General features: G+C 40.4%; 2 protein-coding genes across 3 annotated transcripts in view; one reads left to right on the top strand and one right to left on the bottom strand.

The window, feature by feature from the left end:
* Positions 1 to 935: 935 nt before the first annotated feature.
* Positions 936 to 29831, bottom strand: slc9a1a (solute carrier family 9 member A1a). 2 transcript variants are annotated; one of them, XM_051406246.1, is made up of 13 exons: positions 28650 to 29831; positions 16921 to 17393; positions 14905 to 15155; positions 12150 to 12367; positions 10744 to 10946; positions 7630 to 7719; positions 5476 to 5546; positions 5084 to 5260; positions 3389 to 3515; positions 2953 to 3054; positions 2202 to 2283; positions 1866 to 1922; positions 936 to 1345 (listed from the first exon to the last, which is right to left on the bottom strand). In XM_051406246.1, exons 1-13 carry the CDS (start codon positions 28939 to 28941, stop codon positions 1059 to 1061), a joined length of 2430 nt encoding a protein of 809 aa, XP_051262206.1. In that variant the 5' UTR covers positions 28942 to 29831; the 3' UTR covers positions 936 to 1058. The 2 variants fall into 2 exon arrangements, with proteins under 2 accessions (XP_051262206.1, XP_051262207.1); XM_051406247.1 differs by lacking the exon at positions 1866 to 1922 and having other exon boundaries at positions 28650 to 29830.
* A 25807-nt stretch (positions 29832 to 55638) lies between these two features.
* fam110d (family with sequence similarity 110 member D) overlaps positions 55639 to 56880 on the top strand; it is an 18303-nt gene continuing 17061 nt past the window's right edge. The window contains exon 1 of the mRNA XM_051405783.1: positions 55639 to 55800. The gene's annotated coding sequence lies outside the window, so the exon portion shown is untranslated. The remainder of the gene's footprint in view (positions 55801 to 56880) is intronic.

Below are 56880 nucleotides of genomic sequence, written 5' to 3'. Positions count from 1 at the left end.
ATTTTTCATAAAAGACAAAGATGAAACGGCACCAAGTGAAAAGATTTGACATAAAATAAGGCCAAACATTTTAAACTAGCTACACTTGTAATGTTTCAATATCCAGCTATTTCAAGTGACAGAATGAAAGAACAGTTTGAGTGAAATATTGGTCTAAATTAGGGATGTCTGATAATATCGGCGGGCCGATATTCACAAAAAAATGTAATATCAGGAATTATCGGTATCGGGTTTGTATAACCGATGTTTGTTCTGTAGGCTTCAGCATTTCCGAGCCTGCATGAACGCAGCATGGGCAACCTTTTTACATATTAATATGAGTGTTCTTTTCAAGACATTGTTACTTCCTTGCATATGCTTAGGCATAATGTGTTATTACTAGTTTGTTGTTACCTAACAGTTTTGGTGTAAAAAGCCTGCATATATCGGTATCGGGTGATATCGGTATCGGAAATTGAGAGTTGGACAATAGCGGAATATCGGATATCGGCAGAAAAGCCAATATTGAGCATCCCTAGTTTAAATCAAACGCCTTAAACTCAATGTTTGAAAGTTTGCTTTGTTGATTACATTTAGGACTAGAGGTCCAGCATGTCTCAAAGAATGTATCTGAAAAGAAGGAAAAGTTAATAAAATCACGAACAAACATAAAACTAACAACTATGCAATGATTAGGAAAGAAAAACAGTCCGACACTAAAGTAAAAATGACACGGTCTGACACTACAACAGTCCAAACCTTTGGTAATGCATAGTTCTTTCCTGAATGTCTCAGACTAATCGACCATAAACTCCATCCTCTCTTAGATAGCAGCAACTGCTGTTACAATCCTGTCTAAAAAAATAAAGAGCAATGACAATGACAAACTAATTGGCTCTTTTTTTCCTTCTCAATCTCCTTTTGCTTTCTCTTTCTGGTTTGTACAGCATTAGCAGTTTTGGCTTGTTTGGTTTCTGAACCAAATACATTATTTAGAGCAGAGCAGTGAGACAGCCCCCTCTCCTCTAACCAGTGAAGGTGGGCGCACAGACAGACCCCTTCACATCCGGTCTACCATATCAAGGCAGGAAGGGTTCATCCTCGTCCTCATCTGCGCTGGGACCAGGGTCGCTCAGGCACCTCATCAGCTTATGTTCTCTGGATCCGTCCTCCTCGCCTGGCTTTTTAGGTCCACTCTCCCCAGAGGGAGGCTTCATCATCAGGCCTTGGTCCTCCTCATGCTGCTGCTCGGCCCGTCTGAACTCATCCATCAGGTTGACAGAGTCCGGAGACTGAGGGGAAGCCAGGTCCACCTGGATGGTTGGCACGCTGTCCGGCTCCGGTTTCATGCTGTAGGCTTGGGGGTCTACAGGCATGACAAGGGTACAATATTAGGTAATAAACTTTAAAAAGGAATTAAATATCATTCAGTCATTCCATCAGCATGCATGAACATACGATGTACAAAGGGAGGAGAATGTGATCTACAAATATTGAGGAAAACAAAGCTACAAGTACAATCATTGCACAAACTTGATGACAGCAGGCTTCAAGACCGTTTCAGATATTTCACAACACAACAAAAATAATGCAAAGGAAGTCACAATGATCCATAAAGCGACACATGCTGGAATAATAACACTTTTAGTAAAAACTTACTATGGAAAACTGAAAGCTGAAATTCCAACATATATCATGCTTGACTGTAAACAAAGACTTTGCTCCTTAAAATCTGAATTTGGTCTTGTTAATCATGTCATGAGACCCCCTCATTAGTGATGAATAATTAATGAATGTTAACAAGCAACATAATTGACGCATGCATGTTAGGATTGCTGCTGGGTTATCACAACTCAAAATGAGTCTTCTCTACACTCAGGACATACCTGGACAGATTGTGTTGCCTTTCTGCTGTTGAGCAGGTTTGAAATCAGTATCTTTGCCTAAAACGAAACCACACACTGGTTTACATGCCGGCTGGCACATGCAAACATATTTCCATCAATGGGGAAATATCTATTGCTGCAGCTGTGAACAGTAGCAGTGCTTTCTAAAGTGTTCAATGTTTTGTGAAAGCTGCCTCGTGAGCCGAACAAAACGTAATGTCTGATTCCTGTGGGTGCCATCAGTAACAGATTGAATTTTCTCCTATTGGTGGTAGTAGTAGTAGTGGTAGCTATCGAGCGTCTGCATTTGGCTGTGGTCAAGATGGATGTGTTTACCTGAGGCCAGTCTGGCTCTACACATTGTCGGGGAGTCAGGAGGAGCAGCAGGCACCGTCAGGTAGTTATTCATGTCTTTTATCTAGAAAAAACAGGGATATTGTTTGTTTATGGGATGATTAAGCCTTCTGCATGTAATCAAACTGTAATAGTTATATAACTTGAAAAGTGAAAAGAAACACACACTCTGCCTCATTTAATTATTTAAAAAAGGATTGCAGCCAAACTAAAATAAGTCAGTAATTCACTGTTGATCTGTATATTAGAGAAACTTCATTAAAATGATGTGTTGCTTTGTTCCCTGCAGAAATCCTCTTTAGTCAACAGTGGCTCCTAGCACATTCGATTCCCACAAAACAAGTCTATTTTGATTATGTAATTACAGGCTGATGAAATGGAAGTTTGTGGTAGTGCCACTCAACCGTGCGAATAGATCAGGCCCCCGTTTGTGTCAAGAAAAATTAATTTAGGAGACTGAAGGTGGACTAATTAGAACACAAATCATAATTTTGGCTGAATCATTTAACTGCTGGTGGCCTGGTATGAAATGAGAGGAGCTGCTCTTCATCTGTTGGTTTGTTGGAGTTTTCTGTGTTTCTCCAGATTTATTACCGGCTGTTTACTGCAATATAACTTCTACTTTGTTATATACCAGATTGCATAAAATGTCTCATTCGGTGCTGAGGGCAGCTGGTTCAGACTCATTCTTGATTTGAGAGGTGCTGGCCCTCAGTGACCCCAACAATCATACCTTTCTCTCCAGCTCAATCATCTTTTGCTTCTTGATAAGGAGATCACCAAGACCATCCTCGTACGGATCAGCCAACAGAGTGTGTCTGTTGTAGGAGCGCAGCTGAGAAACAAAAGACATATTATAAGATAATCTAATGGTTAACAATTAAAAGTGAAAAATAAACAGAGCCACTGATTTAATTCTAACTCTGTGAAAAAATATATATATATATATATATATATATATATATATATATGTATATATATATATATATAGTGTATTCATATGTATACACACACAGAGGAACTACTTTGTTTATCAGAACTACTTTGTTTATCAGTGCAAATGGATATGACTAATGATAAGTTCCTGGTTATACAAGACAGTGCATCTTTAGCTAATATAAGACATACACGTGTAATAATGCTTCTCATTATTCGTATAGCAGTATTACCCTCTGTCGTGTCCTCTGAAGGTTACTCCTGAGGATCTTTCTGATCTCCTCCTCTCGGCCTTTGGGCAGATTGGACAGAGCTCTCTCTGCGGGCTTGGCAGGAGGAAGCTTCTTGGGCTGGATGTTCCTGAGAAATAAGCAGGAAAAAGACTATCTGAGTTTGTGTACTACAGAGCAGGGGAAACAAATAACAGACATGTGTACACATCAAATGTCTGTATGTGCTTTCGCCAAAACACATGACAAACGGTTGGGATAATTATCAAACCATCGAAAGACAATTTCCCTTAATTATTTCCTGCTGGTATCGAATGATCAGCTGACTGAGAGAATGTTTGTGTTTGAGGACTGTGGGTAACAGCTCTTGTAAGTGCACAGCTAACATTTTTTAGCAAAGAGACCAGGAAACGTTAGAGCTAATATAGCTTTTTTCTATAGCGGACACTCAATAATAACAAAGTAAGTGGCTTGTTAACTGCACAGTGTGTTGTTAAGTGGGTGACAGGTCTCCTCTTGTCTGTCCTTGGTTCGAGAGCATTAGAGTGAAGAAAGACTGAGGATCCCCATCAGTCAAAGTGTCTTCAACCGTCTTCAGCTTTTACTTGCATTTAGTAAAGATTGACTTGTGCGCTCACACTGAATATTAAGGCTGCCTAAGGCTTAATTTAGCAATTAATCACTGACTACTTGATACTGCAGTTGTCAAATTAATGAGGCCTGTGCAGCTGCTTACAGTAGGATTTGTTTAAGGTTACACCATGCAAGCATAACGGGCAATGACAACCAAAGACTTCTCGCCACTTGGTGGTGATGATGACGATGATGATGATGCTGTTTATGTAATACTAGCTACAAAACAGCTCAGACACATCAGTGCTCCTCAAAGAACCAGCAAGCTTCCAGTCACCAGCCAGCCTCTTTACATTCAAAGCTCAATCTCACGAGATACCAAAAACACCATGACATTACTGGATGAAATTTGTAATGTTGTGAAATCTTCCTTAAAATTAGATTTTCAGTCTACTTAACTATAAAAAAAGAAAAAGAAACAAAATCCACAAAGTCATTAAAGCCATCATCATAAATCCTCATATCAAACATAAAACGAGATACTGTGACTGTAGTGTAGCTAATGTGAAACAATATAAGAAAATAAAACTGTCCTGTTCTACTGACAGCCTTGAAACTACTGTGGTTCATGGGGTCTGTTTCATTGTGTTGACCTACATTTTATGTCAACTTCCAGAATCTGTCAGGACTTTTGTATAATTTAATGGCTGCATCGAAGTGAAATAAACCCAAATAAACGCAAATAAACGTGCATAGCATGGTGAAATTTTGAATGCAATCAACATTTTTAAGAATGACAGTGTCTCAAACATGAAAGGGGTCGCTTGTAGTGATGAACCTACAGGGAATTGTGACACAAATCCGCAGCTTCCCAAGGCTTTACAGAGCTTTATATAGCCAGTTTCCATGGTTTAGCTGTCCCACCTCTAATTTTACCATTTTGGTTCAGTGTCATTGCTGTTATGGTGTGTTTTCGGCTGCAGCAGGCAGCTATTTTTTAGCAGAAAAGCTCTAAAAGCCCACTGTACACTACCTGCCCAGCACCAGACAGACACAGTTAGTGACTAACTGGTGAATAAAGTGGCAGTTTGATAACTGAAGACAGAGTGTATACTCAGTACTTACTGCATGGAAACAGCGGAAGGCATAGCAGAAGGCAGCTTGACTCCCCCTCCACTCTCCACCAGCTCAATGGCCTGTTTCATCTCCATCTTGTGGTAGAAGGCGATGAGCTGTGGCTCCTTGGAGCGTTCGCCTGCAATCAGGCACTTCTTCACATACTTCTTGTTGAAGCGGTTAAGTCTGGCAGGAGAAAAAGAGTGACAGATAGAAACAGAGACCAAGGACAAAAGACAGACACAAGTGTAAGAACCGGACAGAGGTTTGACACATGGTTCATACTTGAAGAATAAAAAAAAGGTTAAATTAGGGAATTAATGACTAACAATTCCACATTCACATCCATTTATTCTCTGTTGATTACAATTTTATATTTCAGTTAACTGTAAAATCCATACTTGTCCTTCCAGTGGTGGTGTCCATAGTGTCCACAAATGTCCTCAATGCCAGTCAGTAGGTGGTCGAGGAACTGGGGATAAAAAGAGTCAGAAAATCATCAAGGGAGACTGACAAAAAGACAAACTCCAGATTGAATCAGACTCTCAATCTGGGCCTCCGCCTTCTCTGTGGACTATTTTCATACTTTGTAAAACAGAATTAGCAAGGCATACAAAAACATTTTCCTTCCTTTTTCCTACGTTTGTAGATGGAGCATACCAAAATGTGAAATGTACATCCTTCAGTTGCATCTTGTACCTTTTGCTGTACCACAGTTACCATTCCTCACAGTGAAAACACTCCCAGGTAAGACTGCCAAAAACATTATCAACAACAGCAGGTGACAAGCTTTAAAATGGAAGTCAAGAGAGAAAACCAGCAAGCAGCAGCAGCAGCAGCCAGGTGATTGATTGGACAGTGTTTATTAACAGTGGCAGCACGCCCGCTCAGAGAACCAGAGAAATGTACCAGTGCACTTGTTGTTCATACTGCAGCCGGCCACAGGTCACCCTGGTGTTCTGACTAAGCCTGCAGATGACAGTATGACAGGCAGTGTTGCTATGGGAACAGGTCATTAAGCGGAGCCACAGAATTTACTTCTGCCTTGTCAGAAGAGACTGATTTATATAAAGATTGCCGGGGTGGGGGTGAATAAGTCTCTTTTTAAAAAGTAGCAACAGATTGAAAACTTTGAGTGTCAATGCTGGAAGATTAAGGGCGAGAAAATACACCAACATATTATGATACATTCTCTTCTGGTTACACTGATACTGGGTCTTAAATGTTCATCTCTTACTACAAACATCTCACCTCTGGAGCTTTTCCAACCAGTTCAACCAATCCACTTTAATATTATGTCTATTTCTCATGTGAATGTGGCCACAGGTATACATGCTGCTGTATCTTAACTCATAATTAACGCCAATTTATTTTTATTGTTTTGGGTATATCTTTCTATTCAGTCACACAAATATCATGATCCATACATGACTGTTACACAATGTCACTGCATATAGTAGTGGTAGTGCCATTTCTGTCAGCACATTTCTTAATATTGAGTATTGTAATATAATTCCCAACCCAATTAGAAACACATTAAGTAAAAGTGCTATGTCTGAAAGGATCTGCAGCATCACTTAGCCACTTACATACATAAATAAATAAATAAATAAATAAATAAATAAATAAATAAATTCACAGCCTCCATATCGGAGGACTGTGTAGCACTCTAGTTTTATTCAGCGCTATGTTGTAGCCCAGTGCCATGGTACCTTCAACCAGCTCTGCTGACTCTAATCACTGGTGTTTTAAAGTGAGGGAGAAGCCATTAGGGCAGCCTGATCTTCTAGCCTCAAGCACTGGTGACTTAACACAAAGCCCCAGAGAGGGCTGTCGTGTGTGTGTGTATGTGCTTATCTAAGCTGTATTTAAAGCTTTAAAACACCCTGGGATTGTGGCCCATGGTCAGCCCTGGGTGTGTTTGAGTACCGGAAACTGTGGATACAAGACAAAGTGTGTGTGTGTGTGAGAGTTTTTTTCTAATCTTTGGATTGACATTCACTGTGCTATACTTCTACACTGCACAGTGCAATATTTAAGATGAAGTACCACCACACAGCCAGTAGGTGGAAGCAGTGATCAAAATTTGATGAACTAAATGGCCTCAGTGCTTGTAACTGGAAAAGGATGTCACGTTTTACCTAACTAGAACCAAAAGGACTGTAATACCATCAGGAAAATCTGTATCAATTATTTGTGCAACTGCTGTGAATTTATCAATGCACATTATTAGTAATATTTGTATTTCTGCTTCTGTCTATGTGAATAATTAAACCAAACACATGACAGAAGTGAGATTGCATTGCTATGGCTCAACAAGGTAGCTTGGTAAAAGAGGAAGCTGATGGACTTATAAGTGTTTTCTATTATGTATAATGAATGAGTATTGTGTATAACATACATTTATACAAAGATGTCCTGTTTGATTTGAATTTGACATTTCATTTATCAGCTGCACACCAAAAGACTCTGAGTCATTAATATGTATAAACCAATAAGAAATCATCAGTTTCTAACCATTCAGACTGAGGATGGTTTAAAGGGAAAAGTTGTACCTGGGTGTGGATTTCTTCATTAATCGAGCGCTTAGCCTCCTGTTTCTTCTTCACTGCCAGCAGCTCCACCAGCGGTTTGATGGTCATGCCCTGCAAAAGAGGTGAGAGGAACAAAATCTTATTCATTCACCTTAGCTTAAGACAAATAAAGAAATCTCACGCTATGCAGGAGTGAAATGAGAAGGTTGCATGTGGATTTAAAGTACTTTAAAGCTGGTATCTGTAGTGTTTTACAATCTTTCAGTGTGTCAGAGTATTGTAGTAGAACATCAGCACTCTCCTTGATCTGACACTGACATCTGTCACACCTGTCTTGTTTTACAATGCCAAACAGAGCCACAGTGCTTGTTATCATTCACTGAAGTAGCATCCCACTTCACTATTTGGCACAGTGTCCAAATTCTGATCAACAAACACAGCAGGTCTTCACACAACCTTTCATAAAAACCCTGTCATTGTTGCTGTAAATCTCTCACCTGCTGTAGAGGGTGACAATATGTGGAAAGTTACAGATTTCAGTTTTTAAAAAGAATCAACATGACAAATCTGCAAAACACGCCCCAAGTGAAATGAACACATCCTATCCATTATCAACAATACAAAGCACTATCGTTTTGTGTCTCCACTGGTCCCGGGACAGACATTCTTTGAAGTATACAAGTTCAGCTTAAGAGAAATCCTGAACTACTAAAACTGTCCACACAGAGAATGATGTTGGTTCGGGGTTTTTAATGTGGATCACTGATTATATTCTTCAGAGAAATGTGATCATAAACACAACTGATAAGTGCATACGTCAACTACTAAATTATGTGTACATATTGTGTTTGTTCCTGTGTATATGGTTGTAAAGCAGGAATTGAATGGTTTCCAGACACTTGTCTCATGTTGTTAAGCAAACAACTCTGGGACTCAACTCTTTTAAAAAAGATTTTTACTTTTATATAAGAGATGAAAATGTGTCTCAGACTCATACTGGTCAATTATAAGATTAAGAAAAACACACAGCAATAACAAAACGGCTCCAGGAATGCAAAATCAAACATCAGTCTGATGTTTGGCTACTGTTGGATTATACTCAGTCGTGTGTGTGTGTGTGTGTGTGTGTGTGTGTGTGTGTGTGTGTGTGTGTGTGTGTGTGTGTGTGTGTGTGTGTGTGTGTGTGTGTGTGTGCTTGTGCCTGTCTGCACCTAAAAGCTCAAGCGTATCGTTCTGCTGCTTAAAGAGATTAAGGTAGCCATCTGGTTAACTGTAATAGCCCAAAGTGGATGACGGATGATTCTTGCTCTTTAATCATACCCAGTCCTGTTACCAGGCCCGCATGCAAAGGAACCTACACTTTTCACATCACATCATACTTTTTTCAATTCAACCGCACAAAACACGACAAGGATATTCAATGACTAAATGTATTCCTTCACCCAAAACAAGGGGAAAGATTTCATGGTGATGCAGGGTGTTTAAGTCCCACTTCAGGTCAATTAGTGCAATTGAAAAGAAATGTTAAAATGGAGCAATAAATGATATAATTCCCTTTAGTTTGGTCACTTGCATCCAAGATAATTTACATGGAAAACCACAGAATTATCCATAGTTCTAGCCTTAGTTTACTGTGGGGAAAATACAGTCTGCTACAGATGCAAATATAAAATATTCCCTCTTCTAGGGTGGATGATAAGTACAATTCCATTATGAATATCTTACCAACCTAACATTACTCAGAAGGCAATTTTTAATGAATAGATTGTCTTAATTCCACAAAATTATACTAACAATACCAACAATCAACAATGAGATGTCCAGAAATCCAAAATCTTAACTGGTCTGGCCATACTGTAATTAATGTGGACTATCATAACAGAATTAAGCCAACACAAGAAAGGAAGTGCCATCCATTAAAACACACACTCAGACGCACTCTTGCTCACACACCACATCACAGTTGAAAGGGGCATCTAACCTCTCCCTTCTGATCTGCATCTGTGTCAGCATCAGACTACCTGTGCTAAATCCAGCAGCATGAATAAAACATGTTTATAATCTAGCCTCTGAGGAGGAGAGAACATATCTTCAGGGTTTTATTTTAGCTGCTTCCATTCTGGGACCAATTCACATCCAAGAATCCTCCTACAGTTTCACTAGGAGACTGGTTTATCAAGACAGGGCTGATGCAGCTCACGGTGCTTAAAATGGACAACACATAATATGTATGCAATAACTTCCTGTTTGTCTTTATCTTATCTTCACGTACTGTTTTTGTATGTTAAAAATCATGGCTTTCCAGTGTTGTCGCCTCACTGTCTATGTTCCTCACAGTGGTCTTCATCATCACCATCACTGTTCATATTTATGATGTCTTATTTATTCTCCTGTACAGCACTTTGGTCAACTTTGGTTGTTTTTAATGTGCTTAACAAATAAAGTTGGATTGGATTGGATTGGATCTTGAGGTTCACTCAGTAAGACCGTGTCATGACATAAACCATATTTTATGTTTCACATTGATGAAGGAGTTAGTTCCCCTGTCTGTCTATACTTCAAAGCTGAAATCTTCCTAAACCGGCTTGGGAAGTTTACTTTAAGACCAAAAATACCAAGAAAATCAGACCACTTAGGTTGAAGAACTTACGTGACATCACACAAGCGTTTTTTCTCCTGCAAATACACGAGTGTTACTTTGATGTTCAACCCTTAGCATGACCGGTAGGATCAAGATTCACAATGTTGAACTAAATTGTTGCAAATAAAACATTTGCTCTGAGATAGCTTGGTTTTGTTGAACAGTTAACTTATTAATCAAATATATTACTTTATACTGCTTTTTTTCTCCAAACCAATATGGTTGGTGATGACTGATGCAAATGGGTAACATACAGAACATGTGAGTAAAATCCACGCAATGTCTTACTTGGAATAGTGAACAATGTCTATCTACAATGTGTTCACTAGTAGCAGGAATCTGAATCTTGAAAACAAACACTGAAGTCGTGCACTGATAATGGTCATAATGACATCCCATAATAAGGCTTGCAGAAGGCTACAGAGAAACCTTGTCATTTACAGTAAATCAGGCTGAACTGTTTAGACCAAACAGGATAAAATGGGCACTCGTACCTGAACAAAGACAGTGAAGAAGATAACAGTGATGATGGCAGTAAGGAACATGTCTCTCAAGGGAAAGTGATCCTTATTCAAGAGGAAGCCAAGGGAGAAGGCGATGGCACCTCGCAGGCCACCGTAGGCCACAATGAACTGGTCCTTGGTGGTCAGTTTGACGATGCGGAACTTGTTGATGACGTAGGTCAGACCGACCACACCTGTGAAGGACAATGTTATGAGAAACCGAGGTTGGATTTGTTTGTGACTTACACTTTAGCAACACTGAACATGCAACGTATATGAACTGTTCGCAGAGCGGATGTGCTGCAAACATTAACATAAAAACTTGGGGTAGAGAAACTGTTGTACAACCCTTGTTTGCCTTGTGTCAGCTTGTGACTGTAATGGTGCTCCTACTTCCCTATATAAACAATAAACACAAAAAATGACAAAAAAACACAATAATAAGAAAGTCTATAAAAGTAAAATATACTTTCTGGACCATGATGTTTAGGATTTTTCAATGTGTTATTCCTTATCTTTCACACAGCCATTGCTTTTTTATTTATGTTCACACAGCTATGAAAACCAACTTACAAAGTGGCACTTTCTTGATATAGTCCATAACAGTGAAAACTCTATCTCTATTTCCCTCGAAAGATATGCACAGTAATGCTTTGCTGAGTTTTCAAATTAATCTGCACTTGCAGACATGCGGTTATTTAAATGGAGTAATACTCTCCACCCCAGTAAAAAAAAAACAAAAAAAAACACAATTTAAAACTCTAAAGCATGTTTTGGAAAGCAGAAGTTTTTTATGTGATTTATAGTAAATAAGCTAACTTTTAACCAACAGGTCAATGTTTCCATTAGAAGATCTTGTGTCATGTGATGCAAGTAATAGTGTGATTATTGTTAGCGACAACTCCGCCACAGGAAGCATATTTGTTTATGGAAAGTTTGCTAAAAGGCTCATTGGCTCCAAAGGCCAAAAATGTCAAAAAAAAGACAAGAGCTCAGTATGGTATGGGTCATCATTATTTCAACAGAAGTCAACATGGATTACTTGGCGGCGCTTCCTACACACAGACAGCGGTGTGATGAAACACGATGCTGCATTTCTTACTCTCAGTGTTTCCAGTTCCCTTTTTCAGAACAAGGTCTTTCTACACAAATAGAAATCCTTTTTGTGTAAATTACAGTTCACATCAAAGTGGAAGACATTTATCTCTTTTGAAATTAAATACTAAAACTTTACTTTTGTTCTTTCTAATTTGCAAAGAGATCTTGCATGAATTAACCCTAAAACAGATGCATGTCAACAGTAGTGTCCCCTTTATGCAGTATTGCTACACACCACAGCAGGGCATAAACTACATTTATTTGAAGAAGTTCTGAGAAAATACTGAAGTAGACCTGACCTATGACCCGGGCCACCAGACAAAGAATGACAGTGACTGTGACGAAGGTCCAGTTCCAGTTGTGAGGTCCTTCCACTGTCGCCACGCCCAGAAAGATGAAGATTAGTGTCTCACTCACGCTGCTCCACATTTTCAGGAAGTACTTGATGGTGGTGTGGGACTTGTGGGATATATTGGCCTCCACATAGGGTCGCATCACCGCTCCACATGCTATTAACCTGGAAAGACAGGAGTCAAACATTTGCTTAGTTGACAGGTAACACATTTTCATAGATTCCTTGTTTGCAAATGTATTTGTCATCCAAAAGGAAGGAAGCTAAGTAAGATTAATTCATACAAGTTAGAGGGAAAAGCTACTTAAGAAGAAGTGGTGGTTTGACATAAGTCGTCAGCAACAGTGATAGAGTTTTCCATTACAGGAACACTGTAGTTACCCAGTTTAACACGTATTATGGAACGTGACACCAAAAAAGACATCTCAATCCCTGTCTGGTGACCACTTCTCTGTTCCATGTCATGCAATGTTTCCATGTCAAAAATGTGGAGGCCAGAAATGAACGCCATCCATGTCCTATAAGCCGCAGCAGCTGCTCAACATTCACCCCCCACTATTCCTCTTCCATGTCAATATTGGTCTGGCTCTCAAGGCTTTAGGCAAACAGTAAAAGGAATTCACATCAGTAAGCTGTTTCATTTCTTCTTTATAAACAGATGATATTAAAAAAACTTGAGAAATCCAGTTTTTGATGTGAGGTGCAAGATAGCCACAGGCTTTGGAAGAGATTGTCCTTGAAGCTACACATCCCTTGGCAGTGACTCAGCGGGGAGACTCAGTATATCATCACCTCTTGTCTGCAATATCAATAACTCCTAGCATCTTAAACAGAAAAGGGATGGATACATACTGGAGGAGCTGATGAGAAACGACACCTCAGGGAATGCTGGGATGCCAGTAAATTCTGGCATGTTTTAGGTGCTGTTAGATCAGTGTAATTCATTATACCACTGGTTATACAGGTTGTAAGCTGCAGTTGAGTTACTGTCATAGGGGAATAACAGAAATAGATTTTCCCTGCAGTGAAAAAGTTGTTGAAAATCCATGTAATAAAAATATGTAAGACAAGAGGGATGTCCCTGAGAAAGCAGGAGAATTTTACAGTCAGAGAGCAGACATAAAACACTAGATACTCAATTTGTAAATGCTGAACTTGTATGAAGTCACTAACAGGGTGGACCAGTCTTAGGGATTCTAGATATATGGTCATTGTTCTGACATGATTCACCATTTTTATAGAAAATCAGGAAATGGGAATGTTTGTTTTAAATGTTTAAAAAAAATAGGTGATTCAGTTTTCAATGTGTTATTCCTTATCTTTCACACAGCCATTGCTTTTTTATTTATGTTCACACAGCTATGAAAACCAACTTACAAAGTGGCACTTTCTTGATATAGTCCATAACAGTGAAAACTCTATCTCTATTTCCCTCGAAAGATACGCACAGTAATGCTTTGCTGAGTTTTCAAATTAATCTGCACTTGCAGACATGCGGTTATTTAAATGGTGTAATACTCTCCACCCCAGTAAAAAAAAAAAAAAAAAAAAAAAAACACAATTTAAAACTCTAAAGCATGTTTTGGAAAGCAGAAGTTTTTTATGTGATTTATAGTAAATAAGCTAACTTTTAACCAACAGGTCAATGTTTCCAAAATAGGTGATTCAGGGTAAATTCAAAAAGAATGGATTGTGGCCTCTGAAAGCACCTTGAATTGCACATCACTTGCAACAGCTATCTGCCCAAGGTCAGATTCACAAAAGATATTGCGCTAATAATATTACAGAGCAAACACGCCCATAACCTTTTGCTCCTGAATCCAATTTGCTCTTATTTTGCATCTCATAAATGTGGAGCAGTAGTAGACCCAGTTAAATTTGTTCTTAGACTGTACTGAAGTATCATCAGTACATCAGTAAAACATGTTAGAAATGCTGTTGCAAAAACAAAACTCCACTCATATCTTAAAATATCTGATTTGAAAGAGAACTTATTCTTATTAGAATTATAACTATTCTAATGATGTATTAATTCCCTCTACTCTTTCATTTGTTTTTCAGACTTACTCTTGGAGTGTTTTCTCAGAGTGATTTTTGACTCTGTGCTCTCCCTCACGCCTCTAGGCACATGGAGATTTGTTTTCTCTCGAGTGAGTAACCAGTGTGTGCATCTGTGCGCATATGATGTAGCCCACTGTGATGATAATTTTCAGCTTACTGCGTGTGGCTATTAGTGCTGGTGTTTGTGAATTGGACTATTTTTACAATGAGGCTCATTTGAGTAGAAAGGGGCCAATTTTGCACCAAATTGACATACTACTCAACTAAAATACGTTTTAGTTTTCTTTTTGTGTTATTTATGCAGGTTTAGCAGCTGTAAAATAAGTACAGTTCAGTGTGAATTCGCCCCTCAGTCTACAGCCACATTAGCAGCTCTGTGAGGCTGTGCTATGTGCTAAATACCAACATCTGCATACTAACATGCTCACAATGACAATGTTAACATGCTGATGTTTAGCAGAAGGGTGCAAAATTAATTTATTTGTGCATCAGCCAAATGGCTAGGTAGTGGTCAGTTTTACCGGCCATTCAATTGATGAAGTCCCTTTTGTGCATTCCTGTATGCATTTCCACTGAATCTGAAGAATAGAAATCTTTAACACGCTAATGTTTAGTCTATATAACCACCCCCCCAAACTTACGACATGATGCCAGAGAGGTGGAACATCTCAGCTGACAGGTAGGCCATGTAGCTGTACACAAAGACAAAAAGTGGTTCGATGACACGGGTGTGGGAGGTGAAGCGTGAGGTGAAGGCGGCCAGGATCCCGTAGATGGCTCCCACTAGCACGCCACCCACTGCAACCACCAGAAAGGAGATGATTCCCAGGAAAACATCCATCACCGTCACTGAGCCAACACCTGCATACTCCTCAAACAGGTGGTATAACACCTAGGAGAGGGAGGAGGGGGAGAGACAAAGGGGAGGGAAAGAGTGAAGAGTGAAGCAGATTTGGCATCTAAAATGGTTACATGTTGCACAAAAAATTAAAAACAGGGTAAATGTCACAGATCACAAAACCACAACCAAAGGTCCCAAAGCATGTGACATCATCAGGAAGTCAAGTCAAATGTAGAAGTTTCTCATTGCAAAACAATTATGTCAGACTTGTGTTTCTACGCTGCTGGGAATTTGCAACAACAAGGAGTCATGGCGAAGAGGAAGAAACAGTCGAAAGAGTGGCCTCATTTCATGTAGGAAGATGACATATAAGAATACATATTTCTACAGGAAATGGGATTAATTTCCAGGAATGTCATGTATTTAACACTCCACGCACAACAAGTCACTGCTTCCCAACCGAGCTGCACGTCTGTCACTGAGCATAAATATCCTATGTTATAACAACATTGGTGCCCCACAGTACTACTTTAGAACCGGTTCCAAATGAAGCAGCAGTTAAAAAGTTCAACAGGTTAAACAGAGTTTTTGCACACCTGAGTCACATGAATGCTTCTTTCTACTCTGTTTCTACACTTTGTTCAAGACAAGAGATAATAAAACTGCGGCATTTTTTCCCCCCACATTGATAAAGAATCGGACTGGAGAATCGACAGTGCCATTGGTATCAATAAAATCTTCAATAGCCATCTGTAGTCATATTAGTTTTTATTTTCCACTGTTTTGTGTTACCACAACTTTATTTAAGAGTAGGTTCTGTAGTAAAAGATAGATAGATTTGTTGTTTAAAACACTACTTAGCCAGCAAATTTAAGTTTTCAGGTTCTACACTGGACTCAACCCAAACTTAACTGAACATGTTTTTTGCATATGTTAAGACTGAGCACAGCCTGTAACTGGGCAAAGGGAAAAGACAACTACACAATTTGGCTTTTGCTAAATGGATAAAAAGATTCTTAAAGTTCTGTACCAAGCATTTGTTAAGTATGTCACTATGGGGATATGCAGACTCCTGTAATGCCAGACAGCCTAATCAAGCACATTTACTGCCAAGTGCTCCCAGGCTGATGAGCTCCTCTGGCTCTCACCAGAGCCTGTGCTCACTGATGGCACAGTGCCGTCTAGGTTGTTTAAGTGTGCATGAAGCAAAACTTGTAGTTGAACATATGACCTGAAGACAGTGGCTTTGTTGAATGAGCGTGCAGAGTATTTGGGAATATACTGAGGAAGACTTATGGACATATTTAGCACAGTATTCCCTGAGACTAAAGTTGGTGCCTCGGATAGTGTTGATACTAGCATTATTGGTAACTGGATACGGTAGATGGTGCTGTTTGGGAGCAGGCCAGCTAACAGCTGGTGTACTGTGAATTGAAGATTATTGTGTGGTGGCTAGTCACTGGATCACTTGCTGTGTGTTGACAGCTTAAGTCTATTTGAGGTTAGAACAGAATTCAATTCAATTCAATCGACCACCTGATCTGATGACAACTGCTACTGACTGCTGAGCTAAACACCAAAGTTTTCATTTGTGTCTTGATGCTCTACATATAGCGACAACGTTGAGGTTTAACTGGACATTAGAGTTACAACTTGCTACAAGAATGCTACTACGGGCTACAACCAAGGGCTCACGCCTCAGCATATCATATGTCTTCTTGACAGGGAAATGCATGTAATCTAACAATCAACTTATTAGACCCACAGAGGAAACAAATGCATTTTCTCATAACAAATTGAAGTGTGAAAGGCTCACCACAGTGACAGCATCGTTGAGCAATGATTCACCGAACACCAGGATGTGCAACAGTTCGTTGATATGGATCTCCTCAAACACAGCGAGCACAGCGACAGGGTCCACAGCTGAGATGATGGAGCCAAACAGCAGGCAAGGCAGGAGCTCCAGCTGGTGCAGGATGGATGGATTGCCTGGCTGAATCTGACACACAGCATACAGCAGGCCTCCGACGAAGAAGGCGTTCCACAAGGTCCCCACAACAGCAAACATCAGGATTGTGCCCAGGTTCTCCATGAAAGGACGGATGGGCAGAAAGTAGCCAGCATCCAGGATGATGGGGGGCAGCAGGCAGAGGAAGAATAATCTGGAGTCCAGAACTGGAGGGACCTGTTCTCCAGCTAGTTTGATGAGACCCCCAACTAGCAGGCCCACCACAATCAAAAGGCAGCTCTCTGGCACAATGCCGGACAGCCGAGGAATCAGGTGGAACCCTGGGAAAATAGATGGGGGGGAAAAAAAACGTAAGATGCAAAGGCATGAACAATAACAGAGGGACAAGAATGAGGAAGTGATTTATCTTCATATTCATTGCAGGTTTCGTTTTAGGCCTTAACAGTATTTGTGACTCAACCATATGAGAGCAATCAGCTGTGACACACTGTATGTACAGTTTGTATGCATCAGTGTCAATTTCAGCATATTAATCAGTATTCTGAGTTCATATTTGTTAAATGTAAATACTTTATGGTATATTTAAGTGGTAGCTTTAGGTTGGGGAAAGAACTGAATAAATGTACTGTATTAGTTTTTGGTTTGACAGATAGCTAATACAGTCTTGAATGACAAAATGGAAATATTATGCAAAACGTTTTTCGTAGACAGATCTCACAGTTCAACCAGTCGAGGCCTCAATTTAAATACATTTCCCATGAGCCGACATTTAGGCGATGAGACTTTACAAAACATTGATGCCAGTGAAATTAACTTTCATTTGCCTTCTTGTTTGTGTACTAATCCAACTTCGGAGGAGTTACGCATAATTGAAATAACCCGTTGCAATTACCTGCTATTGCTTGAGGGCTACATGACTTACATGTCACGGCACAAGCAGCTCTGCAGGAGAGTGCCCGGAGACCAGAGACTGTTTATGTTAATGCTTTTACAAGCAGTAAGGCCTTGTTTACACCTGGCATTAACATGTATCCTGGGTGATCTGATCACAAGTGGACAGTTCTAAGTACAGGTACGTAGGTCTTTTAGCAATGTGTACACAAATGTGTCTTGGGCCACTTTGAAGGACTGCCTACTCAACTGACATCCTTCAAGCGCACACAAAACATGCAGTCTAATTTCCATTTGGTTCACTGTAATGCAAATCACATGTTTGGGCTCTCTCACCTGCCAAGATAAACAGCAGATGTTTGTAAAAACATGGTTTGTCTTCCCCGCTGAACTACTAACTGCAATATCCTCAGAGTTTTTTAAAACATTAATTGCATATTCTGAGAGTTGCTGAGTGAGGAGAAACTTTACAAGATGGTAAAGATGGAAAATGTTTACAGTTACACTGAACAGTAACCAATATTCAACGTCTTTGTGACCAGTCCCAGACTCTGTTTGGCTCTCTTGTCTTTGACAAAGTCTTATTTAATTGGGCCTACTTATAAATTAGGCAAATGTCACACATTAGGTTATTTCTTTCTAAAACGCTGTCCATTGTGTCCCAGCATAATGGTCTTTGCAAATGATGTGTTTTTTTGCACATACAGCAGGAAAGAGAGATCCGATCACAAGTCGTCACTCGAGACGCATTCTAAAGCCAGGTGTAAACTGACGTACTTTCCACGTGTGATTGGATCACCCAAGACACATTATTACCAGACTCTTACTGCTTGACGAATGAAAGAAGCTGTTTGACTTGAGCTGATATGGGTCCACAAATATCCTCACCCTGAGCTGCTGTGAAGCTTCACAAGGCTACACAGTGAGGTGACAGGACAACTGCAACCTATGCATAAATAGTTAACAAAAGAAGATAGACTTCAAAGAGACAGCAGCGTGAATCCCATAGTGAGAAGTCTTTCCCCAGCTATATTTACTGTACACTACAGCAGCAGAGGGACTTGAGAAGTCAATTTCCAGATGGCGGTGTATCAACTGACGACATGGTGCATTAACAATAACACACAAACAGAAATATGAACCAGATAATGCCACATGCTCCCATGCAGGCTTAACTATTTCATAGGGGTAGACAATATACGAGATAAGACATAATGTAAATAGTTATTATCATGCCGAAACATAATCTGGCAGGGGCAGCACTGCAAATAATTATTGCACTTCTCATTTGACACATATTTGGAATTTCAGAGTTATGCAAAATCGCTGATAGTCGACGCTGGCGTGTGATAAATGCTACCTGCTTTGGATTATTTGCCCCAAAAGGACTTAATGCCCTTATGAATGACACATTTAAGACCTGTATCTTGCCATCTGTGTTTGTTTATAGAGACAGAAGCAGAGGAATCAACATGTCGTGCCATGTCAACAAGATGCTTTTCATATCTGCCTAAGCTACACCCTATTAGATGGAAATATGCTGTCCACCGCCACCTATAATTTTAGATTTGAATGGTAACATTCACACAGAACGTTAACCCATTGTGCTGTTAGAAGCTTGGATACAAGCACCCACGCGGCACATGTTAAACCACCACGGATGCATAGCTCTTTAGGACAAGGCTGGACAGTGCAATGACAGCAGCACCATCTGGCACAGTAGCCACAGGGTGTGTGCCTTCCTGAGCAATGAGAGAATTGCCGTGCAGGTGAACAGCTGATGCAGGTGTGGTCCAGTTTACTCACATTTGCACAAAGAGGATAGTGGAAGGGCTAATTATTATTCACTCATTAGCACATTGTTATGTAATGGCCAGGCCTCGCCAACATGCTGCCAGTAAACAAGCATTACCATTGCAAGTAAATAGATCATTTATAATTAAGACACATTAAGCTGAAATTATATTGAACTTTAACTTATTATTTCAGGGTTGTCTTAACAGTATGCAAACATTTAGAGTCAGAAATACTCTGTGGGAACACAACACATCTGAGGAAGGGGGAGGGCTGTTTATGCTTGGGTGGCTCGAGGACAACACTATTAGTGTTTCAGCACACAAGCTCAACAAGTGCATGACTGTGGATTATACAGCTGCATGCAGCTGTAGCTCAGAGGAAGGACAGTGAGGAAGCCTTTTATTTGAAACAGTCTAAGGAGACCTAATTTCCCCATCAGTGCTTTTCTCTTTTCAATGCACTTTATCAGAAAACAAGCAGCATCCACAACTCCACAGAGGCTTAATAGCCAGGTGGGTTAACAAAGATGTCCGTTGATAACTGCTTGAAACACAGTAAACTGAAACCTTATGTGATTTCCCCTAAAGGCGTATGTGACAGGCAGGATATAAATTCCACAGCTACTTCTGAGATTATCCAAAGCAAAATGTCTTCTTAGAATAAAGGATAATTATATCTAGTGTAGACTTCAAAATGAATGCTAAATTAGCACCATAAATTGGCTCATTAATATTCACAACACCTCAACCTCCTATAGGCTCTGTTACATAATTAAGAAGCTGTGTCTAAAAGTGACACTGAGACACCAGATTACACAAAAGGATGTCTGCACACCTCCAGTAAGCTCATTGGTTCCTTCCGAGGTGAATAGAAGAGACTACAGTGACAGGCCTTATACAGAAACAATACCCATATGAGTATTTTACATACAAATTCTGCAAGTAAGAGAATTCATATTAGCTGGCTATCACCTTGCTTCATTTCAAATGTGAGTAAAGAATTGCAAAGAATTAAGATATTCCCCTGTTAACAATTTGAATTCAGCAACACTTTGTATGTACATAAGGGATGTTACATGTCATGTTTGTAGCAATCCCCTTAAGGGAACACAAGCCTGTTCTGTCTGTTGGAAGTATTGCAGTGAAGGAACGTCCCTTATGGTGATTTAGAGTGGCTTCACAGCGCGGTATGCGGTAGTACCAAATTTTTTGTTGTTTTTGCAAATTACTTTGTAAGCTGTACAACAGGGTCATCTTTCATCTCAGTGTCTGTAGTTATCACTCTCCCTCCTCCTGCCTCCTGGGTCTGTGACCAGTTAACAGGGTTATTTGTTAAAGCGAAACATTAGCAAGTCACGGGATGCACACGCCACAGCTGTGGTGAATTGGAATAATTCACAGTCAGCTACGTGACCTTTTTGTGTGGTACTGTAATATTGGATTGAGGGATACTGACTAGCGCTGTGTTTAGACATCACTTCTGCTGTGTCACGTCTCTTCTGCTGTGTCACATCTCTTCAGCTTAGCCGCTCCAGGATGCTTTCTCATCTTAAAAAACAAATACTGAGCAATACGTGATGATGTGATGCCACATGCGGATGTGGTGGTGACTTGACATGCTCTGCTGTAGGCTTGTCAATAGGTATTTCATCATCATTATATCTACAGCGTGTGCATGGAAAATCACAGATAATGTAATGGACTATGCAACTATTTTCAGTAATGCCCACAGGGAATACTTGTAGTGGTAAACAGGGTTTTACAAATTCAAACACCAAAACACTCACAGCAGGGAGTGGCCTAGTTTTACAAACTTCCTCTGCTGTGAGCCACTGAGCAGCTCAAGTTTCATGTTATTGTAGATAATTTAAGCACAGGTTAATACTTATGATATAACTACCCATACGTTAGAGCTCTACTAAAAAGAAGCAAATATTTAGCATAAATAGGCCAGAATGAACAAAAAAAATGACAGGACATCAAGATTGACAGATTTTTTCCAAAAATTGAGCCAGAGTATCAAGTATCTGTGGGGTTTTCCTTTCAAGGGTTTCATGGAAAATTCAACATTATCCCATTACTTTTCCATATCATAGCAATGCCTCACAACTTACAAATATTTTAATATAAGATAAGCTGAATTAGATCTGTCACAGCATGAGCTCTTACATTCCTGAGTGCCTGTGTTTTGCACAAATGTGGTATTTCAGGCTGGTAAAACAGGTTGCAGTGAAGGAAATGTCCCTAATAGTGATTTAGTGGCTCAATAGCCTGGTAGGTGGTGATACCGCAATTTTTGTGGTTTTTGCAAATAACTTTGTGAGGCATATGACGGGATAATGTTTTATCTCAGTACCTGGTTGTACTTATCACCTGCACTCTACCTCCTGGGTCTGTGGCCCTTTTAACAAGCAACTTCCGGCTGCATAAAGTCACCAGTTAGTTCTGTTATGTTATGCGATACGTGATGATGTGACGTCACACGCGGTTGTGGGAGTGGCTTGCCATCCCCGGTGGTTGGTTTGTCAATAGCAGGTATTTCATTATTGCAGTTATTGCAAAACATTAGCCTGGTCATAGGCTAATGTTGAATCAATGGTTATAGGGAACATATTATTCATTGAATACCATGACATACCAGTCTGTCCAGAAGCTGTGGAATAATACACAGCAGGTCACACAGGTTTTTTCAGTTCTCAAGAAGGAAAAATACCTAAACGGTTTGAACAAATACAAGCTCTGCAAAGACAGTCACTTACACAAAAGCCTCAATAAGATGGGCAGTGTAGTCCTCGACGAAAGGCCAAACAGCTCATGACTGGATAGACTAAACATATTACTGCTGGTGCCTCGAGCAGGGAAACACTCAACAGTGACACTCTAAATGCCCCATTATCATTCATAGGTGACCAGGAGGGACAAGTGAGGATTGTGCATGCTGGAGAACCAGGAAGCAAATGAGACAAAAAGCCATACAAACCCTTCTAAATGTAAAAACTCTCAAAACATCCAGAACCTAGGGAGAAAAGGCTCAGTGGACGAAGCCTGACATGTCCTCAACCTCACTTAAATGGTGACAGTTAACACATTCTCACATCTCTCCTGCGTGACTCCAATTATGGCCTTCAGTGCTCTTCAAGTGAAGAGCCATACAATAGTAGATAAGATAGTGAAAAGGAGGGCAGTGATATTCAAAGACTAGCCCATGGCACACAACTACAGGGCTGTCAAGACATATGTATGAAGGAGATGAGCGCTAAGTGTACTAGCTGTATAAAAAAAAAGTATGCAACACACAAGGATTTTTATGCCACATTTTGAACTCTAAGGCAGTTGATCCTGGATGCTTGTCAATAATAGCAGGCACTGTGCCTTTGCCCAACTCCCTGCTGAGAGCCTTTATGCAACAAGGTTATTGAAAACCAGCAAAGGGTAACAGCTCTTTCACTTCTTCATGTGTACCCAGTGTCAGCACAGCCAGGCACTTGCTACACACAATCATTTCCAAAGCTAGGAACTGTGTCCTGTTGCCAGGTGACTAATTGTACACTGCTGGCAACCAGATCTGCTGGATCAAGCAAGCACAAAAGACAGAACACATTTAAACAGTCGCTTTGTTGAAGAAGGTGATTGGTCATACATACATTACCTTTCCTAGAAATCAAGCTGTTGAGAACTAGTTGGCCAGCTTTGCAACTAAACATACTGATGTTCCTAAGAACTTCAAGAACACCTGTATTTCAGAGTGATACAGGCATTGTTCTTGACAACAATGCTGTGAAAAATATGAGCCTTCGCGGGCCATTGTTTGATTGTATGATGCAGATCATTGTGCTCCTCAAGTTGCTTGCACAACACCAGTATTGGTTTGAATTATTAATAATGGCCTGCTGCTGGTATATTTCAGTATGATCCCTGGCGCCATATCTGTACAACGATACTACTAACTCACATGGGTGATTCCTCATGAGGTTCTGTGTTAACACCACAACACTTCTAACTGATCCTTACTGCACAAGCACATCTTCCACTATAACTACTGAATGAAATACAATTCAGTGACAGAATCAAATGTCTGTTACAAGCAATACTGTACTGTACATCAGCCTTTCTAGTGTCTGATGTTTCAAATCTAAGGAAAACAGACAAGGATTTGGCAAAGAAGGAAATAAAAGGACAAGTGTGGATATATACAGTAGATCCACCTTTGAGGTTGTCTTGTAGCTGCCAAGAGATAGTCTTATATCACAGAGACGGCAGCAATATTGTAGATAAGGCAGATACTTCTATGAAGGTAAAGAGTACAAGCCACTGATGCACCCATGATGTCATTTCTTAAAATAGAAATAATTTTCAATTGCTAAAATGTCCTCAGCCTCTGACATTTGAACTGATCATTACTTTTCGAAACCCTGTGATGCACGCACAGAATGGAGAACCATTAAACCAACTTTATGATCTCATCATACATAGTACAACTCATAGTGAAATTTGTCCTCTGCATTTAACTCATCCTCATAACTACTAGCAGCAGTGAGCAGCCCCTGTACAGCCCTCTGAACCAATGCCTTGGTGAACGGTACTGACTGGAGAATGAACCTAACATACATGTTTTGATGGGGGAGCCACTGTGCTGTCCGTATTATTGCTTTAGAGACCATCTACGGTACTTAAATGTCTTAGATATCAACAAAAAAAGAGAGTAATCTCATAAGAAGTAAGACATCCATTTATAAGATTATGTTTAGACATTGAATGGAGAACCAGCATGTTTTTTCTGACAGCTGCACAATGCAAACAAATTACACCCTAAACGCTGCTTCCAAACCAAGCAGCATGTCTGTTACAGAGAGTAAATATCCTATGTAACAATAACATTAGCGTCAAGCAGGCAGGCTTAGTAGATTTTCACTTTGACTTGGAAAACCTAAATGAAAACAAATACTGTAAATATAACCGGTTCCAAATTAAACAGCAGAGCTTTTGTACACCTCAGTCACCTGCACGCCTTTGTTCTACTGTTTCTACACTGTGTTCGGACTCAGAGATAATAAGTAAATAAAAAACAGTTGCATTGACGAGGCAGGACTTCTTTTTTCCACACAGAAAATTGATAAAATAATCAATTCCCATAACTAACCAACTAACAAACATACTTTTTTTTCTTTAAGAAAAGTAATGTGCTAAATCCCAACATAAGTAACACATGAAAGATAAGATGTGTATAGCTTGTGACACATTGACTTAAGCTTTACCAAGGGTGTGGGTTCTGACAACACACATCAAGTCTTTCCCACACAGGCATTTTAGATAAGGACACTAGTAAGGCCCATGTTTCTTAATGAGTTTGACAAAGCCTATAAAGTTGGACTCCAAAACAACAAATGTATTCACTTCAGAATCACAATCAGACATACTGACTCTACTTACTCATACAGAGTCATATGTCTTGTCAAAGTGTGGTCGGGCACTGATTTTATTGAGAAAATGTTGTGATTTAATAAAAAAAAAAAAAAAAAATACAGTGACTGTAGCAGGAAGTACTAGGACGAACACATACAGGTGGTCTGTGAGTGAAACTCAGTAACACTGATAATGTCTCCAACCTTAGTTATCATCAATTGTTGACCCTAGATAAAGCAATCCTTGGGTAGGACTCTAAGGGAACCATTTACTCTGCAAACAAACGAGCAAAACAATCGAACCATTCCTTAAATAGTGTTGATCCAAGTAATAATGGATCTTAGAAAATTAAAGTACACACTGTAAAAACTACATTTGACTACATTTATGTCTGGTAATTACAAGGCAAAACAGCCTAAAGCTTTTACAGTTCCTCATGTGAGAATCAGAAAGAACCACATGAAAGACAGACAAAACCTGACAGGGACTTTCCATTGTATCTGGGTAAAACAGATTACAACAATTAGTTAACCACTAATATATGATAATCCTATGCCTGCTGAAGTTACAATTCTGCGTTGGCATTGAATATGTGCAATATTTTAGTATACAACAATGACAAATCAGCTCTCAAAATCTGCATTTATATGCCCACTCACAGTGGAATGGCTCATTCCCAAAGCTCTGGATCTGTATCTACGCTGTCCTCCCAGGAATGAATGAGAATAGTCTTTCAGTATTTCCCTTGATGTCACTTCCTGCTGTCTGAATATACAACAAAAACACAAAATAATAAATTACCCGACTTTTCTAAAAATAACCAAACTTCCACTTAGGTCCTTTTACTTACTGTATGTGCTTGAACAGCTTTTGCTTTTAGACAAATGTACTGAGTTTAGCATATACAGCACAGTTACTGTAATTTGGTGCTTCACCTGTAATTACAAATATTAAAAAAGTTAATAATAAACAGAGCTTGTGTTGATAACAACCAGTTAAGTTCTTTATTCTCACTTCCAAAATATTCTTGACAATTGCTGTAATAAAAACTGCAGCACTGCTGAGAACATTGTTATAACTGTACTTGTTAAATCACTACAAGCACAGCATGGTCAGGCATAAAGTAAGATACTAGCAATCCAAAATGTTAATTGTTTATTTCACTCTTCACTCTATATAGCTGATGCTCACTCCCTTTTCTTCACTCGTACTTACAGGAATCATTGGGACTGCTGCCCAACTCCCACCACAACAAAAACTATAACAGCACCTCTGTATGTAATGTTGAGTGTCACACTGAAGTAACACACACCTTCTTGTCAAATTGTTTGGCCAGTTGTGAATTACAAATGACAGATGAGACAAACTAGACATGTCAGACATGTTCCAAGAAGCCTTTCTGGAAGGAGGGGAACGCTGGAATAAGTTGCTAAGTTACAAGGTGTGTCCCACTGCCCACTTATGCATTACTGGTGAATATTATCAGATCAAACCTAACCGAAAGGTCAATCTGAAAGTCAGTGCTGCATGGATGTTTGATAAGACTATGAACTATTTTAAGCCTGACTCCCTACTACAGGTGTACTCATTATTCTTTACAACTGCAGGTGAAGTCTTGTTTATGAGTGTCTTGTTACATATTACATTCACAAAACGAATGTGGAACAATGTCGTTTAGATAACAGCTTCTTAGCATTAATCCTTCCTGATTATAACTATCCTTCAGAACACACCTTTCCTCTAAACACAGAGATTAAACAAATGGATCACTTTATGACTATATAGTCAGCTTCCCGCGCCAATTATAGCTTTCGCCATAGGTCGATAAAGAATAGTTATTTCTGTGTAATACTGGCCTGTAGCCTAATTGCAGGGGCCAAAATAAACAAAATCTCATAAATATAAGGACTTTGCAACTGTTAGGGTGTTTTCTCAGTAAAATGACATCCCATGGGTTCTGGGTTACATAAGAAAAGCCACTGCATTGGGTATAATCAATCCAAGAAAAGTACTCATGTGAAAAATAAGGACAGAAAGGCACCATGCCAGAGACAGGGTTCCTAAAGAGATAAATGGACTGAGGATGGGCTTTTAGGCTCGTAAGATATTAGGTCTATGAACATGAATCAGATGCTGAACCGAGGCTGAGCAGTGTAGCCACATTGAATTACCCACAGCCCATTTTCAGCCATCCAGGGATAATCAAAGGCTTAAGGTCACCACTGTCTGCTGCTGCTGTCAGCCCACACACTTATCCAGTCCCAATTCTTTTCTGCCTCCCATCTGCTTCCTATACTTTCATCATTCATTTAACTAACTCTCTCCTTGTTCTCGTCTCTCATTTTTCACTCCATGCCCTTGAGCTGCTTCCCAACAGAGAGCCACCGGGGCCAGGGGGTCCCGGTCTGCCTGTCCCCTCCCCAGAGACACCGGGCTTCTCGCCCAGACACTGAAGGCTGTATTCTCCTCTGGCTTACAGGCTGGTGACTCAGTCAGGCCCCTGATGTCACAGGGAACTGACAAGCTGCTGGCTCTCAGAAAGAAAAGAAAAAGATAGCAGGGGACAATGCGGTGCTGTGGAAAGCACAATGCGAGGGGAGATTGATGATGCATGGAGAGACAGGAGAGTACATGGAAAAAGGAAAGAAAGGAGAGCACGAAGCAGTGGAGAGGTGAGGGTCGGCAAAAAAAAAAAAAAAAAAAAAGTAGGTAAACAGAACACAGTGAAGCAAAAGAGGAAAGTGAAGAGCTGCACGGTGTTTCAGTGTGCATCACACAGTGTGGTTCAACTCATATTTGCTTGTCGCTTTTGGGACAACGTTGTAAGGCTTTGGCTCACAATAGCGTAGCAGACGGTTCCCCTCCGTGTTGAAAACTTGCCAAATAGTTTCTGTCCCACATCCCAGACTGCTGCATTAAGCTGCTTAGTCATCACTGTAGCAAGGAGTAAGCACTAGCAGAAGACCACCGACAGATCTGATGAGTAATCTACGTGACCAGCAATATAGATTTACCCTCTGAGTCACCAATTGAATTAAGCTATTCTGGTCAAACTTGTTATCTCAGCACAATCGGTGGCATCTTTAATTGATGTGCAGAATAAAGGGCAGCAGGGTGCCCTGGTGGTCAGAGATCCTCCTATAACTGTAAAGTGATAAGTTTGTTCTTTCTGTCAATCATTATGTGCCCATCAATAGCCATATCTGCAGGCTTGTTATCTAAATCAAGACTTAGACTTTACATGTCAGTTGATTTATCTCTGCAGGAGCCATCTGAGTTCATAGTTTAACCCAGACTTTTTATTGAGATTGAGAACTCTACCTTTATTTGTTTTGATTTGCAGGTACTGGTGGAAAAAAACTGTATGCAAAAGGGACTAACACACCTACACTGACTAACATCTGCAACCATAACCTAACCCCTCAGCTAGCATTTCCTGAAAAGGCAGCATTAACATAACGTATGTGACATCAACACAGTACTCACCTAATTTCATTAAAGAGGCGAGCAGCACCCATAACGAGATTTCAAAAGGAGCCTGTATGTGGTGGTAGTCGAGGCTGAGCACAGGGAAAGGCTTTTTAGTGAAGTTATGCCCCGCTTCCTTCACTATGTGGTTGTCCGAATTTGCCTGGTGAGTGACATCCGGAGAGCTGGCAGCTCCGAGAGGAAGCACGGAGCCCTCCAGAAACACCAGAACCATCAGCAGGAGCAGTCCCCGCTCCGGTAAACTCTTACAGATGCCGGCCGGGCTGTGTGTACCTGTCCGCGAAGCCATGTTTGAAATGTAATTTGAAAAGAAATGAGTTGGTCAAAAAAAAAGACAGTCGGCTTGAGAACCCCAAACAAGTTCAAGGAAGTTGGATAAAACTTCGTAACGTCACGTTAGGTAACCAACTGTCCAACCGTTGAACATTCTAACTGACTTTAACGGCCCGTTCTTCTTGCCTATATATACAGGTGGGCTACCGTTAGTGGCGGAAACCGAACCAAAAGCCCATTCCGTCAGTCAACGGTAGCTAGCTTGATAACAGCGGGGCTGCTTGTGGCTCAGGTAAACAGTCGCACCGATACAGGCCGTTGAAAGAAAGCAGGAAATGTCAAGACGCTGTTAAGAGTTTCTTTCTTTCAGTGCTGTAAAAAGCAAATAAAAAAACATTTAAAAAAAAAAAACAAGCGGTGTTTCACAAGTTTGTCCGTGTTCTGTGTCACTGGCTATCAATTTCCATGTCGGCGAAAGATGTCATTGTTGATGCTGGAGGCAAGCGAGACACAGCAGGCATCCCCCTCCACGCCTCTTCTTCCCTCCGACAGCCCGAGAAACTCGTCCGTGAGGCGGCGGCGACGGCGGCGCTCAGATACTGACCTTGAAGAGAAGCCGCACAGCTGCCACTTTCGCATTTTGCCTTGTAAACCTGTGCATTTCAACTTTTTGACATCGGTGTCCGTGTATGCGGCATTGCCACCGTTCTCCCTGGAGGACAAGACCTTGGTTCAGAGGGTGGGTGGGGGGGTGTTTAAGCTCAGAGGGAAGATGGGGAGGGTGGGGGTAAAAAGACTCTGGTTGGGTGTGCTCCGCCCCGGCTGCAGTGGCTCGTCCTGGGTTGTCAACCCAAGTGGCGACTGCTCTCCTCTGCGCTGGTGTTTAGCTTCATACAACCTTCAAAACGCACACCCTTTCGCGGAGGTTTGGTGGATGGGAGGAGGAGAAGGAGCAGCGTGGAAGGGGAGGGGGATGGCCGACTATAGTGACACCTATAGGAATGGAGGTTTAAGGTGTCTTATGGGTACAAAAAAAAACAAAAAACCCTGCATAACTCCTGCTTCTTAAACACATTTCTAATTCACACATCTGCCCCTGAATAGGATATTTCAGTGTTGATGTTATTGTGATCGTATAGGGAAGATGTATGCCAGCACAGAGAAGTCAAAAGGCCAGGGGGAAACTAGAAACCACAGTCCGGAGGGTGTAGTATTTTTTCCCTCAAGGACACTTAAGCGTAATACTGTAGACCTTACATTGTCACCCTTAAATCACTGTCCTGTTAATGGTTTCTGTTGGCGTTTGAGCTCTGTTGAGAACCTTTAAATATGTTGGTTTACTGTAAGCAGCCACTTACAGGTCCTTAGCCCTAGTCTCAAATGATAGAAATTATGCCTTGAGGACACCGGTTCACTCCATGATCTGAATACTTATCAAGCATGATGTGACTTAGCATTGTGATCAGTGATATTCACAGTCTGACTGAGGAGTGGGGGTGCATACATTTGCAGAAATTGACCTTTTTAGCTGTAATAAAAAAGTTGGCTGTAAAGGAGATAGTGTTTGCCAGAGGTCAGGGGTCAGTTTCAGCCGCCAACCAGGGCCCCTTGAGCGGGTAGGCTTAAGATATTGCTCAAGGACTCATTGAATCAATGTTTAGTTTAGTCATACCAAATCACGATACTGTTTAGTATTTGTTCCTTGGTGTGACAGCTGTGGGAATGGCCTTTGGAAACCACTCGCATTGTAAGTTCAAAATTATGACTCAGAATTTCCAAGTGCACCTACTGGATTTAGCAACATATCATTTCCCTAATAGCAACAGCATTGACTTGAGGCAGGCCTGCTGTTTTACAGAGGTTCAGGTGACAATACAAGCGTATCAAACCATAAAGCGTTTGCTCAAAGTTGACCGTGAAGCAGCACAGGGACACCCCAAAGTGTATAAAGCCGAGCTGCGAACTGTGATAAGTCAATTTAAAGAAAATGATTCAAGCCAAAATGTCAAATGTTTGCTGGTTTCAGCTTCTTAAATGTGAGGATTTGCTGCTTTTCTTTCTCATATATGATAGTAAATGAAACACTTTGGGTAGTGGATTGATTGTAATGAGCATTTTATTTAGTTTTATATGGACATTTTATAGACTAAACATTGTTGTTGTTGTATCCCTTGGGCTATATGAAGACATTTAGTTCTTGCCGCTGATTTTTAAGAACCCAAACCACCCCTGGTTGGTCAATTTGTCTCAACTGTGATGTAACATGAAGTTACAGTAATAACTGTTGAGAAGTGGCTCCACCTATGCATCTAAACTGCCTACACTTCCCAACAATTAGGCCAGCAAGACCAGAGGTGAAGACAGACATTGCTTGATTATAGTTTTGTGCTCAAATAGCCGCTTTCTGGAGTTTTCCACAAGGGGATTTGCCAATGAAGAGAAAGACATTAAGTGTTCTGAGGGCAAACTGTTCAACAAATATGGATTAGACAATGTCTAGTCTGTCGGGTGATCTGAGGTGCAACATTAATAAGATACGGTCAGTGCTGATAACAGCGTGCTGCACAACACACACAATGAAACACCGTCAGAGTCAGAGTTCAGGCAACAAAGAGTCTCTGCCGTTACTCATCCTTGTCTCTCTACATCTTTATCACTTTTTATTACTTTAAGATGTTTTATGTTTTACAGCCTATTGTTGTTGGGCTGCACAGTTACCACCATACTAATAATCTACATCATAATCAGGATAACTACCCTTGTACTGTGGTCACCACTAACTCCTCTGGTGTGTCCGTTAGTATACAATAAATCCACATACTTTATTGTTTTATATAATAACAGAACAGGAAATGATGCAATGCGTATAGTAATACATGTCAAAATGAAACTGCCACTGCAAATTAAACCTCATAGGAGAAAGCAATATGTCTCTAATCAACTCTGAGCACTTTTTTTTAGCGATTTCTACCAACAATATTCAATTTATTTTACTTTCTCTAATAGTTTGACATGTCAGAGCAGGAAAAGCAAGCAAAATAATAACATTAATGATGGATGAATTTCATTTAGCTGCTTCAGTTTCTGACTCCTGCTGGCTCACTGTCATGACGTACTGGCTTACTGGGAGCAATTGTTCAAAACACTTGTGCTTTTCCCACGATGAAAAGTCAAAATGCCTGCTGTGAAAATGTTCCATTTTATTGAGCTGCGAGTAGGACATCCATTTCCACAACAGAACACACAATTTCAAGGGGTTTTTAGTATTCATACAGGCTGGTGTGGTTTTAACAGGCCACTTTGTTCAAGTTACAAATGAAAATATACACTTTAACACTGCTCAAGAGGTGTTTTGAGGTAGGCTAGGTTAGCCATTTAGAGGCTATGAAAGCTGAGCCTATCAATCTGGTGATTATATTAATGATAATAGCTGCAGCATAACACGTCCTTCTATTTTATTACAATGAATGGCTGCAGGATCACCAGCAGCTTGCACTGTTTGAGCTTCATTATTTGTACTTGTGCATGTCTTTGTAGGGGCAATGTTTGTTATTCTGATGGTGCTACTGATGTTGACACTTTTATCTGTATCTGACAGTTTATTATGTTATTGTGTGTGTGTTTGCATGCATGCCTGGTTTATATTCTGGTGTATGGTGGTGCTGGTTTGTATTGCTCATTTTAAGACAATGGTCAAATGAATGACAAAAAGGCTCTGTCTTTCTCTTCCGTGTGGCTGAAAAACAACTATCTGAGAGTTGTTTTCTCTTTCATTTCTGTCTATTTATAAGTCGGGTTTATGCTGTACGTATCACTGTTGCACAGTGACTCTGCTATAGAACACGTATACCATAACGAGCATGACTTTACAAACCAATTTGTAAATTAACCCCCGTACAAAAACAAGTGGTAACCTCTGTAAAGTCCATGTTGGAACACATAAATGCATAACCTACATCTGCCTGTTGTGGTGAGGTTGTGATGCCAAGAGCTTTGCTGCACGAACTCAGATTTCTACAACATGATTCCAAACTTCATCAAACCCTTAGAGAAAATAATAGGAGGCATGGTGCTGTGGTTAGCGGCTATGAGGGAAATTACTCAGGAGGTCCGAGCTAAACACATGCCTGGCCTATCGTTTTTATTCTAAGACTTTAGCAAAATAGAAAATGTGCTTTGAGGGCCAGATGAACCAGAAGCCCTATGGGTTCAATGCTGTAGTCAAGGCCACGCTGCACCCTACATCTGGAGCCAGAAATTCAGATTTGATCAAAGATAAATTGCACTCTACTAAAATAAATCTCGAGCCTGAAGAAAAAGGAGTCACATGTTGAAAGCTTTGTATTCATCCAAGATCGGACAAAAACAATTTTATTGAACCCTAGTGACCAAGCCTGCAGCCCAAAGCTTATTTGCTTTTGCTTTTGGGAGGCTTTCTTTCATATTCCTGAAGCTAAACAAAGTCTCAGTGATAGAAGTCCGTTTTCTCCTCTGAACTGTGCAATTACACAATTTCAGATCATAAAAACTGCACCAGCTCACCCTGACCCCAAAATGGTTTATATGTCTTCTTTGAAGTCTTTTTCTGCGTTTATCTGCAGTGAGTTAGTCACTGTGTCTCCTCCCACAAACCACACAATGTGGAGCAAAACAAGTCAATTATCACCAGGCAGCATTTGAATCTACATAAAAAAAAATGGCTGTAATTTTTACTATTTCCATTTCCATCAAAAACAATGCAATTTACAAGCTTTGTGGTTTGTGACTCTTTTATTTGTTTATTTGCCTTTACGTTTGTTTCATTTGGAAAAAGTGCTCTAATATTAAAACCCTGAAGAGTGTACAGAATCACATTTATTCAGATAAACAACACACAAACAGGCAGCATAAGGGCTAACTGGGACCTTAAATCCTGCTTTACATACACATGCTGGTTACCGAGGAGTCAGATTAAATCAATAAATCATGCACCAAATTTGTCAATCCTCTGCTCAGAAAACTGTCTCCATCACTGATGTGTTCCTGGCTGTACTGTATCAACATGGCTTTTCAGTAGAGGCTAGCCGCAGGATCCAGCGCTGTCACCTCCTGGATTTGCGACAACGACCCAGCAGGAATCTGGGATGACATGACGCCATCTGGTATAAGCTCTGTAAATGATGACGAGCTCTGACAGCATGTCTGTCAGCAAGGACAGTAGCAAAATATTTTGATGGTTTTAAATGCACACTGTTGGACAGAAGTGGTAATTTGAGGATTCGCTGGGCAAACAGTCACTTCTGACATGGAGCCGAAGCATCTGGATAATGTCCAGCTCTCTCTTTTTCTCTCTGTCTGTCTCTCTCTCATAGGGTCCTTTGCTGCAAACCCCCATTTCCTCTAAGCCATTGCAAATATCACCGCTCTAACTAATGCCAGATCACATCATGCTTAATAAGTATACAATAGCTCCTGCAGACCACTGGTGTCCTTAGGGTATTATTTTCATCATCTTAGATTAAGGCAGAGGCATATTTTCATAATTATGGCCATGTGGTCATGGCACGCTAAGGGGTCAGACAGTGATCCACATAATGTCCCTGGTGTAATGGTGGTGATGGCTGCTGAGAATCAACGTGACCAGTGTGACGTAAATGTTTTCAGCAGCAAGAATTATCATAATTTTGAGCATGGAGAAATACCACATACAGCAGGAGGTCTTTTCTTCACTTGCAATACGTGTAGTGTGGCGCTTCCTATCTCATAACTGCAAGGGTAACACCCAGTAAAAATTACTTTACTTTTGTTCAGCATGTAACATTTTTAACACGGAACATCGCTGATTTTAGACATCCAAGTCTGTTTACAGGTCTTGGAGAGTACTATTACATATGCAGTTGTAAAGCATTATGTGGCTCCAGAGGGAGCAGCCACGTAAATCTGATAAATGTAGTCAAGTGATTTCACTTGAGTCAGTGGTTGCAGCTGAACACAAAGTTTGAAAATGAATAAACCCACTACTCATCTCTAATTAGGACTAGCAGCTACATTAGCTGCTACCAGCATAACACACCTAAATCTCTGTCTGCAATCAAGTTACACTGTGGGTTTATAGAACTGACTTGTTATCCATTATTGACTGTAGTCAATAAATAGTTATTTATGAAACCTTACTTTGACATGAAAATGATCTTATCTCTAAGCAAAGTCTAGACTTGACGTAAGTGATTTTCCTGCTGGTTATGTAGGGGTATTGCAGTTTGGGACGCATATGTGCCTAATCCAGTGATTCATTTCCCATTTTACAAGACAATATCTCTGTTTCTGCTGCATGGACTTTGTTAATTTTTAAACTGGCCATTGTGAGTTAAGTTATTATGTTATAGGATTGAGGAAATTGGTGATGTACTCTTTTGATCACTATAAAATGTGGTTTGGTGCTCATTCTTTTGTCTTTCAGTGTTTCCTCCTGTCCTTGGCTCAAACTGCAACACTTCACGTCAATGCAGGAAATTTAGCCAACAAATAAGGAAGTTACAAGATCAAACAAATGAATGTATGTAATTTCTGTGGTTAATTTGTCATGGGTTAACACCCACCGCCTCTCCACTGCAGCATGACATTTATTAATTTGATATCTAGCTTCTCTCCATCCTCCCCTCTCCTTCCTCTGTTTGTCTCTCACTCCCTCCTGTCTCCTACAAATATCTGGTTTCTGCCTAAATGCAGAATGTATTTCAGCAGACACTTTTATTAAAAAAACAGCCTGACTCACTCAAACTGTCTTCTGCTGCAGCACAAACTCCCAAAGTCAACGAGATGTCATTGCTTGCCATTGGGAACATGTGCAGATACCGCTCTCTGCCTGAAGGTGGTGCCATCATTCAAGACATATAAAATGACGCAGCACGCATTTCAAATTCTGTTCACACATCAACCTAAGGATAGGTGACAGTAAAAACTGGAGCAAATGTCATTATGACAACAGCCATTTAGGATATTACACTCGACAACCATTAGGAACTGTTTCAGCAAGATTATGTTGCCAAGAACTGAGTTTTGAACTCACTTCTATGCCTGTCAATGGGGTCCAGAGACAGTCTATGGCAGGAACAGAAACAAAATATACAATTGTATGAAATAGCCTTCTAAAATATAAAATATTTATAAAATGATAAATTCAATTCCTTGAGTGAGGACAGGCTTGAATCCCTGAGCAAAGATGCGCTTAATATCTAAATGGTGTAAATCAAATTCAGATGGGAGCCATGTGGCCTTACCCAGAATGAAACATCACATGTTGTTTTCCTCACACACACACTGTTTTAATAAAAGTCTTTTACTCCACCAGAGCCAGACTTTGCTCTGTGCTGTCAGGTCGAGGTTTCCAAGGTGTTCTTCTCTTTGTGTTCCAGGCAGACCTTTTGGCTCCGGGGCGAACCATAACTCTTACCTCATTACCATGAAAGGTGTGCTCGCTCAGCGATTCTGCCCAGGTCACATCTGGCACCACCCAGAATAGACGAAAGGGGGAGGGCAACACACTTTGAACTTCAAAGCAGGCAGTAAAATATGCTTGGAGGTATCCCACTGTATACACACATGACATTGTATTCAGCTGAGATTGAGCACTTGAGAGGTAAGGCATCTCACATGCCACCATTTATGAATATTTAAATTGCCTGCATAATTTAGAGCATACCAGAACACTGATTATCTTAGTGGACATGGATTATTTTAATCAGTGAGTTTGTTTTATGTCATAATTTGTCAGACTGTATACTTAACCTGTAGGGGGGCCTATTAATTCCAAAGTGTTGTTTGCTAGTGAACATGTGCTAGAGTTATGACTTCATCCTCAAGGCCGTGGATGAGAGGGAGACAGTGAATGGCTTACCGCAGGCTCGTCAAGGCCAGTTGTGATATGAGCTATATATCGGTAACCCTACAGACTGAGAAAGAGAAAATTCAAACATAAATAATGTAAGACAAAAAAAAGAGCATCCATTCTCTCACTTTTATACAAATACATGCACACATTGGGCATTAACTGCTGCTCTCTTCATACTTCACAGACCCACGCTCCACCCACAAACACACACATTACATCACTCACAAAGTTGTTGGTGCTTAACAGTGTTCTGAGTCAACCTTTGCTCCCACAATCTACAACATGAAAACAAATCATCCTCTCCACTAGGTGTAGCCAGCCAGGAGGAGATGTTCCAGCATGTACCTTGACATGGTGGCTCTGTAACTCAGCACCAGTTTCCATGTATAATTTACCACTGCAAGAAATTCCTCTTTCATGTATTATTAAACAGAATAACCCGTCATTTGGACTCAGCACTGTTTTAACTGTACAATTATGTCCACATAGTGCTGAATGTTTGAGACTGGTGGAGAGTTTGTGGATAGTGAAACTGAATAAGACACACAGTCATATGTTATAATGTAGGAGGTCTCAACAAAGCCTGTGGATTCTATTTGATTCATAGATTCTCTGTTTATTATTAATGTAACTATAACTCGTATTTTGGACATTTAATGCACAATGAAACTTTGTTAGGAATATTAAATTATTAAAATCTGACAGTAAAATCTATATACAGTTTAGAGTAGAATCACTTATAGGCTACAATTAACACAATTGTCACTCCCAGAGGTCCAAATCTTGGTAACTTTTGTACTTGCTGCTCTTGTTTTGGTTGATTTATTTTAAAGGAACAGTCTGTAGGATTTAGTGGCATCTAGTTGCCACCCCCTGAGTACAGCTCAACCTTCGAAGCATGTACGAGAAACTACAATGGCTGTGAAACATGTGAAAAAAATGGCAGACTCTACTGATGAGAGCGGTGGGAGTTAGCCAAATCAAAGAAGTTTTAGGCTGGAAAACCAAAACAATAAGCTGAAAGATGCTAAAGTGCTACGTAGAGATGAGGAGAACTGAGGAGTCCTGTGATAATTCTCGATTGGATCATCACTATGAGAGATCTCTTTCACAGTACACATTATTATTTACAAATACTCAATTTTGATCAGTGCAGCTTTAAAGGAATTTCATTTCAATTGGTTTGAATGGGGTAATTTAAATGTATTATATTATCCACTCAACAAATTCTAATTAGTTATGAAAATTCTTCTCCCAATTACTTAATAGACTGCACCATCTCCTGTTTAATAACTGTAAACAATATAAATCATAGCAGTTAAACAAGTTTAATATTAACAAGTGCTTAATGCAACTTGTTTGTCATATTTTAGCTTGTGGTAGTAAACTGGGTTTTAATTGTTTTCTGATTACACTATGATACTTATTAACAGCACTGTAAGAGATGTAGTATTATTATTAATACTATGTTATGAATCATCCTTAAGGTTTTTTATGTGAGAGCAGTAACTTATCACAAGACATGTGTGTCTATGCACAATTTATGGCTGCCACATGATAATGTTAAACAGCAGTGTTATGCTTTGGCTTCAGTCTGTTCCCAGTAGCATTTCATTTTTGTCCTGCCAAACATGAGATGCTTTCTGATTGGTCAGGAAAGCTGTAATTTCCATAGTGATGAGAATTTTTCTGACTGAATGCTTACCCACACACAAACTGTCTTGGGTCACTGTGTCATAATACCGTACATTTTTTTCCAAACCCTATTACTCTTAAGTAAACTGTCATTTACTTTTGCTTTGCTAAATATGTCACCACGCTCTATCACCCTCTTTAATCAGACCAGTAGTTCTCAGTTCTAGTTACCGCTGCCTCTGTGTCAGCTCAGGGTGACGAGTCATTTCCAGAGTTCACTGCCACTGTGCCTCTTAGTGAAACCACTTGAGAGAATCACAGTGACCATCGAGTCTATAAAAGGAGTGGCCCGTTGCAGAGAAAAGAGCCACAAAACTCCGTCTTCACCCCATTTTCAGTGCAGGGTTGATAAAAATACAGGTCCTCATGAAATATGCAGGACACTATTTCTAGGAGACAGCACATACATACGAAAGGGAGCTATGGGAACTATTGGGGCATGCTTAAAACTGGTTTATAGAGTCACTGTTACAATGTGATACTTGTTTTATGAGTGAGAGAGAATGTGAACACTGCCTGTGAACATACAGTATATAGTACATGGACAGAGGCAGGAAGAGCGAGCAAGCACAGCACAGGACAAGAAAGGCCATATCCTTCCTGGCTCTAACTGTATCTCTTTCCACCATACTGTACATCTGAATTATGCTTCCTGAGTAGTAATTCTGTGGGAGTAGCCACAGAGCATTAGTGCTTACTGTGCACTCACTTCAGATGAGACGGTTGCAAGGAAGTGGGCTTAGAAAAGTTGCTGTATAGAACAAGAACGGGTAAACAGCATTATTAATTTAAATGCAGTCAAGGTGATTTCATTGTACAAAAGCAGATACAAAGATTGTCATTCAAGACAAATGTGCTTTAACTCACCTGAAACACTGATAATCTTATCATCCCCAGTAGGAAGTTGGAGGCTTAGCTGTATTCAAATGGTTGCAATCTGCAACTTGAAGCCACTAAATCCTACATATATAATATTGATATCTGATATATATGGATACATATCCATCATTTTATTGCTGTAGTTGTTGAGGTGGAGCTGATTATACCAATTTATCTATATTATCTATACCAATATATAATTTATTTATATATTATGTGTCATAAGCTGATCACAAGAATTGTATGTAAAGTCTTAATAAGCAAGTATCTATAGCTGTTAAATAAATACAGGGCTGTAAAAAGTACAACATTTCTGAATATATGAAGTTGAAGCTGAAATTAAACCAAAATTCATATGGAAGGTTATATATTAACTTAATTAATATATTAACTTAACGTAATTATAAAATATAAAATAAAATAAAAACTTTGTTAACCCATTATTGTACATCTCAGTGGGTAAAATAGGATTTATATGTTAACACTCATTCAGGTTGGTATAATTAAAGTGTTCAGCTTCAAGCACATGTGTGTATGCACATATGTAAGTGCATAAAGTGCTTGCTTGCTTACGTTGGTCTTAAAGCACATGTATGCAGGCGTGTGTGTTTATCCATGTTCCTGCATGTGTGTTCACCCCCGCGGCCCTCGAGCGGTACAGAGAATGTCAAGAGGCCATGGAGGCAGTGTGGGCATGGGGAGTGTGGGGAGCGTGACTCAGCATGGACGGTGATGAGACAGGACAGCTTTACAGCAGTGGGGCACGATGCAGCATCAGACACAGGCTGGATTTGAATATTGCATTAGAGCAGTGAAGCTGCCTCCCCGTACCTCCAAGGCTCTGTGGAGCTCTAAACTCTCATTCTGGGGGAGCCTCAGCCTCAGTTGACCTGATAACTCTGGAGCTGATGGAGTTGGACCAGACTCTTCCTCTGTGTGTTTTACAGTTTCCTATGGTTGAGTGTGAGCCGCATTTTGCTGACGCGTGTCTGTCTGTCTGTGAGTGTAAATGTGATGACATGTTAGGTAGGTGCTACTGTGAGGAGAGGGAAACTGAGCTCCTGTTTCATTCAGCTTGTCTAAGTAGTGGCTGACCACAGAGTTGCATTCTGGACCAAACCCAAAACCACAAGGCGCAGCTTGCATAGTGTGGAATAGGGTGGGTGCATACAGGCATGGGCTGGACTGAACTCTGCTGGATTGCAGAGTAGGGATAAGGATCTGCATATCAAAATTAGGAGGATGTTAAGAATTCTTGAGGGAAAACAACATCAGTGCAGGATATTCAGACCCAGAAACAAGTGAATGTGGAAGGAATAAAGATTCAAAGCTAGCTTATGCAAAATGAAAAATTCAACATATATACCTACAGTACATTACTCACAGTCAAGCACAGGAAAAGAGACAGGGTTCAACACCTCTGAAATGGCAAAAGAGAGATGCTGCAGGCACACCTAGAAGCTCAGCTCCAGATGATCTAACAAGACAAAAAAGGCCACAAAACACAAGTACAAAGCCCAAGCTACAGTAGATTTAACCATTAACCACAACAGGCATTGCAAAGTGCAACGCTCACATACAGTAAAGCTTTTTAAAACAACATTGTGTCGAGTGTTCATCTGAGTCACAGCCACTAACAATGCCCAGTGGAAAGCCAGACATGTTGGCAACCAGGGGAAACAATACAATAGACAAACACTGCTCTGTGATCAGCCCTGCCCACTGATGGATTCCAAATGAAGATCTCATCTACTACACAAGTCTGAGGAAAACAAAAAAGTTGACAGGAAATTAGTCTGGTGCAAAATAGAGGAAATGTTAGCCTAAAGCTAGGAGAAACATGGCTTGTGACTGGAGTACTGACTCAACCTGGACAGGAAAAGTAGGTGATTAACACTCTGTTACCTCCATAGCCACAATCAGGGGGCTTTTGTGCAGTCTTTAATCCCCAAACTGTGTGTGAAAGTTGTTTCAGAAAGCAAAGGTCCCCTGAAAATATTTACAAAAAACAGTTAGTTGGAATAAAAGCCTTTGAAAAAGGTAAAGAGGTCATCCAGATGTATTCAATCTCCGCAGCAGCAACACAGGAACCCTTCTCTTGTCTTGACCACATCATCTTCGTCTCGTACAAGAAGATACACTCACAAGGCCTGTTCTCAATGAGCCATTGTCTCGAGTCTGTGGTCCACAGCAACAACAGAAACCATGGAAGATGACAGAAACAAATAACAATTGTACTGTTTTTGGAAGAGGAGAAAAAAGTGAGCGATTGTTGAATTTTCTCCACGTCAGCGATCATAAGGAAAGGGGGGCAGAAAGACAAAGAAACATGTCATGGTGCTCGTTTGGGGTAGAACTCCAACCGCAGTCCCTAATATTGAAGAGAGCAAGAGGACTGTGTGATGTGGTGTGTGCATGTGTGTGTTCTTGGGTGGGAGGATTGGGGGACGTGTGTGTGAACTTTAATGTATGTCTGCACACATTTACACATAAATATAATCCAAGCAATAACAAATAAAACAGCAATTAAACATTTTAATGAGCCTGTGTTTGCATTACGTAATAGAGACTGTACGCATGTCTGTACCTCATGTCCCTGTGACGCAAAGCTCAGCTAGTCTCCAATTTGACATCACTGTGTATAGCGTGCTTTTTGCAGAGCTCTGGCTAAGTTTGAAGTTATTATTTATTTATAGGAACTAATTTAAGGTCAGCTCTTTGGCTAACATAGCAGCACATTATACATGCATGCACATTAAAATGCTAACTAACTAATGTAACAGTACATTTTTCCTACATATTTTCATATATAGGAAAAAAACATTTCAGATTACCAGTGCCCTGTTACAAAAAGCAGCTAGTTATCTTTGCTGAGTAAAACCAGGAAACTCCCTAAAATCTTCAACATGAACTCATTCACTCAGCAAAGTAATCCGGATAATTCAGTAAAGCTTCTTCTTGCTCCACCTCTGTGTGAGTTCTGTGCGTGAACTTTGTGAAAATGTTAATTTTGACCCACTGTACTCAATGATAACAAAGTTTTCCATTGAGCCCTCCAGAGTTTATTTGAGGACAGTTGTCGCTCTCGGGTCACTGCTCCTGTGACTGTGTATGTAATAAGAGCTTTGGTCTATCACCGCCACCATCAAATGCAAAATTATTGATGAGCCACATCTCTAAGTAAAAAAAGGAGAGTCTAGAAGTAGTTTTTCAGTTTCATCGTCCCATGTGATATTAAGCTAAAGGGCACCACAGTGGGCCATGAAATGATTAGCTATTACACTTATTATTTCCGTTTTGTTAGCGGCAATGTCTTGATTATTTTGATTATTGGTAACCTGAGATAGTTTTATTATTGGGTCAACAAGATTGCAATGACTTTTTTCAACTAACAAGAGGCACATTCACACTTGACAGAATGTCAGTAAGCAGAGTCAAGAATCTTTAGTCATTTTTCCACCTCTGACTCAGTGCATCTATATTATCTTCTAAAGGTTATGGAGTTTTATAAAGAGTGGTCGTTGTATGATTATACCTAGTTTTGACCCAGAATTGGCTTCCCAGGTCTAATTTGACATTCAATTTGAGGGCCCTCATAATGTCTGATTAGTTGAGTAAATGATGAGTGATGTCCTGCAGTTTAAGCAGCTCTATTTCTTACATGGCTTCTGTAGATAAAGCGTTTCTCTTATTTTGTCAACATTTTTGCAGAAGCTCCTTCATGTTCGCATAAAACGACTAAAATGACAACGAAAATTGTGAATAGAAAAAATTGACCAGGGGTTCTGTGTGTATGTACAGTGTGATCGTAGAAGTAGCATGATTTGGTCATGCAGAAAGGCTGATTAAAACGTGTGGTGTGAGTTAGGGTAAAGACATCTCAAATGTTTGGAGGGCAGCATGCAAACACGATGCCTGACTAGTGTCAACCTCTTCAGTACAAAGTTGAAATTCAGGTATGAATCCATGATCAGTTGAAGGCAGAAAAAGACTATGTATAGCAGCTTGAATATCCCTGGAACCCATCTAAAACTGCACTGTACCATGTCATTCATGTTGGCCTAGCTCTCCATAGAAATGTAGAAAAGGAAAGTAATAGAAAGAACCACACGGGACATTCTCCCTTCACATAGTCAGACTCAATCAGAAGAGTTATGAGTCATCATTCCACAGTTTACTGATGCCTGACAGTGCTGCTCACATCAGCCCACAGGGGTCTGTCAGTTAAAGGCACTTCATCATTCAGCATTATCAGCCTCATTTGAACTAAGCTGCAAACACTGACTGGCTCACTTAACCAAGAACATGGTGCAGGTACACAGATGACGGCACACACTGACTAAATAATATACCAGCACACTTAAACACTCAACACACAACATGCAAACCCATATTTACACATATGTCAAGTAAAACTCGAGGGACTGAAGGAAGAGGCGGGCTAACATAAACACTTGCATTTCCTTTCCACTCCTACTCTTATATCCTTTCATCCCTTTGCCTTCTTCACTCTCTTGTGTTTTTCTTTTCTTTTTTATCTCTTGGATTTTTCCAACTCCTGCTGACACAGCTGCAAGTCAGTCAGGTTGGACTCCCACTCTGAGGATCCTCATCTGTATGTGGGTGTGTGTTTGTCCAAGTGATAGAAGCTAAAGAGCTTGGGTTTGGCATTCAATCTGCCATTCGCTATCATTCAATAGAAAGTTGAATACCTTCCAAAGTAAATAATTCACATTACATGTGTGATCGGCATCTGTGAAGCAAATTTTGATGGGAATTTCTCAATATTACTATAAACATGTTTGGAGTCTAAGGCAATGTTTCCCACTGATTCATAGTTATTGTTCAGACTGAGGTCATTGTCCTTCTACCAAAATATCAGATCCAGAGAATCAAAAGAAAACAAACTAAAGTTAACAAGGAAGTGTAGTAATAACAGAACTGCATTATTTTCCACATTGATGAATCACCAGATTTCCACAACACATTCTTCTCTTTCACTTCTTCTCCGAAATTCTTATTACTACAAGAAGTCATGGCCTACAGTAAGTGTGTCACATCCATGTCGATTAGGATTACGAACTCATGGGCTTTTTCAGGATGGATCAATGTTCTCAGGGCAGTCACTGTAAGACTTGAGGTAACTTTCCACTCACTGTGTCGACAAGTGGGAGGATTAAGGTGTCAAGTAGGTAAATAAAGCCTGTTACTTGATAGATGCTGAGCACTTTGTGTTTGTGTGTCTGTGCTCTGGTTTGTGTCACTCACTGAAATGGGTCTGTCTCTTCCTGGGAGCAATAAGGCGAAACCAGAGAGGGCCCCTGTTTCCTGTTTATAGCGTCTTCGTTGTTAATGCTTTGTCTCTGGAGACAACACAGAAGCCCCCACCTGATAAAAGTAGCAGTATAAGGGTTAAGAATAACACGAGGACAAACAGATTTGAAGTTACGATGGTGTTTTTTTGCTGTATCTAATCTCTTATTAGTGATATCAGAACAGTACTCTTGTTGTAATCTGTAAACATGGTGCTACTTGCCAGCTAGTAACTTCTACAGTTTGTCCGTCTGTAAGAGTGTGCTTGATTACCTTTCTTTTCACCTTACAGCACAACAAATCCATTAAAGATTGATGGGATGAGGTGCAACAGAAAACCAGTGAAATATGACACTGTCAAACAGAATGTGCAACCTATTGTTTGTGAAAGAAATACACTTTTACTTCCACTGTTACACCAGAACAGATGTGTATGCTGGTTTTAGCAGGAGCGGGAATAAAACAAGGAAAAGAGGATCCTCTGTAACCCATAACGCAGCAATTAAAACACACTCACAAACAAAATGACAGGAGATCCTGAGCAAAGCAGCTCTGTGACCTTTGAAAACAACCTGTGAGTGGGAGGTCTGAGGCAAAAGTCAGAGATGCAGGTCAAGCTCCATTTGACATTGATTCAAGGCCGTAAAGGTCTCAAGTCTCCAACCAAGGCCTAACACAAACTGTGTGGCCCCCGAGAACCTCTGAAGGATGCTTTATTGCTATTTATAGCAAAAAGGAGAATACATTTATATTTAGAACCTCACAATTTTAAAAATGCATGGATTTGAGTGCCATTAGGAATCAAACTCTTATGAAACTCTGTACCCACGCGAATGTTCTGAATATATATTATTTTAATGGATTTTAAATTGGATAATGTTACTGTACATTTTTCATACAAGACAGAGGAATTGTGGCCTTTTAGGATTTGTCTGTTTTTTTCAGTACTCCAGGTCAAGTTTCTGTTAAATTTTCGCACGCACGTAATGTTCAGATGTTACAATTGAAGCAAGCTGATTTAACTCATGTTGAGAGGTGGAAAACAAACATATACAAGTTGTAGATACAAGAAATAGCTGCTAGAATGTCCCTAATATATACTTTATAATTTCTTCATTTTTTTTTTTCAGTGTACCCCCTGGCAACTGTAGAAGTAGATTCCTGACCTGCATTAGGCCCCTGCTCAAGCTAAGTGTTTTGTAGATTTACCACTGCCCTCAAGCATTGTCAAACTTCCCCTTTATGTCAACAACTCTGCACTGGGCAACAGTCCCTATAATGGTCACATAAGGGGTGTCAGTGTGTCAGACCCTGGCGTCAAAAGCTGTTGTGTCCAGTTTAATGGAGTCTCTTTAATTTAATGACCATGTGACATTAGGCATGGGAGTACCCGGAGGTTATCCATGGCTGGAGCCAGACTGTGCGTCTGCCAATCTGGCCCTGTCTCACCCCTTAATGCTCACACTGTGGGTCAGTCTGCTCTACGCACCCCTCAGGGAAGCTTGGACTGATCCACAAACTGCTGATTAGGAGGTACTAAAGCTTCCTGCAAGAGCTCTAGCAGATCAAAGAGCAGAGGATGGTGGGCAACTCAATCTATGGACCCAGGCTAATCAAAGTTAAATTCGGAATAAGCCTCCAAGTTTCACCACGGGCCAATAGCTGTAGACAATGTGATTTTGATTAAGCCTGATGGCACTGGGAAAATCCATTCTCTTTGAAACTCCACAGGGTTGAAAGCTAAGACCACCTCTGTGACTGACAGCCGTGAAACATGGGAGCTCACAGACTGCCAGCATCAGGGCGACATTTGCCAAAGAGCAGAAACAAAGATCGGCGAGCACGGTGAGCTCTTGCTAGGTTGTACAGAGTGCTTGCAAATGCTCAACTGGGACAAATTATGAAAAGGTCTCCTCTCTGCACCCACATGTTTCAGCTGAACAAGTTAACATGAAACATTTGTTCGGGTGGGGACACATCTTTCAAGCGACTGTAAATTTGTTTCCCAGGGGCCACAAACTCATTAGAGACAAACAGACATTCTCCCAATAGAATTAACATCATAAAACGTTGTAAATTCAGATGGTGTGTTTGATAAATGGCTGTCATTTCAAATCAAGCCTTACCAAATAGAGTAGGACATTAAAGAGCTCCATATCCGTACCCTTGGCTTTGATCCATGACTTGTGGTTTCATGGTCATTTGGACACTGGTTGAATTACAACTCACATCTTGGCACAGATGCTGGTTGCTTGTTGCTGTCCTCGTCAAAAAGGCAACAAACACTTTGGCACCTGGGTGTGAAGCCTTTGGCCTGGCAGCAAGCCTCATTAACTGCAGCACCGTTTGGTGAACACATGGCCGATCCAAACAGTTGCAAGCCCCTATTAATTAAAATTTGAACTGTGTTTAACTATACCGCATGTTTCAAATTGTATCATAATGCTTGATTGATGTCTTCAATACTAAAACCATTTGAGTATGCAGAGTTCTGCTCCAAATTATCTTTTTTATCTGTTTAAATCAACTGCACGAAAGATCTACCCGTGGGAGCCTAATCAGGAACAAACAAGAGACGAGCAAACTGCGCCACGTCACCACGCTTCACATCCCTACAAGATATGTCCACTTAGTCTCATGTTTTGGGACAAGATAGGTGTTGACAAGCATCAGTTTATCCACATCTGACCACCCTGCTGTTCAAAAGCTGCTACACAAGTTAAATGGAAACCAATGCATGTCCCCACAGGCTGGTATGCCTAGATGGTAAAAGGTCTGTGTCTCCTGTTGAGGGACAAGCACAAAAGGAAAGCTGAACTTCCATCCCTGAGGGGACAATAGGGCCTGTCACAGTGCCACTTACCCTCCTCAACACCTCTGCCACAGGACAGGTGTTGAGACTTCTGTTATCCTGGAGGGGATGAGGATAAATCAGAGAGAGCTATCGGACCACAGAGAGATGGACAACATCCTCTTTCAGTCGACTTCATCCGAGGGTGAATTATAACAGGAAAAGCTGTTGGAGCATGACTCTCCTCAGATGAGGCTTTGTTAGCTTGTCCGCTAACTGTGGGATTTAGTCTCAATCTGCAAACCATCTCTCTTAGGGACCCTAATGCTTGGTGTAGCTCATTAACAAGCATACAGGAGCCATACATCACCAGACAACCAGAATACATGTGGAAACCATTTTGATTTCACCTGGTCCCTCTGCTGAAGGGGTACAGTTGAGGCGGAAGTGGCCCGTTTAGGATGTGGACCCCTCCATAATGATACTAATTGGTGCTGTAGATGTAGAATAGGCCCAGTTTTATAGGTTTGAGCTGAGGAGGGCTGTATGTTATGCAGACGGGGCGATTAGCCTGGATCGAGATCCACATCTGCTTTATGCCAGCTGTTTGACAGAGTGCATGGGAAGGCTTTCCTTCTGTGATCAAGACCTTTGAAGTCTGTCTTGCTTCCAGTAAGTGCTGACTGTCCAGATTCATCCTCCATCGCAAGGCAAAACGGAAAAAACACCCTCACATGATTTTGAAGCTCTGTCCAAAAGTCTACTCTCTGAAAAAGTGTGAAATATGAATTCCAATGTAACATCTTATTGTGGGGAAAAAAACTTCCTCAGTTACCCTGACAGTGAAATCATAAGATGAATACGGCATGATAATTTAGATGCATTCAAAAACCACTAGTTTATAGGTGGTTTTGAGAGTTTGTACTTTTCTCTTTTATGGAAAACAGCACCTGTGTTTATCTTGAAAAAAAAAATACATTAAATTCAATTACTGACAGATTTTCATAGCATGAAACATCCATTCAAACATCTTACTCCTGTAACATAATTTACATCTCCATTATTCACCTATAAGCTCTTGATATCAGCTATATTTTGCTAAATATACTGTTTCTATGTCAAACTGTATGGTTATTTGTGAAAACTTGAATTGGAACCAACATAATAATGAACATGAATTATAGAATTATCATATGCTTGATGTATTTATTATGTTTTAAGTTCTGTGTAATGTAAATATTTGAAAGTTCAAGCTGACCACAGCTGCCGCTGTTTGCGATGGATCCAGCTACAAAAACCTTTTACAGACAGCTTTCAACCATGTTTGAAGTGAATATTTGATACTCAAATGTTTGATTTTGGGTGGAGTATCACGTTAATATCAGGACTTTAAAAGGACAACATAGAAGGTGAAGGTTCTTACGCAAAAATCACAACGTCCTCATTTTTGTCTTGTTCCAACAAACAGCCCAATTTTTACAGTGTTCAATATTATTGCAGGTGGCAGAGCTGCCATCTAGACATGACAATCTCTCCAGCCATCCAGCTGACGGACACTGACTCACATACAAAAACTAATCTCCGACTTTCCAGTGTTTGTTTTCACAGAAACCCTGAATGTATTGGTTTGGGTTGTTTATGTGGAGACCTATTGGCCGACTGACCTCTGAGTCTGTCTCCTGCGTGTTTTCTATAATGCCAGTTCCTTCTCTGGCAAGGCCCTCCGACGTCTGGTATTGTTTCACCACAGGAAAGATGTTCTGCCAAAGGCTATGAATCCCTGAGCCAAGCTGAAATACCCAGGGAATGTCTGTCTATCTGGGGGATAGTTGCTTTTCTCTGTACTCACACAAATATTGATCTTTAATAGCAGGAAATATTACACACTGCATTCCTGCCATTCTCCTCGTACATTTTGGATTCCCCTCATATTATGACTGTCGTCTTCCGCAAACAATAAGAGCTGTGAGCTGTCCAGAGACATGTCAGCAGATGGCTCCGATCCACAACACAGCACTTCACACCTCACTAGGATTCGGCTTCAACTCAGACATCCATCAGAGTCGTGGCGCGCTGGAGCTAAAACAAAACAACGCCTCATGTATGTCCAAACAACTGTGGCTCTTGGTCGACAATTCTGACATATTCAGGACTTTGCAGAACATCTTCCTCCCCTTTTATTGTTTCTTTTTCATTCTTCTTCTTTGTGAGCAAAACAAAACAATGTAGGGGCATGGTATTCCTCCACCAGATGTAAACTCCAAACAAAAGGCGTCGTAACTGGTAGGAGAGTGGTGGGGAGAGGGGTTGAAGTCATCACAAAGGGGCAAATAAACAGAGGAGGACACACCGGTGCAAGCATGTTTAGGTCAACCATCAGGTCTGGGCCTCGTCACTACACTCAGAGAGAGAGAGAGAAAACGATCACGGTGCGATATCTTGTAGGGGGATAAAAGCTTCTGGATCCACCTGCAGCACAGACTGCAGAAAAGTCAATGCTGTCTCCTAGAAATGATGTTCCTATACTTTTGTATATATAATGTTTCCTACAAATGTGTTTTGTAGGAAACATAATGATACCTTGAATTACATTTTTAAAATCAACATATCAATACTGAATGTGTTTGTAAACTGCCAATATAAAATATCAATATCTGCTCCTGACAACTAAAACATGATTAACATTTTAATGGTTATGTTTAGGCCGCATACATAGGCCAAAGCACTTGATTAAGAAAGGAGAAAGTTCCAGAAAGAGCTTGGTGAAATATTAATAAAGTTCAAAGCTGACTTGAAGCAAGAGACAGTACATGTTGACTTTAATATCTAACCCAAACTATATTCTTTCCCTAACAATAAAGCAGTATTTATGGATTTTTCTGGCCACAGGTTGGAGGAACAAGCTGTAAACACAATGTTGACATTAACTTATAAATTTGATATGGTGACTGTGTTAGCAAAGAGCTGTCGATTTACACATCCAGTAGACATAGAGCTACATTAGCATTCATTTGGAGTTGTGTCTCTGGCCAGTCACTCTCCTTTTAGCTTTGTTTTGGTCTCCAACTCCTTGGGAAAATATCTGGTTCTTCAGCTGCTAAATGCTTCACTATGTTCACTGGCTAGCTGCATACTGTGTCTGTCTGCCATTTGGTTCTGGGGATGTGACGACAGTAAAGATGTGGTCCGTAAAACCAAAACAATCAGCTGAATGATGCAGAGTTACGTGATAATTGTCTTTGGTTTCATCTATGAGTTTCTGATCCAGGAACATAACCAAGTGATTTAATAATCTAAACCAGACAATATCCTTCCTTGTATGCCCAGACATCCACCTAACCACCTCCCTATGGCTTCATAAATAGACATCGCTTCCTGGATTGGAAAGAAACGTCACCAGTGAATCTAATCCAGGCAACAGTTACATTAACTCCAAAGCAGGACAAAGCAGACACATATTGCCAGGAAGGGGCAAGCACAATATCCTGTGCCAATGAGAGACAATGATGCATACCCAGGGAAAAAAGACAGAAACTCTCCACAACCTTTCTCTTTCCTTTCACTCCATTCACAATCAAACCGGAGAAGCATTTTTCATTCCAAGACAAAGCTCCATCGAGTTTCAGCGATACCACAACAGGTTAAAATGCCCCTGGCCCATTATTGTTGAACTTAACCTACGGAAGACAAAAATGGCTACTACATCAGTGGGTAACTCAGACAATTACCTCTGTGCCTCCAAATAGCCACCACATGGCTCACAAGGCCATCATCAGCTACAGAGATGCCAGCAAATGGTCCAAGATGGGCCGGGGCAGGAAGCTGGCCACGTTACTGCTTCCTTCCTTTGAAGTGTCATTAATCCTCAAGCTTGTGTGTGTGTGTGTGTGTGTGTGTGTGAGTGTGCTCCTGTACTTCTACTTTTGTGAGGACCAATTTGAGTTTTTTGTCTTCAGAGTGAGGACTGGTCACCATTTTACCAAAGGATTTCCCAAGAGTTTGTGATTAAGGATGTATGGATTGCTTTTGTGATATTCTGTGTTTTTCTAAATGTCAACAAATCTCATGAAAAGACCAACATTGCGTTAGTCTGTCTCTCAATACTTTACTGACTTTTGTATCTTGTCTGTCGCACTCAGCCACAAGCCCATTAGTTGCTACTGAAGAAAAATCTTTATAATTGGCTCTGCAAATGCCTAGCTAAAGTTACCCAAACAGGAGTAAATGGTGAATTTACTGGGGGCTATTTTCCTCAGTGAATCAATACACATTTGGTTCCCTGAGTATTTACAGCATGTTCCATTTACATGTTAGTGAAAGATCTCATTTAGTTTAATGTGGCTCACTGACGTGTTTTCGAATCATTTAAATGTCAAACAGCCATTTTATGAAGTATGAACCGGTCAAAATGTCCCCACTTTCCAAAAATGTTCTCACTCTCAAGATCTCAAACTCAAACTGGTCCTCACATGGACAGTACACGAGTATACACACATATTCACACGTCTTTGCTACTATACCAGTGCAAAGGTGTGTGAATGCATGTGTGTTCAACCCTGTAGCCCATAGTCCATAAATGGTGATATCAATATTTACCTCTCATATAAGAAATTACTTATTTAGAGATTAAACCATACATAACTGTGGCCATGTACGTATATATTATTATTATTTTTTAATCTCTAAAGGCTTTTAAACATCATGGAAAGACAGAAAGTATGAAAACTCTTACAACATCACTTCTCTCCTATTTCCCAGATTTTTTGTGGGTATCCAGTTTCCTTGCGTTAGATAACATGTGTAAACATGAACTGCATGGAGAGGCCTTCATCCCTGAGCCGAGGACACTGCTTCAAAGTAGGCTTACAGCAAAATGCTGAGGTATTTGAAAAAGAAGATGTAAAAAAGTATTTAAAATGGGACTCAATCTCTTTAAAAAGAGCCACAGCAGATGCTTGAGGAGCGTTGTTAACTTCTGCTTAATACCAAATGTCATAAACTGCTTTTCACAAAAATATTAAGATTTTAGCAAATTTGATCCTTAAACGTAAACTGAGGATGACTTACCCCAAGAATCTGGCATCTTATCCAGTTATTTTTGATCACACTGAGCCTTTGAAGTATTGCTTTATTTAATCTGTTACAAATATAAATAATCTTGGCCTTATTATGGCAATTTCCATTTCTAAAACAATCCAATATGTGAAGATTGCTGCTTGCCAAATAGAGACTTTTTGGAGGAGCTGGGGCTAAAATGCAGTGGATAATGTTAGCATTTCTTGCCATTATACTTTAAAATATTCTTGAAAAAAAAGTTAATTTAAAATGGAAACAGATTGAAATGACCTTGCTGTAGATCATGCTGGCATTCTCTGAACAACTACCAGTCTGATCCCTTACATTACAGACCCTTTCAGACCCTGTTGTCTCCCTCGCCCTCTCAGTACGTGCTCTTTCACAGCTTTTACAGGATTATCGCCTGAGTTAACATGGTCTTAAAAAGCTGACTGGCACCAGGAATCGTGCTAGGAATTAGCCACCTGCTACATCGGCCATCCACGGGCACATAGCGGCAAAGAGTCAACTCTCTGCACAGGAAGCGTCCTCCTGGGGGCAAATATGGCGTCAAACAAGGTTGAGGTCGCTCGCCACCTCGCACACAGTGCTCAGCAGGAAGCATGGCTTCCTTGAGCCGTAGCTGTGAGGGCAGAGGTCAGGGAACGGGCTTGGCAGATCGCGTTACTGCACCCAGATGTGGCAGAGGGCAGCCATGGCTCCAGTCTGGAGGTGCCCCAAATGCAGCGTGACTGCCTGCTCAGTCCTGCAGAAACAGGAACTTCTATTTTGAGAAATGCCATTCCTCTAAAATACATTTATTACGTATTGATCTCTTTTTTAAAACCTGTATTCTTTCAAGGCTTTGCTGAGTGTGCTAGCTATTTTTAAGCTTCACATTTACACACTTTCCAAACTTGAAACAAAATTTTAACACTTTTCCTGTGAGATACAGAGCGGCTTCACAGGAACAGTTTATGTTAAGTGTGAAACGTTCCTCAGGGGCACCACAGAATAAAAAAAGGACAAAGGAGTGTGTGTGTGTGTGTGTGTGTGTGTGTGTGTGTGTGTGTGTGTGTGTGATGTATGTGCTATGTATGGATCATGTGAGCCTTTGCATGGCTGTGTTTTGGAGCGTGTTTATATTCTGGGTAAAATATTTCCAGTGGCTCTACGTGTGCTGTGCTTCCTCACTCGCCTGTCTGCCCTGTCAAGAGTGATGAGCTTGGGAATGAGAAACAGGTGTGTGTGAAATGTGTGGATCACTCCTTTATCTCTCACTCTCTCCCCCCCTCCCTACCCCTCTCCCGACCTCTCTGAGCCAGTCGTGCTGAGCTGTGTTTTATGACAAAGGGGATGAAGGGAGGAGGGTGAGCAGAGAAAACACAGAAGGAGAGAGGATGATCCCAGAGAACGAGCAACACATAGCTGCAGAAGTTGATGTTTGTTCTGTGCTTTCACTTATGTTTTGAGGAAAGCACTGTGAGGTTATGGTGTTACTTAATAAAAAACTGCCCACAGCTAATAAGTAAAGGAAAAGCAGTAAAAGCGTCACAAAAATCAGTTAAATAAATCATGTTAATAGACAATGTTTGGAAGTACAAGGAACATTTTCTGGTGTTTAATCTAACTCACATGTGACTTTAACAACATCAAAGGGTATAACATCTAAAGCTGTTCAGATCATGTGTGATAAGTGGTAATTGTGAGGTTATTAAAGCTAAAAGTCCGCTAAGATAACGTGTGAAGTGCACTGTTAAGAATAATTAATCAATAACAGGAGAACAATACTGATTAAAGCACAATCAATCAGTCAATCAATCAATCAATCAATCAGTGAAACCCTGGATTTACATTAGTTAACATGTTGTAGCCTACAGCCAATCACCATGAACAACACTCAGTAGTTTTAATTATAAAATAAAATAAAATTAACAATATAAGTGAAGTAATCTAATAATAATTCCCCACCATCCGTATTTGTCTTTGCTTTAGGAGCTGCCTGTACCAGCTGTACTTTGTGTTTAGTGCCAATAAGCCAATGCTACCATGCTAACACGCTAATATATGGTGAACGCAGTAAACATGATACCTGCCTAATGTACAGGCTTACAAAACTACGAGCATGGCTGTAGACTCTCAGTCCTGTTCTTATTTTCAGTGCAAGTTAACTTTTTTGTAGGCCATACTTTATCAAGAGTTTATAAGTTCAAGATCCCCTCCAGACATGTATGAAAGCATATATAAAAATAGTCTGCATAGCATAATTTCCACATTAAAATCATTAAAAATGCATCTCCTCCTTCTACCTCATTAAAAATACCAGAATCTTGTGCAAATTTTGCTCATTTCTAAAGTTTTCCAGCTGGACACAAGAGGTCTGTTATTTCACTGTAAAGCCCATTCTCCGTGTATGTGCACTGGTGGCTTAAAATTTCTACATCACATTTGTATAAAATGTATACCAGACCAGGTTTGACTATTTGTGATGTCACAAATCATACTCATAGGCCCCGCCCCTTAAAATCAGATTTTCAATGAGCATAGAGAAACTTTCTACTTTCAGCAGATGAATGTGAAAACATCTTTCTAGCGTCAAACTCTGCACATACATCATTCTGCACAGTGACGCTCAAACATCCAACTTTAGGAACAAGAAGAAAAACAAACTTTAGAGTGAAGGGGCACTTTAATAACAGATTTTACTTCAGGTGTTAATAAGTGGTACCATTGGAGGGGTCTTCCTAATGAATTAAATAGCATAAAAGGACTTGTCCCAACCTGGAAATCCCAAAGTTATTCCTGTTAATGAATTATATATGACATACAACGCTTTAATAACATATCTATCAACTATTAGGCCATTTGGTGGTAAAGTATTAGACATATGTAGGCTTACACATTTAAAGATATATGTCACTTGATCTGATTAAACCTCTACAACTTCTGATAATAATGTTTGAATTTGCGATGTTATATTTGACACTGTAGTCTTATCCCCTCCCCTAATCCACAACCCCCCTGACACTCCACTCAGCTCCCTGCAGGCTACGCAGGAGTCAGTTTACACAGCCTCATACCTGCCCACCCCCCTTCCGCTGCTGGGGTCCCTCTTTATCGCGCTGCTGCCATGCAGCGGTCCGTCAGTGTGCCAGCAGTCCGCGCAGAGCGCAGAGCGCAGCGCCACGAGTCAGACGGTCTGTCACAGAGAGGATCTCCGCACCTTTACAGTATTTCAAAGACAACAGGAGTGGATAAACTGAGCGAACAAGGTGAGCAAGCAGCTGTCATTTCTTAAAGCTTCCGTTCTTTAGTAGATGTGTGAGTCGAGGCTGATTTGTTTTGTGGAATTTAACGGTGCCGATCTCGGTGGATCCGGGTGTGAATCATCCCGTCAGTGAACTTGCGTGATTATTTTCCACTTTTGCTCGGTTCTGTTTTCAGTACGTGGCTGCACTATTTTACAGATTTTACATGAGTGAAAGGTTGACATGCGTCGATCGTTAACTGAATCTGAAATAGTATTTGTTCTGCTTGACACATAACCAATAGCCGGGTAACTAAAAAAGACCACATAATGCTGAGTATCTGTGGCACTCACTATTGACTTTAACACACTTGGTATAAAAACATATTACTATTATAAATACGAGTTAAATCCTAAATTGGATACATCTCTACCAGAAGGAATAGTGCGCATGGCTGTTCTTTTAAAATTGACTACAGGATTACTGGACTATGTCTTCTGGAGAGTCATGCCTGAGATCTTTATGGTGTGTTTATGGCCGATGCCCTATAAGGCAAATTCTCCTTGGCACCTTGGTCTGTGATGGATGTCAGGCTTTTTGTTGGTGGATAATCCATAAACAACAGACGAGGTTTTATGGATTGAACCCTCACAGTTGTTTTGAGAAGTTGGCAAGTGTAGCAATTCATCATTTTCCATGTAAACCTTTCATGTAGACTCTGTTTTATCTCAGCTCCAGTCAGTGTTAGCTGCATGATATGGAGAGGGTGAGAGAGGGAGAGAGATGACTGGCCACTGTGCTCTGATTAAAGCAGATACATTTGACCCGGGGCAGCAGGTTTATCCCATCTTAACTCTACACTAAATAATTCACATCTGGATGAAATCAGGGGACCGGGCACAAATGAGGCTCTGGCTTTCTAAAACGTCTAATCAGGGCTGAAAAAAGTTTTGTGATGTTAAACTAAATTAAGCATTTTCCTACCAATCAGTTCATTTATGACAAATAAACGTCTCGTTTCATTCTATGCTAATAAAAACCAACATGTACTCATTACAAAGCCTAAGACGGAGTTACCTGAGAACTTACAAAGGAACAAAAGTG

Source organism: Dicentrarchus labrax, unplaced genomic scaffold, assembly GCF_905237075.1.
Source record: "Dicentrarchus labrax unplaced genomic scaffold, dlabrax2021, whole genome shotgun sequence".
NCBI lineage: Eukaryota > Metazoa > Chordata > Actinopteri > Moronidae > Dicentrarchus > Dicentrarchus labrax.
Note: the sequence above shows the minus strand (reverse complement) of the source record. Positions and strands in the feature narration are given on the sequence as shown.

Excerpts from the sequence above, each read along its gene's own strand:
- slc9a1a (XM_051406246.1), bottom strand. The coding sequence starts at position 28,941 with ATGGCTTCGCGGACAGGTACACACAGCCCGGCCGGCATCTGTAAGAGT. Across the intron at positions 5,547-7,629 it reads ATGAAGAAATCCACACCCAG|TTCCTCGACCACCTACTGAC; the intron begins GTACAACTTTTC and ends TTTTATCCCCAG. Across the intron at positions 3,516-5,083 it reads CCTTCCGCTGTTTCCATGCA|GAACATCCAGCCCAAGAAGC; the intron begins GTAAGTACTGAG and ends CTTATTTCTCAG.